Source organism: Hypomesus nipponensis, chromosome 4, assembly GCF_054491055.1.
Source record: "Hypomesus nipponensis isolate SF chromosome 4, ASM5449105v1, whole genome shotgun sequence".
Lineage (NCBI taxonomy): Eukaryota > Metazoa > Chordata > Actinopteri > Osmeriformes > Osmeridae > Hypomesus > Hypomesus nipponensis.
The window spans coordinates 5,456,261-5,528,349 of NC_140364.1; the positions used below are offsets into that span (position 1 = coordinate 5,456,261).

Below are 72,089 nucleotides of genomic sequence, written 5' to 3' on the forward strand. Positions count from 1 at the left end.
GTACCAGTAAAAGTGTTGCATTCACAAGACTGCCAGTGAACACATTCAAGTCTTTGTATAATATGTTGTTGAATACCAGACCAAACATTAAATCTTTTTGTAAACATACAGTGTCCCACAAGGTTTCCATAGTTGTCCAAGTTACTTGTGGCAGGGTCAGTTTGTATCCACAAGGATACCAGTCAGACAGAGGAGAGAAAGAGGAGGGAAACAAAGTAAGGGAAATGCATGTTTAGAATTATGGTGCAGAATTGGATTCCGACCCGCTGATGTGTGTGAGGCTCTCCCTGCGTCCTCCTGGAGATATCCCAGATGGCCAACATAACTCCTACCCCATCTCCGGGGTTGGCAGCGCTGCCAGGCCTTGCCCCCTCACAGGGCACACAGACTGGAGACTTGGCACGCCACCCTGGCCCAGGACAAAGACGGAAGTTTCTGGAGGTCGTTTCAATGTTCTTGGGCCTCAGCTAAACTTTTAGCACTCTGAGACCTTCCTTTGTTTGTGTAATTATGGAGAACCTGGCAACCGCAGCCGTCTTATATTCGATCGTGACGATTGGAGGGGGCGATGCTTTGTGAATGCTAATAAAGCTGTTAAAGATTGGGAAGTTATTAAAGTTCATCCAAGCTCAACTGATATCTCCACGTTTTAGCGCTCTGTGAGAAAGGTAATTTGGGTCTTGACGTATTCGGACACACATAACATCTCATATTTGAAAATGAATGTAATTTACGTGCAAAATTATAGGCATTAAACAACCAATTTGCAGCAAAGCGCCTCAGGATACCAAGGTGACATTCTGTCTGAGTCTGGGTCGTTTTCTTCTCTAGTCACTCTTAGATTCACATTACTTCCAAGCCCCTCGCCTCAAGTGACTCTGCCTCGAACAACTTTGTGAGGAGTTCAATTTTACAGAGGTCACCCAACTCCAAATGTAGTGTCAGGAGAAAAACCAGAGATATAGATATAGCCACAGAATTAAATGATACGGAAATTAGGAAACGCATAAATGACTGTGTGAGGGTGAAGGACAGAATAAATTGGATTTTTCGGATTCTCTGGTCTGCAGATTCCAAAGGAAGGAGGATAATATTGGCACACCCTCACACTCGCAAATTCATATCCTCGTTTTGCTCCACCTTCCTTTCACATCCACGGACATACACACACACACACACACACACACACAGACGCAGTCCACCCAAGCTAGGACTGCAGTAGAAGGTAAACAAAATACCTCAACATCCTGGCACTGTGCTGACCTTCAAACCTTTCCTGTTTTCTGTTGTCTTGTTTGGCCAGGGGTTGGGTCAGGGGAGTGGGATGTGTTGGTGATCAAAGAATTCCTGTTGGAGCTGCTCTCTAGGGACTGAGCACTGCCCACAGGAGATTGTTTGTATCTTTGTGTGTGTGTGTGTGTGTGTTCATTTTTGCATGTGTGTGCATTCCCATTTGTGCGAGTGCTTTATATATATATATATATATATATATATGATGTGTGTGTGTGTGTTTGCTGGTGTTTGTGTGTGTTCCAGCATATGGGTTGCTTACTGGGCACTTCTGTGTGCTCTCTGCTCTCTTCCAGCTGGCCTTGGCCCTGCCGTGCCTGGCCGTGCCGCTGGCCTGAGAGCACCTGTTGCACCAGCACCATCTGTCTGCCAGAGCTCTGCTTCTCCCTGGCCCTCTCCTCTCCAGGGCTGGAGTGTTTACCCCTCAAGGCAACACATAAAGAGAGAGGGGGAGGGGGAAAGACACAGGCAGAGAGTATGATAGAAAACGGGCGTTTGAAAGAGCAAACAAACAGAAGATAAGTAAAGAGAAGTCCGGATCTATTAGACGCTCATCAGACACCATCCAGGTAGTCACAGAAAGAAGACCCATGGTCACACAGTTCTACAGTAATTCCTAACCCCCCAAAACCAATGGACACGAGGAGAGGAGAGACACAGGAAACGAAAACCTGCTGCTACTAACCAGCGATAAGATGTACATCACCATACTGTCAAAACAGGAATCAATCGTCCCATTTCTAGCTGCGACCCTCACACTCGACACACACATAGAGGCTTGTGAACTGAGGTTTCCATCAGGGAAAACTTGCCAATCCGAACCCCTAACCCAACATGGACGATCTCTGTGCTTATAATCTAATGACCAGAAGGCCGACTTTTCCTAATTCCCCTCATGTTCTCAATCCTGCACAGCAGGGGAGGCTCCCAGCATGCTGCTTTAATTACATCTTTCCCTTCCGTTGGCTTTAATACCTTTATTTTATCACGCTTATCAGATTTATTTGCAGAGTTTTCCATTCTGTCTTATCGTATGTGGCTGGGAACACCTCTGCATGACTCATCTAAAATCAATTACCTCCAATGGTCCCCTAGAGAGAGTTGGCCGACCGCGACGTGGAGGTAATTCTCTTACTCGAAAGTGCATCATACGTTTCAGGTCCGTCTCGCGTGAAGGAAGACTTACTGCCATGGTCTTCATCAAGTCTTGAGAGTTCTTCTTGTTCTGTGTTTCGTCTGTGAGAAGAGAGTACACGGTGATTGATTGTGTGGTTTTGCTGATCCGGCATCTCCCGCAGCAGTGGTTTCTCTATGGTGTGTGCCATTGTGTTGTCCATCAGCGAGTGTTAAATCCTGTATTATAAGTTGCTCAACCTTATATATCAAATGCAAGCTGAATTTTGCCAATGCTAAATAATGCAAAAGGAGGTCAATAAGGAGCGTCTAAAACGTATTGTTGTTTTAAACGCGGCGTTGTTCATGATCGTCTCTAAATCCAGGCACCTGCCTCATTGCGTGGCATCTTGAGAACCTATTTACAGCAGAGTAACACCTGTGTTAAAACAAATACCCCGAAAGATGTTTTGCAAGTCATTTGTGGAAAGTTCTCGTTACAAATCTATTATGGATTGGACACAATACACAGAGGTGTAATGACACAAGCAGGGGAAGCAGTGGAAGCTGTAAAACAGTGGCATATGGCTAAACTACACAACATTAAACATTTTGGAGGCTGCACCTCCCCTGTGCGCAAGTAGCACCGCGCCTCGGTAAATACACGATTAGACTGAAAGAATGACTTATTGACTCTCAAGCTCGCACACGCACAGTGTCGCTCCTGCCACTCGAGGGGAGCGGTCGATACCCGCGTGCTGCGGTATCAACGCAAACACACCGACGTCGCTACGCGCACGCACGCCCACGCCTTCGGCCTTCCTCCTGATGGGGAGCTTTCATAATCTACCTGCATGCACTCATCCACGTAACCAGTGCCGGCCGCTCGTCCCAGCCGTTCTAGTCATTTCGCCGTGATTGATATGAGTGCTTGGTTGGGAACCAGAGGTCACGGCGCCTCTGAGATTGTTTTAGTCCTACCTGTTCTACCCCTCCACTTCCCTCTCCCTCCCCACCTGCAGTGGCTCCAAACCCTTCTCCACACTCCACCAGCTAATTATATCCTGGACGTGTAAATGCATTCATATTCATGAAGGCACAGATGCTAAATTAACTGTGGCAGGGCCGCATCTCACAGTGCCGACTGTGCAATCTGCTTCCTCCAGTTACCGAGGGGAGGAGGGAGGGGGGGGAAGAGGGGACGGGGAGGGGGAGAGGGGGGGTGTCGCTGGAGGAGACTCGTGAGGAAGACAGAGGGAGGAAAACAAAGAAGGAAGGAGAGTAAGAAAGGAGGAGGAGGAGGACGGGTGGAAGATGGCGTCGGAGGTGTCAGAGGCACGGAGACGGTGGGCTGTGTTGAAACCGAGCGGCGCCCCGCGCCTTTGCCCACCCGCCACTCACCGAACCCCCACCCCCCCACCCGCCACCCCCCCGCTGGGGGGCTTACAGGAGCGCGGTCACATGGCTGAGGCGGCCATGAGTGACAAATCAAAAGTCGGGGGCGAAAAAAAATCAAACCTTCCCCGGTGGCAGCAGAGCGGAGCGGGAACACAGGGCAGATGGAGGGAGGTGCATTCGTGTGCCACGAACAGATGGCCACACCGAACTCGATATATGAAATTAATAACGTTTCTCAAATAGAATTCAGAAACAGGAATACATTACCTGAATTTTAATAACAGATTTTTTTTGCAGCTTGGGTCTATATTTGCATGTCAATGAGACAAATGGGAGAAACAAATATGGTATGTGTCAGAATTTGAGGGCGTTTTTCCTTGTGTGTAAAGTAGACAATAATAAATAGGTGACAGCAAGTGATTTTTCTCTATTCAATAAGGTGGTCTTTTCACATTACGTAACATACAGCTGCCTTCATCCACAGAGATTATTAGCGGGAGTTATCATTATTAAACAAACATTGATTCATCATGAAATAAAGTAAAATCACAACAGAAGGCAATTGTATACTTTGATACTGGCTTGAACTCAGTTAACAGTGTGTCTGAACCATCCTGTGACAGGGGGCTAGGCTAGTGGGACACCAAAACACAGGTTGAAGCTCCAAGGGGGATTTCATGAGGAAAGAAGAGGCAGGGATGGGCAGGGCTGGGGGGCAGACAGGCAGGCACGAGGTGTACCTGAGCTAGCTGGAGGCGCATGAGACAAAACGGCAGGTCAAACCAACAAGAAAACTCAGGCAACTACATGTCAGAGTGGCTGTGACAAACAAACTAGAGTGGGTAGACTTGGAAACCGGGGTTGAAATAATGCGAGTTGATGAGCTGATTGACTGCAGGTGTGGAGGCAGATCAGGACTGGATGACCGGAGCTGGGTGCCAGGTCTGTACACACAACACTCAGAGGCTGACAGGGAGCACTAAGGAGCAGGGGGAACACACGCAGGGGGAACACTCGCAAACTCAAGGACAGGCATTGGAACCATGGGGACACTGGGGGAACAACCATGACCAAACATGGCTGATTCTCTGTGACCTCGACTCCACGGCACCACACTTTCTTGACGCTTCTCTTATTCAGGGAAGTTCATCTTTTGTTCATTTAAATATAGTACACTTCACAGCTTCTGAAGTGAGGGTTGCCTTTATGTAGAGAACAAAAACAAACATGTTAAGTATCGGAGGGATGTTTATTATAAAAACATAATAACTCAAGCCATCTTAAACTAACACAGTTTACAATATATTTCCCATCCAAAAAGAGCAATAGAGCAGTTTGGGTTTGTCCTTCTGTGTGTTAGGTTTTATCACAGAATCACCTCATCTTCTCATCAGCATTACAGACTATTTGCTTCTCGGTGATTGATTTCATATCCAGTACAGTCCTTTGAGGAAGAGAATGTTCTCCGCTGCTAAATGAACAGCATGTGCTTGGAGTTGTGTCATCATTCAGGTTTTCTCACTGTAGTGTTGGTGCAATCCAGTAATGAAGGGAAGTGTTGTCTTGAACACATGGTGCTGGGAACGACTCATGTAAACACATGGCAAAAGGTCCTCTAAACAAGAAAACGAGGAACACATTTCTTCAGGCATGTGCAGTGGTGAATGCTCCTCTTCAGGAAAAATCGGTATATTTTCCAGTCTGTGTCGACAGACAATTGTTTAATTGGAAGAAAAACACTTGATGCCGTTTATCTCTCAAACATATCTCAGACTTAAGATTGTGAAGCTAGATTCCAAGGCTATATTATCATTGCATTGTTCACAAATGAAAATCAACATGGTAAATATAATACAGCTAATGCTTGGCTATGGCAAGGACGAGCAACAAACTTCAATTTTGGGGTCCATGTGCATGAGCTCACTTGGCAGTAGACAGTTATCAACTCGCTAAGTAGGCATTAGGCCAGCTGCAGCGTGCTATATACACAGGCAAACATTCGCTTCCCTGCTGACCTACCAAGTTCCGACTAATGCCCACACCTCGATCGTCATACCTTCTCGCAATCATTACCCTCTGAATGGTGTGCTCATCAGTACCAGGCAATATAGGCTCATCAAGGTATGTCTCAATCCACAGGGGTACTGGTTCCCCCCAAAAACAGAAGGTAAAGTTGGCCAGGCGTCATGCACATGGAGAGTGTTACTTACTGGTTATTGTGGTGGTCATACTGTGTTCCGTATGGCGGCGTATTAACGAACAGCATGCAAACACCTTCTGTTAAAACATCTGCGACAGGCACATTTTAGGCTGCCTTCCAAATCTACAAAAAAGGGAAGAATTTGGAGAGTAAAATCACCCTACTTCCTTGGCTTTCTGTATGGCTCTGTCTTGTCGCGTCTAAAACATCCTTCCTAGCATGCTTCTCTCTATTCCTTGTCCTCTCCCACTTCCCTTGCGGTGTTCATCAGTAGGTAACAATGTAACCTTTCTGGAGGGCTATGTTTTCAAGGAAGAGACACCCCAGTGAAAGGAAGTGTCAGAGAAGCAGATCAGATTGCCTTGAGAAACTTGCTCAGCATTGTCGTTGACCAATCTCTTTCTAATGGAAAGACGTACCCTTTCTCTCCTTGCCTTGAACCCTTATGTCCTTAACGGTAAGAGACATTCAGTGCTGAAATGAATTGGTCAATGCCGACAAATCAATGTGTTTTTGTGCTGTGATGAACCTTTGAATCTGTATGCTGTTTGTAAACCTTCAGTGTCACCAAGATTGGAGAGGTAAGCTCAGGATTCACAAAGTGAGTTTCTTTAGACTGGACCATACAATCCAAGCTACAACATGTTATGCAGCGCAAATTTGCAATAAACATGTTGAAAAACATAGTAGATATAAAGAAAAAAAGAAAATATATTATTTTTTTTATATAATAAAAGTATATATATATATATATATATATATATATATATATATATATATATATATATATATATTTATATATATACAGTTCTTCCCACACAAAACCCAGACAGCATAATATCCCAGTTGATACTTTTCCCGTAATGCCAATGAGGATGAATGAATTTATATTTTTACCTGTTGTCTCTACCCACAATGCACCTCTTGTGTTGCCAGTGCTCCAGTGAGGTATCTCCCTCTATGGATTTGCTGGCACATCTTTTTGGCAGGGGAAAATGATGAATCACTTTTATTATATATGAGCTGAATTCTCTGGACAGTAAGTCAACAAAAATCTTGAGAAAAGCTCTATTTCTCTTCTATCCTTTTTTTTCTTTCATTGAAAGCTATGCCAGGAAAAATAATCCACATATATTCATGTACATCTTTTTCAACTGCTTACATCATTACAGTGTTTCCAAAGAGATGAGTAGAACACAAAACCTTACGGTACAGAAGAAGCATAGCTGTACCATAGCTGCATAGTTATTATTTTAAATGGAAGTTCATTTTGAGGACGAGGCCATATTTATGAGCAGCACTGTCAATGTTAGATGGAGACGGGGTCTGGCAACTGCGTGGGTCAGGAGAGAAAGTATTCTTTTCCAATGCTTTGTCAAGAAATAACCCCTATAACCTTCCTCCAATGGGTAAAAACATCTCAACTTTCCCTCTGGCTTCCCTTCTTCATTGTACTTTCCGTAATCACTGCCCTATTCCACGAAGATGTTTTTCATCGAGTAGTTACATGACCTAGCTGATGCTGTGTACACAAGTATTTGGCACCGCGGAGCAGAGCTGGCCAAGGAGGCGCCTGTTGTAAAAATACACAGAGAAGCTCTGGCTTGTAGTCTCTGCTCTTTCTCAAGGCATAACGTCATACATTCCTTCTGTTTCGAATCATTTTCCAGCTTTTTCCCAACTTGCCCCCGAACACGACTTATAAAAGACATCCAGTGTCGGCCAATTATTTTTTACTTTGATGGTCATAAATCAAGGCTGACCAATAAAACGAAGACAGGCCAAGTATAATTTTCGTGTGTGACTCCAACTGGATTCCAAACGAATCCAGATGGTCTGGGATATGGCTGCTAACCAAAGCTGGATCTACTCAGTACACGTCTGTGTTTACCCTCTCTTTTTTTCAACAAATTACAGCATCGCCTCGTCCTGTTCTCTAAATCAAAGTTCCAAACAGTACAGTACTGTGGAGGGCTTCTCTCCCTTCTCTTCCTTATGAAAGCCCACTGACACTCCCCGTTGGGAAAGTTCTGTTTGAGAGCACCGTATTAACACAATAACTCCCAAGTTCTCATTGAAGCCATCCACACCTCCCATGCCAAACATGTCCAGGCATGTCCTTGTTGGAGATGAAACACACACTCTGAGTGTTGCATCTGTGGACATTTACTGGAACCGGCTTGACATATTTGGGTGTGGGAGGGAAAGCAAGATAATGAGAGAGAGTGAAATAGACAGATAGACAGAAGGAGGAACCGTTATTCTGATAGAAGTTCACTGGGCAGTAGTCTTTTCATCTTTTTCCCCCCGGACATACCATCCTTCTCTCTGTGCTTGTTTTCATGCACAGGGCAAGAAGCACCCGAATCGCTAACAGGTAAAACCTAGGTTTCTCATTTCAGTACATGACAGGTCCCCGACAAAGACTAGCTTTCTCAGTGCTTTCCAGAATCTTGGACAGACGGCCACAATATTTTCATTCCATGTTGCTCTGTGCTCCAGCTAAAAAGTAAGGGGCCAACATAATAACTCTTAAGTAGATTTATTAAAGCCAGCAAAAGACAGACACTGTTGTTTTTTTACATAAGGTATTCATGAATTCTGAGGTCAAGAGAGTTTGGCCAAGCAAAACACGATTGCTCCGTTTTGCAGACTAGACTACTTCATCAGCTACTGATGAAACAACACAATGGGTGAAAGCTTGTCTCTCTGCTGGATATTATTCATTAGGGGGGAGACCAGCTTGACTTGATATACTTAGACTGCAGGATAAAGTGTTTGGAAGAAAAATGCCTCTAAAACGTTTACCGTGCGGTAAAATTTTATATAATTATTGATTTTCAATAGATTTTTAAAAATGTCTTCTCATTATAACTTTTTCAAGACAAGAATTATGAGGTAATATACAATAGCCATTTTAATTTGCAAGATATTGACAATATTTTAGCTTGGATTTTTTCAAATGGTGATTCAACTGACATCAAAGTAGATAAAGAGTTGGTTGTGTGCTCTTTCACAATATATATAAAAAAAACCACTTTGTAGTCATTATTAGTAATCAACATCATTTTTAATCAATGCATGGTTCAGAGCGGAGCTGCAGGCAACCTATTCTCAATCTCTTACACAGTTGGTTCACATCTATCTTTTACTTCAGGAGATTGATTAGAAGGCACATTTGATTGGTTGAAATGTACTTGCTTCCCTTGGTGAACAGTAGGCTCATATGTCTGCACACACAGTCATAACACACATACACACACACCACACGTAGTGTCAGCGGATCTATTAACTTAGTTCAATAAAATCACAAACGGCTCCAGGGAAGACCGTTTAGAAACTTAGAGACGAACACACTCCAACTTGAATCACTTTGTCTGACAACAACGCCAGATGGACCCGCGCTCCACCGCACTCGCGTAATCAAATTTAGTCTAATCAAATGAAATGTAAAGAATGCGAAGTATGCAGGTATTCCCTGGGGAGCCACGGCAGACCCGAGTCTTATCCGATGAGAGGCTCCACCCAGGAACCGCAGAGTCCTGAGTCTGGACTCTGAACGACCTCCACAGGGGAGCTTGTCTGGGGGGTGGGGGCGGGGGGGGGGGGGCGGGGGGGCGTGACGTAGTGGGCGCTCCCTGACGCGACGTACGCGCGGCACGTCATCCGTCACCCGGCGGTGGATCGTCGGTGTGGCCGCGGGCATCACCTGGCCGCCACGTCGTTCATCTCCTGGTCGCGCGGTGAGGGGTCTCAGCGTGTAGGCGTGCGTGAGTCTTTGTGCGCCTGCGGGTGTCGCTCTCAGGAGGGAGCGTCACTGGTTCAGGCCGCATGCACCGGACGAATGTGAAGGTGTCCATGTGCGAGACACAGAAGAGACACGTTGGGTAAAGGAAGAGGGAGGGGGGCGTTAAAGAGGGGAAGCCTGGATCTTATCATGGGTCTATTTAACACTAGCCAGACCGCCTCTCTGCAACAAATTAGGACTTAGGAGCAACCTGGGCCATGACAGCCCTCTGACAAAGACCAGATAGGCTAGGCAGCCGTGGACTATGATAGGACAGGAATGCTGGGAACATAGAGCTAGAACAAATAGAACACTTACCATTGTTCTGCTGGTGCAATGTTTTTCAGAGATTTGAGAGTAGTGTTTTTGTGGTGTTGCTTTGCCTTCCAATCACCTCATATCTATGGTTTTCATGATATCAACAGCAGTACTAATGACAGATGCCACTTGGTTACTGTGGTAAGAGTGGTTCGGAGTGTGTTGGATATTGGTCATACTCAGCCCGATACCGTGCACGTTTTCCTAGAGGATGTGTTTGATCTATGGGGTTTCTCTCACTAGGTAGGGCAGCAGGGTAGCAGAGAGGCGGTGGGGACACCCAGCCTCGTAGCTGCGGTGCTGGGAAGAGCGTGAAGATCCGCGGCCTCCGTCTTGAGGTCACCTGGAGAGTTGCCAGGATCACCGCTATCGAATCCCCCCCCCCTCCCCCAGTACACACACACAAACACACACATATACACGTCCATTCCACCCACACACATACATTTCCCACCTGTCATTCTGACTCGCCAATACACTCACACTTCCGTCCACTGGAAAACACACCCAAACCTGTCTCACGAGGCGAACACGCAAAGTCTTAATCGTTATACAAACACCCTCACATCGACCCTGGAGCATGACAGGATCCAGCTCATGCAGTGCACCATGGGCAGTAATGTGTGGCCTGTCATTGACCCCTGGTGTGTCCTTGCCAGGTCTAAGTGACATAAGGGTTGTTTTCACAGCCACAGTCACATGGGACTGAGCCCACTGGACTGTGTCTAGGCTCATGTGTCATTCTGCGGCTGTGAAGCATTACGCCGTCCCACACGGGTTGAGACCTGCGCTCACTGTAACGCTGCAGGTACAGAGTGCCTTTGAGAACGTCACTGTATGTCAAGCACAAACCCAGGGGACGTTTTTGGCCGTCGTTTTTGAGACGTTCTTTTCAAAAGCGACATTTCGGCCCGCCGTGATGTGTTCCGCTTGTTCGTGTGGTGAAAACTCCTCGAAAGGCTGCAGATTGGGGTATCTAGTCAAAACAATGCGATTTCACTTTCAAATGACGTCGGGACGTACCCGTCATTTCCATCTGTTTTGCTTGTTCCCTGGCTTCAGAATGACCTTGCTTGATGTCAGCATTCACATTTGCAAAGCTGGAGGCTTTTGACCGGCACAAAACAGGATTTGACTGATATTTGGGTTTTCTGTCCTGTGCATCCCCCAAGCCCCCCTTGACCCGAGGGTTCGTGCTGGACCTAAAGGTTTGTGCTGTGTACAGTTTATCAAATGCACCTCCCACTGTTTGAATTGATTGCGTGTTGGGAAACTTCGGTGACATTACCATAATGTACTCCCCCAGTGGATATTTTCACAGAAAGCTTTCCAAAGAAACAACAACTTCATTTTGGAAATCTGTTTTCAAACTGTCCTTCGTAGAAAGCGTTCGGTAACTGTTATAAGCATAGCACAGTTGCTTTGCACAGATTGTTCTTCTGTAAGGTTGCTACAGTATTATATCCCTGTTGGTATCACATATGGTCCATTCTGAAGTTGTGAATTGACGTCCATGCGGTTGGGTATGATTTCAGAATGACTAATTGTGCTAATAGGTAAACAGGCTTGAAACTGGTAAACAGCTTAAAAAAATAAATGTGTGGTATATGGGAATAATTATGAGGATTTTATTTAATAACCACTATTAACACCTCTACTGCTGGTGAAGCAATTTGTTTTTGGAATCAATCATTTTAGTTTGTGGATCTGATATGCAAAGCTATGCATAAAGACTACTGAGAGATATGTTTTAAATGGTTCCGTGTTTTCTGGGTAGTGTTGGTGATTATGAACTGACAGTATGTGCCCCAAAAAAGTTTGACTGAGACTATTTGATTGTAGTGTACCTGTGTTCTTTAGAACCTTGATAAAGCAGATGATGAACCTTTCTCCAGAACAAGATTCAGGGAAGAACTGTGAAGTGTGAGACTTTAAGAATGGTATACACTTGTGCATTTGAGTCTAAGAGCATTGCTAAGAGTTTGTTTCTCTGTTAATACTGTCAGTCATTGTCATGAGCTACAGTGCCTGTCACACACTTCTTGGGTACTATGTTTCCACAGATTCAAATGAAAACACGTCAACTGTCAACAACAGTTCAACATTCATGGGGGGGGGGGTGCATGTGCGTCGGTATGTGTGTATGTGTTTGCATTGTAAGTGCTGTATGCGCTCACTGCTAAGCGTTATAGGACCCAATCATCCCCCACAATGATCGCATGACTCCTGTTCTTTTGCGGGTACTGTGTCCAGCCTGCCTGTCTGTCCGTGTCTGCCTCACCTCTCCGACTCTCACTGGCAGCCCAAATCAACCCAGCTCTGTCCCCCTGCCGCTCCTCCCTCCGCCTCGCTACCCTCCGCCCCGCCCCTTCACCTAGCCCCTCCCTGTGCAACCACAAACCCCGCCTCCCAAATGCCACCGCGCCCCTCACTCGTTTCCCTCTGAATCGCTCCCTTTTTCCACGCCCTGCTACTGTACTGTCCCATCCCTCTTTACCTCTCTCCCCCCATCAGCCTGTGGCCGCTCATAGCCTGCCCCTCAGGCTGACCCCCGACAAGTTATTGACCCTTCGTACGGCCCTGTACTCCAACCACAAGCTCCAAAGCGAGATCCTGGCATAAGACACTGCACAGAGGCTCAACTCCCAACACCAGCCCCTTGGGCTTTAGATTCAGCCCCAGCCCGGGGCCCGAGTTCTAGGCCCACGCACCAGCCCAACACCCTCAAACAAACCCCCTCTCTCTCTCGAGCTCCATGCCTGGCTCTAACCCCTCACCCACAGCACTGCCCACACCTCCCACCCCCTGGCTCCACGGCAGTGACCCCCAGACTTAGCCCTTACATCCCAACCACAGCTCTGCCAACCTCCCTAGGAGAGCTTGACACCAGGGTGGCATGCGATGCCAGGGGCGGGCTCCCGCAGGGGCTTCAGGTCCACAGACCGACGAGGTGGTGTTTCCTGAATGCGAGTGCAAGGTTGGCGAAGGCTGGAGCCGACAGCGCAGTGCCACTGAGGTATTTTGTGGTGTTTGTACTCAGTCGTGAGATGGTGGGGATTGAGTGTTGAGTGCACGCGCGTTGGGGTGTGTGTACCTGCCGCAGTGTGCCAGGGAACGCGTGTGTCTGTTCACACAAGTGTGTGTGTGTGTTCAGAGGATGAGAGTGAGGGAGTGAGTGGACTGGAAGCTACAAGGAGGAGGGAAAGAGTGCAACCAGAGGCAGGGTGAGAGATTTTGAAATTAAATTAAAATGGCGTCCAAACCAATCACATTCCACATAGCCCCAGGCAGCTATATATAAACAATTAAATGACCATATAAAGGCACAATTGGTATTCAGCACTTGATTGTGTGCTTAATTGATTGTGTGTTTCATTAGTCTATATTATCAAACTAATTCAAACAACCATTCATATTAAACAACATTTAATTAAATTTATTGTCAAAAAATATGGATATGCAAGTCAGCTGTTAGGATTTGGGTTAGCAACCAACGCAAAATAGAAGCTCTTCTTTAGGATCGAACTGCCAACAATTAGCTGAGAAGCACAGTGCTTTTCCAGAATCTACCGTGCCATCACACATTTCATTCAACCAGCATCCATGATTTAATACGTCTCAGAACACAGCCTTCCATCTGAAGACCAGAACACCAGCGGCTGTCTATCTCTTCAAAATCAATTCTCACTCATAAATCTGATTCAGAATCGCATGTGGTTATACCATTAGGCTTTTCTCCCAGTTTGACATTCGCTCACGCGAGACATTGCCTCAGACAAGGCAATACGACGCAGGCCGGGATAACCATCACACAGAGAGGTCTTTAAGGAGAGAAACAGAACAGAAGGCAGAGTGGAGTGTGAGCCAACACTGCTCTGGTCCACAATTCCACTGGATGGGCTGGTGCTATGGAATAGGGTAAGTGGTTTAAGATGTGCTACAATGTATGAGTGTATGTGTGTGTGTGTGTGTGTGTAGTGTAAAGAAATGTGTGTAAGTAGTGTGAGGGAATGCCCGTGCGTGTGTGTACAGTGTACAGTGTAAAGGAATGAATTGGTGTGTGTGTGTGTGTGTAAGTGTGTGTCAAAAGGCCTGACTCTGAATGAGACGTCCAGGTTATGGATGAGCCACCTGTGTGCACCATGTGGAAGAGATTGTGTCGGTCAATGGCTGGCAGCTGGAAGCAAGTCTCTATCCAGACGTTGATGCATTAGGAACAGCAGAAGCATGTCTTGGAGCATGCGTTTGTGTGTGTGTGTGTGTGTGTGTGTGTGTGTGTGAGTGTGTGTGTCTGTGTGTCTGTGCACGCACAATAGCGCGGCACCAGCAACAAACCAGCCTACGTGTGTGAATCCTGTAAAACGAGTTCACACTGAAACGGGCCAGGAATCAAGCTAAACATACAAGCTTATAAAATCAGCACTGAGCGACCACAACACAATCGAACGCCACGGTAACCCGGGCGTTTATGTACTCCCACAGAGCCAGCTCACGGTTAACGCCTCGGAGAGACATCTGGTGTTCCTCTGGCACCACCGATGGGTTTGACCTCAGGAGTCAACGCCAGGAGGAGGCCGTCACGGCCGGCCTGCCTCGTGATGTAGAGGCAGCATTACAGCCCTCGCTGCACACGACACAGACATGGCCTCGCTCCGTGCCGCCAATAAACCCACTTCCAGTTCTTCCACACTCGATCAACTCTCGATGTGAGTACTGCTTGTGCTACATGCACGTATAACAGACTGAATTTGTCCCTGAGAGAAAGCATATCAAAATGTCCTTTTAACTTATGTGGCCAACAGGTCTAGGACGTCCATATAATAGTGTCTATTCATGTTTTTGTTTTTTTTCCATGTCAAAAAAGAAAAAAAAGAAAATGGAGATCTTGAACAATTGGACCCGTTAATACAGCTTCTGCAGCTAATCCTAAAAACACATTTATGTTACAAGAGTGCTTTCAGAATCTCGGAATACGCCGGAACATCTGCGAAGCTACTCTGCGAACTAACGTTCGGGACCTCGGAGCGAGAGCAAACATCAGGAGCATATTGGGAAGGAATTAGGGGCGGCTTCGAGGAGGCTGTATTGTTAAGCCTTCACCAAGAGCTGTCTGTTTCAGTCAATGTCTACAGACCCATCGACCTGGCAAGGCACCCGGGTTTCCCTTTATACATGAATTATAACTCTGTGGCAATCTGGGGATCCAATCGTTTGGTGCGTCTCTGAGGTATTTTGTGGCCCTGGCTGGATAAGCCACTCAATGACTGCCTTTGTGCTTTCCATTTTCTTCAGCCTTTAGAAAGTGAGGTAAGACAGTTGAAGAGGGAACGAGTTGTTTTGAAAGGAAATGGGATCCTTTTTCGAGATGGAGGAGCAGTGGATGGTGGAACGCACTGACAAACGCAAACTCACAGTCCTCTAAACGCCCCCCCCCCCCCCTGCAAACACCCATACGCTGCACACACATCTACCTAATCCCCCCACCCCCATCCTCTTGGCTCAAAACACACACACACACACACGTCAACACACGCGCACAACCATTCAGGCACACACACATACTCACACAGGCAGACAGGCAGCCGTCATAGGCAGGAGCTGCAGAACAGATGACAGATCTCCCTCCCAGCGTTGTGTTCGTTCAACAAAACCACGCCAGATGTCCCCGGGCCCTCAAGCAGGTGGGCCGGGGATACTGCACCAGCCTGGGCCTGGCAGCGCTGCAGACCTGGTGGGTATAACCTTTAATTCGCATGCTTTTCCTGGCAAGCGGGCAAGGGGTGCCATCTGCCCTGGCTGTATTGCAGGAGGCACGCGTGACTGTGCGCGTGTGTGTGTGCGCTGCAGCACACCAGACTGCTGCACACACTCTGCTCTGGTGGTCCAACGGCTTTGCCGAGCAGACCCGTTTTGCCTTTCCATATGCACCCCCCCCCCCCCACCACCCCTGTCCTCCCGTCCCGTCCCCTCACCAGACACACACACACACTTTCACACTGTCTCTCTCAATGCCAAACTTCACTTTGGAAAGATAAAGGGATATGACCTCTTTCAGAACCCTAACAGTGCTGCCATAAGGTGATCATTTGACTTCGAAATGCGCCCTTTACAATTGGATTGTGCGTGGCCTATGCGCGTGCATGCGGGTGTATGGTTGTGCACGTCTGAATTTCAACGACAAGTAACGTCTCCAAATATACACCTGGCCATTTGATCCCGAGAACAAGTTACAGCCCGTGCAAATTCATCCCAGCTGTGAGGATTCCCGGCGTGTTAATAAAGTTTCATTATTCAACAGTATCCTGCTTAAGCCCAATACTATGATAACATTCATTGAGTTCCTGCGTACTCCATCATACAGAGGCAGTGTTTTGTTTGCTATGTTTGTCTAAAGCAGATGCCATTAATCTGTAACAGACTGAGCAGACAGCGACATGCTAAAACAGACAACACTGCACTGTAGAGCAACACCAGAGGCAAAGGGAAAAGAATACCAGGGGATTTAACCAGACAGGGAAAATAACATTAGAATGGAAGAAATAATGCTGGAGAAAATGAACTGATACTATCTGAAAGAAACATTCGACAAATTGAAAAGGGCTTATCGCACGACACAGTGAATCTGCACGAGTTGTTTGTTTGTCTCTTTTTGCTTTGGCGGAAGTAATTGTCTTGATTTTTGCAGAGGTATGTCGGTGTCTCAAATTGTTTATCCCATTTGAATTTATTCTTTTACTTCACAAACATTCAGAGAATCTTGCTCTGTAGTGTATTATAAACACATCAGAGAAAAGCTTTAACCAATAAGTGGATGAGTAACATAGGCAGTGGGGATTTCTTAATGCATACCTGAAAAGAAATGTCTACCAGAGGGAAAACCGGTCGAAGACAACCTTGTCCTAAAGCAATGCACCAACGTAGTCTACCGTACACTCGATGCAGTCATATGTCCTCCCCCTCCCTCTCCATCCTCTATGTCTATCCTCGAGAGGAGAGTAAGACAATCAGTGACTAGGGAACAATGACAGTGACTTCAACGGCTAGGGAGAAGGGAGTATGAAACAGAGACATACTGAAACAGAAACAGACAAAAGCATGAGAAAATGCCAGAAGAAAAATAGTCAGAAACAGAGAAGGAAGAGACACTCTGAGAGACCGAGAGAAAAGAGAGAGAGAAAGAGAGAGAGAGAGGCTGAGACAGGGAAAACAGAGAGACAGAGAGGTGATAACAGTGAGCAGACACGAGCCTGCTGTGCACTGCATCACAGCGCCTCATCATTCAGCTAATTATGATCAGACGTCTCCCTGCAGGCGCGTGGCGGTGGAAATGGAAAGGCTTTGTTCTCCAACATCCTGACGAGGCTGATGGGGCATGGCGCGATGCAGATGAGAGAGCCCCCCCCAAACACACGCACACACAAGCACCAACACCCCCACGCGCGCACGCACGCACACCAACAACCCCCCCCTCCCGCCCCATGTCTCTCTGATCATGTGTAACCCAACTGCCTATGCGACGTCTTCACACGCACATGCATGCTCGTGCACACAAGCACACACACAAACAGCCAGCCCCGCCCACCTCAGCTAAGTGCCAACGACTGCCTGTACAACATCTCTCAGTTTACACACACACACACGCACACACATCTACACCCTCGCTAATAATTACACTCGTAGAGAGACATATATTTATACAGATTTACATTTAGTCATTTAGCAGACGCTCTTATCCAAAACCACTTACAGTAAGTACAGGGACATTCCCCCGAGGCAAGTAGGGTGAAGTGCCTTGCCCAAGGATACATCATTTAGCACGTCCGGGAATCGAACCTGCAACCGTCTGATAACTAGCCCGATTCCCTAACCGCTCAGCCACCTGACTCCCACACATATGAATATACATGCACACAGGGGAAGTTCGCATTCACGCATTAAAACTATGTACGCACACGCACACACACACATAAACCATCTCGCTAAATGTGTTCTATTACAATGTGGATAAAGACAGTCAACCAAGCCCAGTAGTGGCTAGAAGAATGACAAGCATCATTTGTTTCAATCCTGCACGTTCATTTAGTTTCTCTTCTCTCTGTTGACATTAGCGCACGACAGCCATCCCTCCGAAGTAGAGACCACCTGCTCCGCCCAGAGCTGAGCAAACGATCAGAACCACATGTGAATCCCACGGTTTAGCTTAGAGGTCGAGCGTTAACATTGAGCCGTTAGCATGGTTAGCCGCGACCGAAATGTGTTTTTTTTCTCCTTTTTTTTTTCACAGCGCAAAGACAGCTGCCTTTCACGCCTCAGTGGAGCATCAGAGTGGCGCAACGGTAAATGACGCCCCCCCCCTTCCACACCGTGTGCTATGATTGAGCTGCGCTGGTCTCAGCGGCCTTCGCTGAGGAACCGAGGGCTCTGAATAAATGGGGGTCTTATCTGCGGGGGGTGGGGGTGGGGGGGTTAGGGTTTGGAAGGTGCTGTATGTTGATGGCACATGCACAAGCAAGGTGGGGCCAGTGCGCATACCCCAGAACACACACGCTGTGTGCATAGAGACACACTGAAGCACGGTCATGCTCAAACATACAGCACGGTACTTGAGCACCTAAATACTCCTGTACGGATACAGACACAGACACAGACACACAGACACACAGACACAGACACACAGACACAGACACACACACACACACAAACACACACACACACAGATTTACATGCTCAAAACATTCAGAACAACCAAGGTAGTGTCATCCCAACAAACCAAGTCAGGTCATGCTTAAAGGTTTGCCGCCTCAACCCACACAAGGTCTAGCATACTAAACAGCATATTTTCCAGGTCCAGCATACTAAATAGTCCTCGAATCAAATACAGGTAACTTCATACATTATGAATGATGCATTACACCGCATGACATTGCCTCTCACCAATGGCAACCTGACATTGACATCTCGTCCATTACGGGGTAGAACAAGACAGCTATAGAACTAATGCACACCAGTGAATAGAGAAAATGTTGATGGGCAAATGATGTACCATTAACATGTGACAGAAGGGCCCTGCGTAATGGTCGACTGCCACACTTGATTACAAGCTATTACAAAAATGCCCTTTCATACTTGCAAACCACTGTGGAAGCCAGTCAGGACATGTTGATGAGCTGATTTGAATGAGCGAACCCTTTAGGGAATTTGTTATTGTTTGGTTTTTCTAGTTGGGGGTTCCCGTTCAGAGAGTAAGGAGCAGAGAGGTGGAGGTGGTCAGTCCCCCCAAAAATGGATGTTTTGATGATTTCTTCATGTGTTTTTATGTAATGTATTGTATGCTTGAAGCTGTCAGTGGTTTCAAAATAGCTACGTACTTTTACTAGTATTAGGTGTATTTGCTTAATGCATGTGTAAATGTGAACCAGGATGTGTTTCACAGAGATTTGCATACAGTAGCCTAAACATTTTGGTAGGGTTTGCTAAGGACACAATGGTGTATAAGAGTACGAAATTATTCTCGAAGCCCCAAAAAAACATTTTAAAATCCCTTAATCAATTATTATCGCCTTGCCCTTTTCAAAAACATAAGCAAACACAGACAATATGTATGAACATTGATGACGAGGGAAAACAATATTGCTCTCACATTACCAGCTTTTACCTCATGGCCTTTAGCCATTTTAACAACATGTTATCCTTGCTCAATTGCGAAGCAATAACACTCCCATGTGCTCAAAACCCAAAGCAGGTGTAAACTCGGCCCGAGCCAAAAGAGCTTAGTCACCTCACTAAACACTGACAATACACAGCCAACAGGCTCTTTGTGGGGCGGCCATATTCAATGTGAGTCAATACCTCAGGTCCATAATAGACAACCAAAGGCACATTCAAGAACATCAATGTGAAGTTAAGTGTCTCTCTTTCAGTTCACTTGGAAAGGAATCCAGACTGGGATCAAAAAACAGCGCTGTGGGAAAACCCATTGGGATATTTCTGCGAGGGATGTGTGAGAATGAGTGAGTGACTGCGTGTGTGAATGAGTGCGTGACTGCGTGTGTGAATGAGTGTGTGGGGAGGGAGGGACAAACGGATTACCTATCTGTTGAATGGGTCAGGCAGCTGGCAGTGAGAGTTTAGCTAAGAGACACAATCCACCCCAATGCCACACACACACACACACACACACACACACTCTCTCTCTCAGGATCTCTGGTCCAGCTGGTCCAGTAGTTGGCAGCCGGGCTGGGACCAGAGCACAGGGAGCCTGGGCAGAATGCAGGGTAGAGCCAGCCAGTGTGCTGGTGGTAGTGGTTGTTGGGCGGGCGCCCGCCTCTCTCCTCCCTGCCGGGATACTCTGCCAGCCAGCTCCTATGCTCTCTGGGCACACACACAACCGTGTGGGATTGTTTACAGCTCTTTTTATAGTCCAGTAAATGAGCCTCTATTTTCTCCCAATCTACCCCTGCTGTGGACTCGTCCCAGACACTGGGAATTGGCCCCGGGAAACCATAATTATATCTGGCAAAGTCGGGCAGGCGCGTGTCCGTATGTGTGTTGTGCGTGCGTACACGCGTTCAAACCCCCCCAGAAACACAGGAGCAACCTACACATTCGACACATGAATGTATGTGTGTAAACCGTTTTTTTTTGTTGTACTTTTTCTTTTTTACTTGCTCTTTCAGACATTCTTTCACACACACACACACACACACATAACCCCCCCCCCCCCCCCCCAAAGATGTGTTTGGCCACCATCTCCCCATCTGCAACCTATGTTTTGCCAGCACTCAAACCCGGTGGCCTGCCTCTCTGGTAGAGCCCAGACAGAAGAGGCCAGTGGAGGGTCAGGCGCTGAGTGCATGCTGCCCGTTGTGTTGCTCTCCCCTATGGAGCAGTGGATCCCAGAGTGGACTAGACACAGCTTCATCTCCCTCTGTCTCCTCTAACAGAGCATTAGCCTAGCCTCCTTGTCTGAAAAGCCCTGTCTAAAGCATCCAGTTCTGTTTGGCAAAACGTTGGGGCATGACTTCTATCACTCATTCAAAGCTCTCTCACTCCAATTAGACTCACTGTTTCCAGTTATGTAACGGCAAATCCCAAACTAATATATTTGAAGTCAATCTGCATGTATTTATTATATAAATTCAGTTCATTTTCGTATCACCCAAAGCCGTCATTATAGGGGGGGAACAGTAAGCACTAATGTTCAGGCACAGTTACATTGTATTTTATAATTATTTGATTGTTCCACAAAGGCTTAACACTCAGCATCTGGTGATCCTTCTAATTGGTGGGAGAGTGCAATACATGTGAGTCTAAAACGTTTTATTTTCTAACACACTGCTACGAAATCTTGTCCACACCAACATGTTTGGTACTTTGTACATATCATGGCACCAAAAGAGAGAAGGTATGTAAGGAGTTTTTTCGCCACCCGGAGTGTCATAGGGGGTGGACTGACTAGCAGCCACTTTAATTTAATATATAAAAAAACTAAACTGAGCAAATCTAACAAATCAGTCGAGGCTAAAGAAGGTTCCAGAAAAGTTTGTTCAAGTCCCAGCAATCAGACTCATTCGAGACAGGTTCAAGTAGTCAAGATAATTGCAAAGATGTTGGACAGCCATGCAGGGCCAGCTGATGTTTTGGATGTTTGTCAGTAGTTTGACCTCCTGTCCAAGAGGGGGCAGGAGTTTGAGGACAAGTCCAAGGATTTACATCCACTCAAGCCCTGTGTGGCGTTCACTGCCAACCACTTCATTGAGGTAGACATAGGGGAGATTTCACAACAGATGGCTGAACTGTTCTGTGTCAATCCTGTGGAGATGGAGGTTATACATCTCGGAAATGGTGTCCAGCTAAAACTTCCAACATTCCAGGGCCTGGAAGACCGAGGAAACAATCAGACAAACGACCCAAAACAATTCTACTTCTTTTACCGATTTGAGTGTCATGGAATCTCAATTCAGAACAAGACTGACAGATGAATATTTAAATGGTATCAGAGTGAACCGAAGTGGAAACACTCCACCATACACTCTGGTGGCCTCCAGGCAGTGCATGTCATCTTACTGAGCGTAGGAAAGAGTGAACACACTTATTACACACGTGGACCATACAATGATGATAAGTTTTTGATATGTGAAACAAGGTGATGTGTGGTATTTATATGTGGATACAGAAAATACGTTAAAGTTTTTTTTTTTTTTTTGTCATTTAGTCTAAGGAGGAAAAGTAAAATATATAAATGTTTTCTATGACTGATGTGAATTGAAGATGTTTTGATATACTACGTAAATATAATGATCTAGAGCATGCATTTCATGCGCTGTTGATGTGAATTATAATTTATATACTGTATTTTGCCACTTGTATAAAAAGTTGATTAATTTGAGTGTTTTGATAAGTTATGTGAATAAATCATATAAGACAGGAGTAGCTCTTGGCCACTTAATATTCATTTCAAAGTAGATTCTCAAAAAGGTGATGTCCTTGATCTCATTGTGATACACCATGGCTAAAAGCAGTGGTAAAAAGAGGCAATGTTCACGGTAAGTGTGCACTGTGACAAGTGAAACGTCTTTGTAAGTAAGTACCTCTAAAATGCCCTGCGTACTCTGACAGGTCCCGCATCCACCATCTCGTCAAGAAAAGACAAGATTGACAGAAAACCACATGGCTTGAGGTCCTTTTTATGGACCTTGATAAAAAAAAAAAACATACACTCACTACACTCACTAAACACATCTAAGTTGACTTGTTGACATTGTTTAAAATAGGATGTTATGTAACTAAGTGCGATCAAGTACGTGTCCTCGGCAAAGCAATGGAAATCCAATTCCTGTAGACTATATCGGGCAAAAACTGTGTTTGTAAAGCCTATGCAGTGATAGCTGTAATATTACCAGAATTAGGCCTACTTACTTTTGCTAATTTGATTCTGGGGGTGTGGAGTCTTGTGGACTGTTGTACTTTTCACTTGACGCAATCTTTCACAGAGTCCACTTGTCTTTAATGAGTTTGTCATGGAACGCTGTGCACTTAATAGACCCATTTCATTAGGTTGAATTGAATTGTGTGAATATTTGGATGGCTGGTTTGCGTTTTTGAGACATAACTACACCAGTAATGTTGAGCAGCCTTTCCTATCGTCAATGCAAACAGAACCAAGAAGGATACTGCTTGGGTAAGCAGTGCATCCCTCGGTGCAATTGTAAGGGGGGTGTAACAGATGTGGTCTTGCTCCGTCAGAAGGCCAACTTGTAACTTCATCCAGTGCCCGGTTGTCCAGATATTCTAGACACAGACACACACAAAGACAGACATGCTTGTCTAATAGATAGATGTCATACCAACGTTGACACCTAAACCTTTGGTACTACTCTGCCTCCTTGCTTATGAAACTCATAAGCACATAAACACATTACATTTCAACCTTAACCCAACCCACTAAACCAAAGGAGTATGTGACGATGTTTTATGCTCACAAACGTGTGGATTCACCTTGTCCTCGGTCTGTGATTACATTATCAAACACATACTTTCTGTAAAGTGTTACCGCCGCAGGTTTGCATCGTGAATGTAAAGGCAATTATCAGAGGGTTTGTCTGACATCTGGTGTCAATTGTCTGAGAGCTTCATAGTTTAGGTAAATGGGTGATCTGACAAGAGTGGCAGCCACAGTGATAGCACACCACGCCTGTTCTCTGATCATACCAGAGACCTCTTAAGTGCCCGTGTGTCTGTTTCTCGTGTGTGTTTTTCAATGCATCCCTCCGCCCCCCTCTTATTCAGTTCCATTCACCAGAGCGATTCAAGCTTTCACGGTAATAACGTTAAATGAATAGGCCATCAAACGCCGGGCAGAGAAATTTGAGGGCGCTCACTCGAAAATTGCTCCGTGGCTGCAATTGGGTAAACATCCTCTCTCTCTTTCTCGCCCCGCTCTTTTCTTCTTCTTCTTCTTCTTCTTCTTCTTCTTCTCCTTTCATTTCCCTCTGTGTCTTATACATCCTCTTTTAACACAGAAGCCGGAAAGCCTTCGGTTAACATTAAACGGTGATACAATCCGTTGGAAAACACATTTCAAGGATGATTTCATATTCTCCAACGCTTCCAGAGTGACGATGAGGAGTGAATGGGGTTGGAAGGCAGACTCATTGGAGAGGCTGTCGAGGCACTGCAGGAGTCTTGGTTGCTGTGACGATGTTATTTCAGCGTCTATGTCTTAATCCGCCCCACTATGCACGCTGTTTTATACAAACCACTGGATGCGCGGATGGGCACATTGAGCCCGTCTTTGGGTGTGATCGCAGGAAGTCAACGTTTCGTACGCCACGGTCGTCGTGAGGGATGGGGTAAAAGAAGGGCCCTAGGGCTTGCTGGACCGAGATGTGTGGATGGACGGCTTCACGCATCAGTCATGAAGGGGGTTCCACTGGAACTCAGTGTTTTCCGCTCACCTCGCACGCTGAGCCCATAATGATGCTGCTCATCCACTAATTCCCCTAGTAAACAAGTGACAAACTTGTGTGTGAATTGGAATCAGGGATGTGAAGCTACAATAGAAAAGAAAGATTATTAACTAGCTACAGGTAGGTATGACAGCTTGGAACTTCTGATCACATAACAGAGGAATGGATACACAAGGTCAGGTGAACTTTATCATGCCACACTGGGAAATTCATGTGGTCATACACGTCCCGTTTAGAAGACAGAGTTACATTGTACGCACACTAACAAACACACACACACACACACACACACACACACACACACAGATGTACATACATACGCATAAAGAGTATATACACATGAGTATAGCTGTCAATTGGTTGCTGCTCAATAACACAGAACAGAACTTTGTGTGAAATGTGCATAGAATATCATTTTTGGCCACTTTCTTCACATCATTGCTGTGGATTTTACAGTCAGCAAATAGCTTTGCATGTCGGAGGTTACGGGACAAATCCTCTCCTTTGGGTTTAGGAGAACAACTATCAAGCGAGAAATACGGGAGCGTGACGAGCCTAACTCATTTAATCCAATCCCTTCTCTCAATTCAAATCCTCTCAGTGGCTGTGCCAAGTTAGCCTGTTAGCGCCAATCAAGCTAACAAAGGGGTCAAGCTCATTTCAATCCTGTCTGTGTAAATCGGTTCATGTCAAAGCGGTGTTCGATGCGGATGGATCATGGCTGACAGGTTGGATTTGGCAGCTCAAGATGGGATGTATACAACAACATGGGGAAGACAGGAAGTAGTCATTACCATTCAAATTAGGGTTTGGAATTTATTTGAATGTACTATTTACTCTAAGGAAATGTGTTATCAGTAAAGGAAAGATAATAACGTCATCAGTCATGTATTAATTTGACGCAACCTCAATCTTCTTTCAATGATCTCCTTTTAAACAAGAACCGAACTGGACTGTACTTATGAGAATGCACTGTACGTTTGCTTTGATCGGAGAGCTTATTTGCTGCTAGGTACTGTGCATCAGTGGAAATACACGAACAGGCCCAAAACGCTGGGCGAGGACGATGAAGACCCTGCAAGGCAAATAGGAATTTTCCACCTCCAGGAAGCAGCTGAATTCACTCAAGAGGCAGGTCAGCTTCCACAGGAGATGAAGAGATAGAGGAGGAGAGAATGGAGGAGAGGGAGAGCGAGAGGGAGGGAGAGGGGGAGCAGATAGAGAGAAAGAATGGGTCGAGAGAAAAGATGAGAACGTGAAAGGGAGGGAGGGACGTGGGGGGACGGACGTGGGGGGGGGGGACATGGGGTAGATAGCGAGAGAGGCCAGGATCAAGAGCCACGACACGAGACAAGGAGCTATAGGGAGAGAGAGCAAAAGAAAGGGAGGGGGAGATGAGATGATTGCCCCCGTCCCCCCCCGTCCCCCCCTCCACACACTCACTCCTCCTCTACCCCAGTCAAAGGGTGAATCAGGGGGCAAGTATGTAGCTGGGGAGAGATGCTCCCTTCCTGGTACCAGCAAGGGACGAGGCCTGCGCTCTGTCTCTCTCACACACACCCTCGCTATCTCCTGGCCGGGGAGGGGGAGGGGGGTGTTGCTCTGGTGCAGGCTTGGTGTCAGTTGAAGATGTGTGTGTGTGTGTGTGTGTGGGGGGTGGGGGGGTCACAGTAGGGGGCGTGAGTGTCTGGATACGAAAGGGAGGGTGGGGGTTGAGTCTGTGTGTGGGGAGGGCGTTTATTATCCTGCAGTGTTCGGGGGAAGATGGGGTGGTGCTTGTTGGTTGGGAAGAATGCAATGCAAGGTTGGCGCTTGTGTGAAGGTGTGTGTGTTTGTGAACAGAAGGTGTGCGTGCATGCTGGCTCGCGTGAGTGGAGGGGAAGTGAGGCGTGGTGTGTGTGTGTAAAGCGAGAATGCAGGTTGGTGTGTGTGTGTGTGTGTATGCAAGGGTGTGGGTAAAAGGTAACTACTCGATAACAGCAGGGGGGTTAGTTCACCCAGACAGCAGGGCTAAAACCACAGGCTTCTGTTTTAATGGGTCACAGGTGGCAGGCCTGATAGCTAACCACTGGTTCAAAGATGGAACAGTGGAGCAGTGAGGAGCTCTTAGTTTGCGTGCGTGTGCATGCGGAAGGAACATCCACAGCCACAGTGTCCCACTGCATGTACGCAAGTGTGTCTGTGTCCATATACGTGTGTGTAAAGAGAGAGAGACCGAATGACAATGTGTGTTTTAGACATCCTGCGTGCACGGTCTGCTTGTGCATTCTCGGCTGTCGTTTCTCAGTGTGACTAGGAAAGCCCAATGCTGATCTTATTTGGAGGCGGGCCCAGTGCCCTGGTGATGACAGACAGTTTGGCATCAGCTTGTGGCCGTGCGCCTGTCGCTTGGGTGGGAAGAGAAAGGGGCCACAGGTGTGTGTTCCCCCACGTTCATCATTAACCAGGAGCCTGGCACAGAGTGAAACCACACGCACACACACACACATACACACACACACACACACACACAATGGACTGCACAGTTGTCACAACACATTACTTCTCTCTCTGGCACGCACACACACCTCATGGTTTCATAAAACACACTGTGATTAGGGATGACAGACAATGAATCAGACACTGTTCGAGAACACGCGCGCGCGCACACAGACCGCGGTGAATGGAGAGCTGGATCAATCAGCATAATGAATGCAGAGCATTTACAGGCGCTCATTTATTTGCGCCCAGAAGCACGCTGGTGTGATCTCAGTCCTGCCCTTCAAAAAGGATGCGGAGGGCCCGGTGTGTAAAAAGACTCAACAAAGGCAGTATAGCCCTCGGGGCCCCGCAGAGAGCACCAAGCTACCGTGTGTGTGTGTCTGTCTGTGCTTTGTGGGAGGGCAGTTAGAAGTCAAATGCAAATATAAGAGGAGGCTTTTTTCAGGCAGGGATCGGACACCTGTGCAAACTGCCATGTCACTTCTCCCGGGTATGTCTATGTGTGTGTGTCATTGAATGTTGACTTGGAGCAGACTATGAGCAGCTGACAACGTGTCAGGTGAGTGGGGCGGGGTTTGGATCTGTAGAAGCTGTTTGTATCCTTAGACAAAGGAAGGGTTTACAAAATATATACTTAAAAAAATCAAAACTAAGAACATACAAGTAGGGACAATGTTGGCTGACTAGATTAAAATGTTAATTAAGTGTATGCCGGATTTTTTGAGGCAGACATTGGATGGTTTGTGCAGCACACTTAGATTATTCCCCAAACACCTTAATATTATTTCCAATTGTCCCTAATGCATTAAAGGTGGGAATAACTGACATTAACTCCAGATATCTAATTATAATTTCAAGAATCTCTCTGTGTCTGTCTGTGTGTCTCAATCATCTTGAGAACCGAGCATTGTATGGAGTTGCAAGTTAGCAGGTGTCTTGCTAAGGACGAGCAGTGCCATGTGTGACTGTCTCCAACTCTGCTCCAACACTACTACTATGCAATAGATATACTATTCACTCATCACATTGCCTCAGACTCGATTTTTTGCCTCAATTTTCCTCCTCTTCTCTCCTGTTTCTTCCCTGGGTATCAGAGGGCTGTGGTATTGTTGACATGATATTGGAATGACATGATATTGGAATAAAAAACTGTACCACAAATATAGCACAAAATACCATGTCAGAACACTGCACTCTACTTCAATGGGAACCCTGAGTAATTTCATGACTTCTCCCATTCATCCCCTTTAGATCACTTACAAAGGGATAGAGAGTGCAATAAATGACCTCTTTCTTTCTCTAATATGCGTATGACACAATGATATCCTCTGCGACCTTTGTTGACCCTTGGAGAGAGAGAGAGAGAGAGACAAAGAGAGAGAGAACAGAAATAAATACAGAGAGAAAAAGAAAAAAGAGGGAGACGGGCGTGGATGACGGGCTTTTGTGAAAACAGAGATCTGTGTCGAGTGGGGTCACTCTCTCTTTCCTTCCTGCCACCCCCCCCCCCCCTTAAAAATCTAAACAAGGGGTTAAGACCAGTGCCCCTCTGGACGTCATTAATGGCATACTTGATACCTAGCTTCCATTCCTGCCCTGCTTTTCCTCCAGTAGCTCGTGTTCAGGCCCCAGGCCATATCAATTCTCTCTAAAGAGTTGCCAGTCAAAGACACATAGACACCGGATCACTTAACAACCATATTTCCCCCACCACCCAACTATCTATAATTGTTGGGAATGTTACAAACACATAGAGACAGAAGAAAGTGAGAGATGTTATACAAAAGTATGACCTTTCTCTTTAGACCATACATCGACCTTTGTCGCCTCTGTTGCTAAAATACAACACTACAATCTTGTAAATCAATGCTAATCGTTCAAGCCCTAATGTGTTCTGAGGGCTTCACTGGTCACCTGACCTCAACTGACCAGCTTCACAATATTCTCCTCAACAGAGAATCTATGGGTCAAACACAATATCCCAAGGAAAAAGTAACTTTCAGTTTCATTGCCCTCTTAAGTGGATAACAGCCCCCAAATACATTCTTACTGTACATGAATCCAGCATGCTAGACTGGGCCAGGTAATCATATGGGTCAATGAACAGGAAAACATTAGGTCTATGGCTCTTGTCCTGTATGTGCAGCATGTTCTTTTTCCACAACTATGTACCTGACAAGATTCCTGCATGATTCCTCCAAATCCTCAGTACAAAACTTAATTTAGTTCCAAACTTTAATTGTTCCAAATGCTTCTATTTGTACAACCTTGCCTTTGTGCACTGCCACAGTTTGAAAACATCCGCTTTGCTACAAGATTGGAACCCCCAACTCCACACCCATTGGTGCCAAACCACTGGAACACTGGGTTTCAGTGAGCCTCTTTGTTAGCCTTGGCAACCACTACCTGACGATATTCCCCCAGGTAATCCCACGCTCGCCAGCGCATGGCTGAGCACTGCATCGTGGGAAATCCAGTCAGCGAATCGACGACACATTCCTCAGCGTGTCTCATCTCCCCTCGGGGTTCTGGAGAAGGTTTCGTATTGAGGGTGCTTTGTGAGCTACGTGAAGTGATGAATGACCTTGTCTTTGTCATGCACGGTAGAGAATATTGTTGTAGGTAAGCAACCTAGCGCAGCAAGCTAACAATCTTGGTTCACACAGGAGGGGAAACAGTTTTTTCAGAACTTTGAGTTAACCGCCATTAGCATAGCAGGTTCTCAGGTCCCCAGGAGGCTAGGTTGTAGCGGTAAGTCACAGATGGTAGGTTCACTTGTGTGTTGACATTCTTTCTGTGAGCAGGATAAGGTGACAGTTGGATCTCTTACTTCCTGGTCTAAGCAGGAACAGGAACTGGCTGTGTTCCTGTTTTTGTGCATGTGTGACAACTGGGCAGTCAGCCCAGGTGCATTGAGTCCAGGTGTTCCTTTATTATGAACACAATGAGCATGTGCAAACAGAGGGATCGGTAGGCAAATGGATAGGGCTTGGTGTCTGTGCACCTGTGGAGCACCTGCTCCCTCAGGAAACATACACACACATACATATATCTATAAAATCAGGCACTTGTATGAATATATGGACACACACAAAAATAGGTCTATTCTGAGATAAGCAACCACAGTGAATTCAATCTCCAAAACCACCTTAATCAGAATCATAAATCATAAAAAGACAGATACAGAATGCCTGGAAGATTTCCATAAAACGTCCTACCAAACCTTCCTCCTTCCCCTCGAACAACCAGTTTTGTTTCATGACATTACGTTCCATCGCCAGTCTCGCCCTGGGTCATTAAAAGGCGTATCTGGGATTAAGAAGCCAATCAGAAAACGTGATTCCCGCGAATCCTTTAAGTCCGGAATTACCACACAAAGCGCGGATGAGTGCTTATCTGCACGGCTTGCAATCCCACTAATGCATTCATATCTTTCTCGGATGCAACAACTGGGTCGGGTTCGGAATTAAACAAGAAAGTACGTCTCCAGTCACCTCTCACTTACAGGGGTAAATATGAACACGGAATCGAGAGCATATCCAATATTGGTTTCATCTGATATGTTGCATGGTTTGAACACAAAGTGTTAGGTTTATTTAAGACAGATTCACTTGGTCTTTATAATCCCTACAATGTAATCCATACAATGTGGCCTGCAGCAAATATAGTTTGTTGTAAATGCTAACTTTTAGTGCAACATCAATGCTGTTAAATATAGCTTTCAATTACAGTTTTACTGTATTGCTACTGCCGCGTCACAGCAAGAAGGGTCTGGGTTGGATTCCCGCATGGGGTACTGCTCAGCGCTCAGGTGGGCTGTCTCCTGGGACTTTGCGTGGAGTTTGCATGTTCTCCCCCTGCTCACATGGGACTCCCCAATACAAGAACCCCAATACACAAAAAGGCAGAGCAGATGGCTCTCCTGCCCGTGTCCCCGGCCTGGACATGGGTGAGCACTTGGACTCGTCCCCCAGGTGCCACCGGTGTAGCTGCCCACTGCTACTGGGAGGAGCGACACCGGGATGGGAAAACGGCCAATATCTGCGGTGGACATCCTGGGATGCATGTGTGTGTGTCTACCACGATTGTGACATTCTTAAAAGGTTTCTTGTCGTCTTTCATTTGACTTTAGTATTATACTTCTTTTTTTACGTAACATTGGGGAGTGTGGACTTGCCGAATGGCACAGTGCTGTTTTAATGATGTTAGTTATATTGAGGGGACAGACGTAGGAGTTCTAAAGGGAGCAGGAGAATGTGGAAAACAGGAAGAGGTGGCGAAGGGTGTGTCACAAGGTCAACAACTACGACGCCACCCCCCACCCTGTGTCTCCCTCCTGGGCAGACCTCGAAGTTTGGAAGAAGGTGCATGGGGACTGGGTGATAGAGGCTCACACCAGGCTTACAGGTCAATATGGTTTACAGAGACAGAGACAGAGAGAGACAGAGAGAGAAATAGGCCCCAAATAAGCTCCTCATGGGACTGACCTTCTTCACGTCCCTCTGTCCTGTCAGAGAGACACAACGCTTCACTGGAGCACAGCCACCATGTCACAGTCCTGAATACTGAACACACACACACACACATTATCAGACTGGGGTGACTCATCTCATGCATTAAACCATCATTTTTTCCACAATTCCTTCTTTTATATGACCAAACAGAAGGAAAACTTGAAACAGAGTACATGTTAGTTTAAGTCAAAAGACCAGTGGCCCTGGACAATGGACTAAACCAAGGCGTGCCTTGGTATACTGTCCCAGCATCATATTCATGTACTGGAACATAGTTAAGTTATAATTATGATTCATGGGTAGACAAACAAATGGCAATTTAAGCGAATGTTTCTGTGGCCGTGTAACTGTGTAGCAGTGTGGGAAACTGGCTAGGGCGGTCTCTCGTTGGCGTAATTAGTCTTTGGTGACATACTTCACATGAGTAATGACACAATTTCACTGGTCCGCGTCCAGTTCATTTGTCACGCAGGGTAGAATAGGTATGGGCTGTGGTGAGTTCAGCTTCGAAACGGCAGTGAGGTCGCGTTTAACGCCGGCGCGTGATTAATTTCCATGTAGATGTGGAGAAATACGATTCGATAGATCATCTCCAATTAGAGGAGATCTCCAGGAACTGCAGAGCCCTCCCGAGGTCGCCTGAACCTTTTGTCTGTGCCGCTAATTGTTTCGTGACTTCAGGGTTGAGTATGCCTATGAATGTTGCTTTTACAACAACCAAGGTTGGCTGAAATCAATGGCAGCAGAAGACAAAAAGTCCCGTAAAAATCATTGTTCCAGTTAAGACAGCTACAGCTACATTCAATATTAAAGCTGCAGGTAGTGTTGAGTCATGGGCCAAAGGCCTCAAATACACTAATTAAAGCATTCGAGCTCAAGGTATCTGTACATATCCATAGCCTTCTGTCTCTCTGTTCCATGGAGCTCGATTTGAATCTGAAAGCCTCTTACTGCTAGTCCAGTGGTGCTAACACTGACCACTAATTAGAATTTCTTAACAGAGCAGGATCCAAAATAATTTGAAGGCTTGGATGCTTGATCGCCTGGAACGATCTCCACTGCTTTGACCCAAGAATATACCCAACTCAATCGTCATTTAATGGACTACAAAAACAAGCAAGGCATACAGAGAATCAGAGTTTCAATACGTGTGCAGCGCCAGTTTGAGTGAGCCATGGCTCCATCTATCCACCAATTGTCAGCTAATTGTCAGCTTAATTAAAAACGATACATTGCAGACTGTGAATAGTTTCCAGTTTGTCTAGTTAAACAGACAATAGGCTTCTTCTCCCTATTCTACTGGGAAAGTTACATTAGTCAAGACCATGAAAGCAGCCATTCATGAAATGCATTTTTTTTTGGGAACATTCTTTTGCTAGGCCTTATCATATTTAGACTGGAGACTGTTATTGGGATGTAAAAAAAAGTAAACTTTGAGGGTTCACCAACAATTTGCAGACCATTGACAACCTTTTGTTTCTTATGGGTGAGGCGTGACTGCCTCCAAACTGTTTTACACTATTCAGTCTGATCGCATTTCTCATATTTAAGTCCTGCATTGCCCTTGTTTAAACTGCTTTATTGACCTGAACTGAGTCAGACTGTGTTTACTTTCGGGTACAGTCAAACAACTAGGATGTATATTTCAAAGCAGGTAAGTACATCACCTGGTCTCAACATGACACAAACCAGTGAAGCATTGTGGGCTTCTTGCACTGGTCACCATTTCAGAAGAGCAACATTAAGGAACATTTAGATTGAAGTGCCTTTAAAAATGTATGTCATATAGAGGTGTCCTGACATTTGAACTGGCATTTCTGTGAACTTTACCCCTGACGATGTTGAGCTGTCTTGGACTGAAGGTAAAGGGACCCTGTTGACAACAGGTGTCATGTATAGGGTCCATCAAGCCAGGATCTTCATTGTTTGAGGAGCCATTCACTGTGGAGAAGTGGGGGATGTAGGTGGCAAGGTCAGTCTAAAATATGAGGAGCAGGATAAAGGGAATGGCTGTCAAACAAAAGGCTTCATTCATGCGAATTGCTTTTACATGGGGTCATGGGTCATGGGAGAAAAAGTATATAAATGAAAACATTTTAAATCACCTTGACCTTTTTTTAAACATTTATTTGAAAAAAATCAAATGTCAGTTATACAAACACAGCAGATACTTTCCACTTAAGAAATGGCTTTTATTTCAAATCTTTTGTCATGTCCTCTTGGCAAAGTTACTAAAATCTCAACAGGAATGACGCACAGTAAGAGAGACATAATTATGTTGAATGTCTGTTGGGAAAATCCCACCAACATACCCCAAAAATCGAGCACAAAGTCTTAATTTTCACCGCTTAGCACTCTTCATGTGTAAATTGACCAAAACAAAAAAGGCGTTGTAACGGGAAAATCAAACAATCATGCATATATATTGACACTGTTATTGATTGTACAAACCAGTAACGCCCTACCCCCAAACAAACACACTCAAAAGAACAGCCAATAAGACACAAAAGCAGCCTTGGCCCTTACAGAGCAATGGATGATAATGGAAGGTCATTATTTTTTATCTTCTCAAAACAACAAGCATACATTGCACGAGGCAAGGCAACAAGGCTTCGAAGGCATATATTTTGATATGCCTTTGTGTTCAATAATGTACAACATGCCTTGTGGGCAACTATGGAGTAGGCGAGAGAGAGCTTTGAGGTCTTAGATGTGTGGAGAGCTTCCCCATTCCACCTTTTTTTTTTTACCTTCTGGAAGAATCATAGTTCACAATATCTGGTCCTATTTTCGAATGCTTATCAGTGCTGCAGTCGAATCTAGCCACAGCAAGATGTGTTGGTCGGTATTCGGAACACACGTTTAATCAGAAACCATCTTTGACACTCTAATCTCACAATTTGTTCATCGCTAGATCTGAAAGTGGAAGATTGTGCTGGGCAGTACCAGATGAGTGATTGTCTTTGTTTCCAGGCTGAATCTAAGATGAACATTTTCTATTCGTCCGGGAAAAACAAAAGGGACGTGAGTCAGTAGACAATGACTTGCAGACTCCTTACCATACAGTAACGTACAGGCCGAAGAGCTCGAGGATCCTCTGGGATGTTTCAAGCATTGGGTTCTGTTGATTGTAAGACTAAGAATGAGAGCACAAATATGTCCATCTCCTCCTTAGACAAAATCAATGCAGCACAAACAGCAATTTTTTTTTTTTTTTTTTTTAAGAGTGAAGCTACATTTTGATAATCTCCCACATAGGCAACGGATCATTGGTGTCGTGTCATGTCAAATAGACAGAGAGTCATTTCCTGGTGGAGGACATTTGTCTGCCCATACTTCAGTCACGCTCCAAACTTGAGCCTGACTAGTTTCCTTAATGACTTGGGACATCACAGATGGCCCTTCCGACTAGGTCAAGTGTGGATATCAATGTGTGTGTGTGTGTGTGTGTATCTGTGAGGGTGCAACCGTGTACCGCGCTGTCTGTGTAACTGTTTGGAAGTGTTGGCTTGGAAATGTGTGTGCAGGGCTCAACCCAGTAACAAGGCATAACATTCAAAGGAATGTCACGACCCCCTGGCCGTGTGTCTCATCGGCTCCCTCCGCCTCCATGGCAACCCGTCCTCATGGCCCCCCTGCTTCAGTCCACGTCTACGTCCAGGTCCAGCTCAGTGCTCAGATTCAGGTAGAAGAAGGCGTACACGCAGAGCAGGAAGAACAGGATGGCCACGATGACCAGCAGGACGTCCTGTCAGGACCGAGAGAGAGACAGGGGGGAAAAGCAGCACTGGGTTTCACTACAACATCAATAGCTGTGGAATAGCATGCTAGCTAACTGTACCCATATTGAGACGTTAAAGGCATGACCTCAGCTCCAAAACGTAGCATAGCAATGCCTGTTTTAACAACCTTGTAGAAAGCGGATTATAATAATCACACTTAAGGTTATGAAAGTTAATTCCAGGTATGGAGGAGGTGGAACTACAGAGAGGTAAATCTTTTTTTTTTTGTTTGGGGGGGGGGGGGGATACCAACGAGATAGCCCCAACAACAATGTGAGTAATAACCCAAGTCGCTAAACTGTAATGCCATGTATTTGCAGACCACCTTACCTACGTAACTACGATGTTTTTACAGGTATTGTCATGTTAGTCATTCACATTCAGATGGGGTCAAATGTTATCCTATGGCTGTACAAGGTGTTTAAGATGTGGGTAATGTCCACTATCAAAAACCATGTGCATTACTATCTTGACTCAGCTTATCTTCCAAAATTAGACTATTAAAGTGAAACTTTTTGTAAATTTGATCAACTAAATGGATTCCAGCTTCAATTTGCAGCTAATTAGACCATTTTCATCGGCGTGATGTTCAACTTTAAATTAGATTTTAAAGATTTGTTCATTACCATTCTACACCAGACTGCAACGCTAGTCATCTTCAACTCCATTAGTCTCCATTCTCCTAGTTAACAATGCTCACTTGTTCTCAGTCTTAAGAACTCATTAGCAAACTTTCTAATCAAAACTGGAGAGCTTGAAGTGGTTTAAGAGAGCACAAATGTTCAATGCAGTATGCTGGGTATTCTAATGAGCCTGTTTTCATTGTTTGATTTGAGTAGCAAAATTAACTCGAGTACATGAATGATGCATATTTTGCATTTGTTTATTGTCTGTCGCCCTCAGAATAAAATGTTATGACCTAACTTTTTAAGTTGCATGGCCTCACAAACAGGTATGCGGAATCTTCCGCATGCTAGAGTCTGAGTCATCCAGCTCTTGTTCTTGTCATCCTTTCAGGAGTCGTCCCTTTAGGTGTCTGCAGAAGCAACCTCAGCTCATAACACTGTTTCTTCATCACAAGAAAGGATATAGGTGTCAAGGAACGGTAAAACAGGAAACATTCGAGACGAAAAGGGGGGAAAAAAAGATAAAAGTGTATGTTATGTCAGTCAGAACTCACAGCAATTGAAATCGACCCCATTACAAGTGGCAGAACAAATTCCGCCCTAAAGCGCAGTGAGAGATAAATAAGAGAGAGATAGAAAGAGAGAAAGAGAGATAAGGCGCACAACAAAACAAGGGAGGAGGGTGTGGGGGGGGTTTATAATAATTCTGTCCGAATAATTGGGAGGAGGAAGGGTAAGGGGACTATTTAAAGCTGTCACAAAGTCCTGTACTATCTGTGTACAAGGCAGTCGTCAGCGCGTCCCATACTCATTAGAGTGCTAGCATTAGCTGTAGCATTTATCTCCTTCCCGGCAGACTCGAAAACAGCTTAAGTCCCTGCTTAATTGGAAAACTTTTAAATTTCACGCACTTTAGTTTTGTACATTACCGCAGGCCACCGTCTGCACAGAGTTGATTCACTTTTCTATTTAGCCTGGCCTCTGAGGAGGAAGAGAAAAATGTAATTGTTATCAAAACACAAGGGCGATTGATTTCTGCATTCAAGCAACTTGTTTCCCGTCTACGTGTGTGAAAATGACAAAGAAGTCGCTGTCGTTTTGTTGACAAAATGAAATATTTCTCATTAGCTCATTTGACAAGTGAGGCTGTCAGTTGTTTAAGTAAGGGATAATGCCCGACAAGGTGTACAATATCACCTGATAATGGACATACCAACATGAGACCCTGTCCTGGTATATCATTGTTGAGACAGGGGCAGCAACAAAATGAAAAAATATAAATCGCTGATCAAAGTCCCTTTTCAACTTTTAACTGAGCAATAAAATGGCTTTGGTGAAAAAGACTGTGGCAAAAGGGAAACCTGACTAAGATTTTGACTTCATCCATCTTTACGCAGAGTACCTTCCTTTTCTTGAGCTAAGATACATTCACATCCCTCTCCCTTTTTTCCCCACAAACATTCTGATGGAGGACTCTGGACGGAACCCAAGCGCACCATCATGTGGCTTCCCGGCGGCGGCAGCAGCTGCGGCATGCTGGGAGTGTGGACCCTGTCGCCTGGCGACAGGCCATCGCTTGGCAGACTTCTCGCCTCATCTGTCCCGCCTTTTGCTTCCTTCTGTCACACTCCTTTTCACAACACGACCCAAATTCTCTCTCATTCACTTTCTGCCTACAATGCAATAGTTTATCGTATTGTTCGAGTCCTGTCATACAATTTTGTGTTTCAGTTTACACCCAATACTGTAGTCACAAGGACAGTCTACACAAAGGGACTGGTTGATAAAGTGTGGCTGTGCGGCAAGGACATTCACCGAATACTTTGCCCATTCTCAAACACATTTTTCATCTTTTCAGTTTTCCATTGATGTGTGGAGGTGCAAGTGTGTTTTCCCCTGACAGCTTGTCACACACCAACCCCAATCGTTCACATACAGTAGGCTAAGTGAATCTCCCGGTGACACCAGTAGAAAGATCACCAACTGTCTGTCAACACTCAGAAATGATCTAGGTGCGAACAAGTCCTGTTGCTCCCAGCAAAGACCTCACAGACAACGGCACATTGCAATAGGCTCACTGTTCCACCATGCACACCGGGCCTGAATTAGTTGGAGAAATATTTTTGTTAAACTGAGAAAAAGGTTTAGCGCAACACCGGAAAGACACAAATCACTTTAGGAGGTAGGAATTTGCAATTGTGATTTAACAGGAATCGTGTGGATATTTGACTACTTTGTGGATGCACAATTCTCTATTCAAATCTCTATGCTCTCTTTTATTTTCTATTTTCATGTTTCTTTTGGCTCGTCATTGAAATACAGTTTATGTAAAACAATAAAAAAAAGAATCCTTATGTTTTGTCAGTTACAGTATTGTTACGACCTGATAAATGAAGCGCCAGCAGAAGACCACTGTTAAAACCCAGCATTTCAGTGTTTCATTCCAAATGTTGTAGCTGTACGGATGCAGGATGGGAACACGCGTCATTACAGCATCTCTAACTTCATGTGCCAAAGCAGTAAGTTCTGATAACTCCCCATGTTTAGGCCGGAAAGAGTAGAAGAAAAATAACATATGGCTACCCTGACAATTACAACAAGCAGTGCTTGTTTCCAGAGCTGCAGTTCTGAAATCATTTGATAGAACTGGTTTTCTGGGCAAGCTAGTAGGGCGAACGGTAACCTCAGCCAGATACCCGCTGCTCTGCCAGCCAGTGCCATCCGCTGTTGGGTGATGGATGGCACAAGGGACCAGACAGATATAACCCCAAACTTGTACTAAGGCATGCCCATGCGTACGTACACCCCCCCGCCCCCCCTCCCCCACCCCCCACACACACACACACACACACAGCAGGTGGCCGAGTTCCCACTTCCTCTGCCAACATCCCGATACACCAACTGGTCATTGCTCTGTGAGCAGCAGTGCCCTCTTTCTTTCTTTCTTTCTCTCCCTCGCTCCCTCTCCCCGTTCTTCCAGCTCCACCAGCTTGCCCGGGCCTGCCCTGCAACCACACTGGCCCGGGCACAGCCGGCCTGCCTGCCTGCCAGTTTGGCCACCTCTGAGACACCAGCTGCAGCTGAGACCAGCCCTGTCCCCACACACAGGAGAGGGGAGAGGAGGACATGTACCTGTCCCACATACAGAAGAAGAACACCACGGAGGAGCACAGAGCTAGTGCAGACCAGACCATCTGTCCAAGCTCTCCAATCAAGCCCATTTCACTTCACAATCCGTCATCAACTGTCCTTCCCTTTCACTAGGAGTCTTATTTTTGGATGGAAAATCCAAATGAAGTATCCGTGAAGCCAAATATAGCGCTGGAAGGTTTGAGTGGCTTAATATCCATGTCCCAAAGGTATATCTTATCCAACCTTTGCAAACCATCGCAATTCAGTGTGAAAACATGCATTATTCATAAGGAATATAAATATTTAAATATATGAACTAATCTAATTGGATTAAAGACTTTCTTAATGAGGCTTGGTTGGTGGAAAATCAGCATGTATTATTTTTGACCGTGAGGTTTTGCTAGTTGAACCCTTCTCTTAAGTGAAGCCCCATCCTTAAACACATCATGCCAATAAAAATGTGTATAATACTTATATGTAAATACACCATATTATACCTTTTATTGGTTTGGGGTTAATTTGCATATATAAATAGTCTGCAGGATACTAATATTGTGCACGGCTTCAGGCTTTTGATATGCAGAAATGGAACCATGAGATTTGAGGGGAAAAAGATAAATACTATACCTAGTGAAAATATGTCGACTGAACATATTAAATAGAACATGAAGTATATTGCTTGCTTTAGTGGAGTGATGAGCCTGTCTTTGTTACCCAGAACATTGATGAACTTTTCCCAGGTTTCAAACTCAAAAGACTAAAGGAGGTTGGACATTCAAAACACACACACACACACACACACACACACACACACACACACACACACACACACACACACACCTTTTTCATTCTCTATCTCTGTGTCTACCTTTACCTTCCACTAGCTCTATCTCTCTCTCTCTCTACCTATGAATTCCTTTTTCTCTCAACTGTATGTATCGCTTCCCCCTTTCTCTCATCTCTCTCATCGCCTACCTCTACCGTATTCCTCCTCTCTCCTCTTCTCCCTCTCATGAATATCGAGAGCCGTGTGAAGTCCTCCAAGGGGAGCACTGTGAATAATGTCCCCCTCCTCCATATTTCCCGGGGTGGGAGAGTTGGGTCTAGCGGCACCACAGAGCCAGAACCCTGCCTCTCTACCTGGGCCACGAGTCGAACACTGGGCTTGGCCTGGATGAAGAGCATACCCAGAGTGAGCGCTTGCCCCGTCTTGTTCGATGATGTGCACTCTGACTTTTTTTTAAGTGATTCTGGGGTTTTGCATTATGCGAGACACGGCCGGATGGAAAAGAGGAGACTCAGAGGCAGGCGGAAAGAGACTAACTGACTCTCACTGAGACTCTCTCACACACACGCACACGTTAGGAGGCTCACCTTGATACCAGGAGCATTCTTCTTGGCTTCAGCCTGCAGTCTGGTGTTCTTCAGGGCTGATTTGCTCTTCTTATAGTCCTGTTGACCTGAAAAGGAGATCTTCCATCAGAGGACACAACTCACACAAGCGCCCACAGCACTTTGGAACACAACAAAGTTTCAAACGTAACATTTCAAATGAACATTGAATAAAATGTGACGAAAGACAAATGCAAAGGTGATGATGTCACGGTATTTCCACGCACAACAACAAATGAACAACCATGACACAATACAAAGGATTTATTTCGCCAAAATAGAGTATGGAAATAAATGGAAATAATAAATACACAGTAAACTTGAATTGAGTATTATCAATAAACAAGTCACAGGTGAACGTGACAGCTCTTGCTGTTAAGGGTTGATTAGGAAAGAAATGGGACTAAACACACACACACACACACACACACAGCTGTACTGTGGTTCTGTCTTGCTGTGTGTGGTTCACCTGAGCTTGGCTTCTCATGAGTTTGTCTCTCCAGGGTGATCCGAGCGGGCAAACTGGCCACCTGGTGCAGCATGTGGGACTCTGTATTTGTGAGCGAGTGTGTGCGTGTGCCTGTGTGAGCATGTGTGTGTGTGCAACAGAGCTGGCAGTCTCCCTCCCTGATTACAAACAAACACCCCCCCCCCTTCCCCCTCCAAAGAGTAAAAAAGAGAAAGGACAGCTTGGCTGCTAACAGCACGAGGGGGGGGGGTTCGGTGTATGTGTGTGTGTCTTCTTGTGCGTGTGTCTCCTTGTGTGTGTGTCTCCTTGTGTGTGTGTCTCCTTGTGCGTGTGTCTTCTTGTGCGTGTGTCTCCTTGGTGGCATCACCCAGCACAGGGTCAGCCTCAAGGTCCTCTCCCTCTCAACACACAGTGGGGCCACTTGAAGTGCAACTCCCAGCCAATTAAGCCTCATTAACATGGAGGGGAGCCGGAGGAACAGGCCTGGGACTGAGCGTCCTTATCCGTCTGTGATGGCGGCGATGGGGGGACGGGGGGGCGACACAGAAGGAGGCAGGAGAGGGAGGATGACTTCCCCAGACAGGGCTCCGAGACAGCGACCCATCCCCCCGGGGGCTGCAGGTTTAGCTCCACCATACGGTGCCCCGTCTGGAGGCGGAGAGGGGCGGGTGAAAGACGGGAAGGAGGAGAGGGAGAGGCGAGGGAGCCGGAGGAGGAAGGGGCGGGTCCTCGAGGGGCCGAAGCTGTTCCTTTGGCCGCGTCTGACCGCCGTGCTCCCTCTCTCGGCTCGCTGGTCCGTCCCCCGCACGCGCGCGCCGGTGCAACACACTGCGCGACGTGGCAAGCGGGGCGTTCTGTCGCAGACAAAACCAGTAAGGAATCGTTTGCGAGGGCAGCGCGTGCAAGGGGTTCTCTTCAGGATGTTCAGGAGAAGTGGTCATTCAACCACACACACCTTCTTAATAAAATGTATCCTTGTTCATTATTAGATTTTTATACCACATCGATCCAAAAAATCTCTCATCACTCACAGAGAACACTATTACTGTCACGGACAGCAATGAGAACTTGCCTTCAGAATTGTTAACACAGGTCTATTATAGTCATTTACAGTAGGCCTAATCTTTGCTTTTGTGACACATCTGCAACTCGGTAGCTTCCGACAAATTCCATTAGCTTCCGACATTTCCCAGATAACTCTTTATGGAGCGCACCTGTTGTGCCACACAGAGACCATGAACAATATTGCAGCAAGTAGACAGGGAGAGATTAGATCAGCTTTCTACGTCTTACTTTGCACTGAAAACATCCTGTCATAAAGTGCTACAGTAGCGTAAAGAAAACCAACACAGCACACCAGACCATCTGTTCAGAATAAATAGTTAATCGTAACCAAATCAAAATGATTACTAACGGGGCGCCCTGATGGCTCATCGGGGTACAGAGCGTACCACTTGAGCTAAGGCCTTCCCGCAGCGGCCTGCGTTCGATTCCAGCCTGGGCCATATGCTCCATGTCATCCCCTCTCTCTCTGCCCTGCCTTTCCTGTCTCAAACAGTCACTGTCCAAAATGAAGCAAAAAATGCCCTCCAGAAAATACATGTACAAATAAATATCACAGGTAGGAGAATTAATAGTTTATGCAAGAATACGATTCTTTGTTTCTGTGATTGTAGGCCACTAAAAAACAAATGTTTTTACCTGTTCCATGTGTCTCTGTATGTGTGTGTGTGTGTGTGTGTGTCTTCAGGTGTTCCGACTGTGGACTTTAGAGTGCCAATCGGATATCCGCAACAAAGAAGGGCCGTGAAGGAGCGTCAGCAACATCGCTATCCATCTGTGGTAAAGCCACAGTGCTGAAGTAGATAGACATCACCACGCTCGCCCCTGACAGCATGGGGCCCTCCACACCATTCTGAAGAAGGAACCACACGGGGCCGGTATTTTCTTTCGTCTTTAAAGCGACGCATTGTTGCTCAGGCTATTTTTGAAGAGCAATTTGCTTATGCGCGTTTGTGTATGCGTTTCTGTTAACCAGCGGTTCTGATCAAATTGGCTGATAACGCTACATTTCAGACTGTAAAAAGGGGGAGGAAGACCAGAGGGGGGAACATGCAGGGAGGGGCTTTCAGTGTCTTTGACCCTAGTGTTCCATATTTGAATTAGTGAGATGTAGAGCGTGCGTGTGAATAGAGACACTCTGCAAGGTGTAGCAGTGGGAGATTAGCTTGTTATGTTGTCTCGATGTGAGTGTGTGTGTTTGGAAGGAGACGCCAGACTTGCACAATAGAGAGCCACTTAAGGTTTCGACAGGCAAAATTGTCCTATTCTCCAAGAGCTGCTACAATAAAACAACGGTTAAAAATCCTTGTAAAAGTCCTTGTAGTTTGTCAATGTCAATTTCATCCAGGAATTCACCCAGTATTTAGTTTTGGTGCTTTTTTCATTTGATTTATTCTTTAGAGAATATCTGCTTTTTTTGGAACGAGATAATGACTCTCAACAGGAAAAAGACAGGGAGAGAATGAGGGGATGACATGGAGGTATACACCCTGGGCTGGATTCGAACCCATGCTAAGGACTTAACCGCTGAGACACCGGCCCCCAATATTCTATCATGACGCAACAACACAAAAGCTTAAAGTTATCAATGTCAGGATGACAATGCAACGATCCGCAAAAACAACCACAATAGAGTAAATTGACCAACATCCAGTTATGACAAACACGTTATGGTTGTATAGTAGAGAACTGTACTGTTGCATCCAAGTAACTACACTAATGGAATCAATTTGGGGACCGGCTTTACTTCACAAGCTCTCTCTACAGACAAATGTTATACGAGGAGTCTTTAAGTGTTTTTTAATCTTTTTTTTTTTTACAACAAAAAAACAACACAAACACAAAACAACCATGGGTTTGTTTGGTTGTGTTTATAGAGCCATTTTTCCAGCACCGCCAATGGCGACCGCTTTGTTTTGTACCCACATGAGGAAAAACAACAGAGGAACCACTCACTGCTCTTTCTTCCATCCATTACATCTGGCATGCTTAAGGGCCTGGTCCCATGATTGATACACAACATATTGTCTTGGTTAGTGGCGTGGTAAGGTCGGGGGGAAACTAAACGAAATAACGTGCCGTATTAAAGTTTGACTAAATGACTTCTGACAAGATATCCAAGTGTTTTTTTTTTGGGGGGGGGGGTGGAATTTAGTGCCCGTCAGTAATGCGACCTCAAAGCCTTCCTAGAAAATACCCTCCTTAGTATCTAATCAGTCCTAGACAGGGCGCTGGGGAAAAAGCTCTCGTCTTATTTCCTTCTGTGATGTTCTTGTCTTGGGTTGTGACTCATGATTGCAAAACAACGTTTCTCTAAGATGACGTACAAACATTGCTACATGATTATATTGTGTGTGTGTGTGCATTATGAATCAAACTTCTTTTTTTTTTTTTGCTGGCTGGCTGGCTGAAGGAGATGTGTAGGTGGGTTTCTACTACAGAAAGTATCTGTTTTCAATGCATACAATGTAATGCAGTGTGTATGTGTTTATGATTAGGGGCTGTGTTTGTGTGCACATTCATTCTGGATCTATGAGTTTGAGTGTTTCACTGCCATTTGTTTGTGTCGTGTTTGTGTGTGCATTTGTGTGTGTGTCCATGTGTGTGTGCGTACATGCGTGTGTGCATGTGTGTATGTGCATGCGTTTGACTGCAGGCATCCTTCTCTCCTCTTTCTGCTTCCTCTCTCTCCACCATCCATCGCATTTGACTTCAACCTGTTTACAAAGGCAGTCGACAAGAAGAGAACTCCAAAGTGTGACAACGTCAGGATGCTTATGGCCCAAAGTTAAGGACGTCTCGACACTCGTGTCAAAGACACGGTCTACAAACCCTCTACTGGCTGGGAGGCTCAGCAGGAGGGACGCCCATCCTGCACTAGCGATCCGCCTGCATACCGAGTGTTTATTATTGTTACCTGGGAGGCTGGAGAGCCGAGCATTAGGCAGAGCCAGTAACTTTGGGCAACAGCAGATGGAATGCTGATATACCGCTCCTCCAAGCCTCCTTATGGAGGGGCACAAACCAGGCCCGGAGGAGAGACTCACCGATCTGTTTGCGGTACTGATCGACGGGGGCCCGGCCCAGGGAGGAGTCTTTCTTACCCATCCTTCCTGCCTCGTTTCCTTCCTTCCTTGTTTCCTATGAGGAATGGAAGCACAACAGAAGTGATGACTCGGATATACCGAATGGACAGCCGAGAATGACGTTGGTGCTGTGTGTATCTGGGTAGGATCCTTAAATGAGAGCCAAATTCATATTCAAGATTGAAATCCATTTATAATCTCATACGACGCAGTCAGTATCCATTTGAAGGATGGGTTATCCTGTGTATTGCGTCACAATTTATCCTAATCCTGGCTCATGTCTCCTTACTCTGTATGGTCATCATGTTAAGCGTATGAGATAGTGGAGGTGAGCTTCCCATCCAACTCGTTTACCTTCTAGCTCTGTCACAGAGATTGAGATCTCTGCCTCAATTACCATAGCAACGCAGATGGGAGGAAATAGTTCATTAGAAAAAAATATTGATAGAAAACTAAAACAGGCATGTGTGTGTGTGCGGGTGTACATCCGTCCGTCTGTCTGTCTGTCTGTCTGTCTGTGTGTGTGCATGCACTGCATGCGTATGATGACCACAGTGCGTTTGTGTGTTTCCATGCATTTTTCTCTCCTGTGAAGAGGGCTCTGATCTAAATTCAAGCCGCCTTCCTCTCAGTCCCGGACTCTGTATCAATCAATACCATCCCTTTGTTTAAAATAGTGGAAAAAGCGATTGTGAGGCAAAGGGCAGGTCTGTGTTTCGGATGATATTTAAACCCCTCTGACCTATTCTCTCTAAGAGAATTCAGCCGTCCAACCCTGGCCCTCGACCGCTTTGACAAATAACCCTCAGCATTCAGCTGCAATAATTGCCAGACCCTCAGGGCGAAACAATTGATTATCATAAAAGAATAAGAGAAATGGATAGGAAAAGAAAAAACGAAAAAGGGAGGCACAGAACAATTGTGTGTGTGTGTAAACATGCGTGTGTGTGTGTGTGTGTGTGTGGGGGGGGAAGCAAGCGACAGAGATACATTTGAGAACGTTCCAGTCAGAAAAACAAGAGCAAAGAGAAGAGATGTGTGCATCCATTGAGGAGCTTTAGAAGCTACAGTAGATGTCAGTGGGGAATAGGAGAGGCTTCCAAATTAGCATGTTCAAGGAGCGTGGCAGCGCCCGCCGATTCCTTTCCCCAGGGAGATGCCTCTAGAGCCTCAATCTACCTCCTCTAAAACACTATTTTCAGCTCAACTTCAAACAGAATTACAGCCCAAACCCAATTGCTGAAGTAGTACACCATTGTTCTCGGGGGTGAAAATTAAGAGTCAGCATGTCGAAACAAGAAAAGGGAAAAGGGGAAACGGGGTTTGGAGGTGGGGGGGAGATGAGAATATTATGCGGATAGGCTAATGTTTACACAACAGGACCAAGCTGTTGACAAGCCCTTAGGGTGGAGGCACGGTTGGGATTGGGGTGTTCTGATGAGAACAGAGAACATAGGGAACTCTGAGGAAATGGATAGGGGACCTAGCCATCTCTCTACCAATCCAGTCCGTAACTTCAGTGTCATGAAGCATATCTTTTTCTATATACACTGAAACCAAGTATTAGGTAGGCCCTACAGTTTTCTTCACGAAAACATTTTGGACTGGGTCAAAATGTTCCATTCATTGATTAACTAATACTGTGGTGGAATTCAATTACTGGTTGCATGGAAACAGTGATTTGGAGCACGAGGTGGGACATCACGGAAGAGTGAGACATACTGGATCACAGAAGACTAAATATAGATCTTAAGCACAATGGGAGCTTGATAAATATATTGCATTCGTACTTCTTCCACAGAAGAAGACAGTAAGAGTCTGAAAGTGAAAAATACTTTACGAGTAGGTTATGATGTCAGCCAATAATATTGAGTTCAGTAAAAAAGTCTCGTGCAGATTGTGGTGCAGCCTACATCCATTACATTTTAAATGCAATGCAATCGTAGCAAACATATCAACACTATTTTAAAAACAATTCAACTGTTACAATAGCAATTCAATTATCCTAAAATTGCGTTGTCTGGAGATTCGTTTAATTTCCTAAATAGCGCACTTACTGATGTTTTGGAATGTGGTTTCTTATTCGTTGTTGTTTTGCATTTTCCAGTCGACCGACTGCCGTTTGAACACGAATTAATGTGAGGTTTTTATTGCACTTTGCACCTCTTTCTTTCAGAACGCCAACACATCACGTCCATTATTTTCATTTCCTGGTTCCTACGTCACTGATTTGGATTGACAGTCGATTGTCCATTCAGAAACAACATTTTTTTTTTATTGGCCAATAGTATACTGAAAGGCGGGATCAACTAAAAACATCCATAACATTCACTTTTTTATTGTCTGATCATTAGTACAGCCTATATGTGTGTGAAGAGCAAACTGCACTTAGTATGGCCTACTCAGTCTATTGAAGTTATGCGGTTTGTTGTATGCCAGTTATGCACTTGCAGAATATTACAGATAGGATTCTCATTGACAGAAAATGTACTCTGGCATGGAAATGATCAACATCAAACAATACACTGTCATTTATCACTTGAATACTGGCACTGTTAACCATGGAATCAAAACATATAGGTCCCTTATTTGTTGAGAACTATTTGAATCTAATATATTTTTGAAGAACAACAAATTCATCTGAAAACAGACAGACATCAGACAAATTTTCCTCTGATTGCATGCATCTTTCTTTGTTTCAAAGTTTAACAGTCATTTACATTTCCTTTGTTTACTATGTTGAATTCTATTTCCCCTCTAATTGCATCTTGCCTTATTACAACCCTTGGGGTTTTGGTGCAGATTATGGAGTGGCTTGCCACCGCTTGTAACTTATTGAAGTTTAAAATGATTTTCTGCTCTCCCATGGGCAGGCCATTTGCATGTGGCACACAGCAGTAACTAATAGATGTAATCTGCTTATAATGGGTCTGCGTAATGCATTACTTACTATGGGGCTGACATCGATAGTGAGCACTTTAACACCGCCCTTTGATGGGAGTACAGGCACCAAGTGACATTTGTCAATGCTGTAACGACGATTTTTGTCTTGACAAATAAAGGCCTGAAAGGCAAGAAAAGGTGCAGGGCTTTTTAACTAAAAGGCTTTTTCTGCTGATGTGTGACACTGAAATTACACACCTTCTGCATCCTGAACGGAACATAAAAGTGCCAATGTAAAGTAAGTGTTTCATCGGTTGGTACCTGTGTCAATAGTTTATATGTGGCGTCCCATGTAATACCAAGATGTGTATTCTGATAAACAGATATTGTTTGTGAGCTGACTTGATCATTGTATTTATCCTTAGTATCTACAGTGTATCTGATGTAAATCTGTCTATCTAACCCTAGAATACTGCATATGTCATGGTGTGCCAGTGTGGCTCTTGATGCAGAACCAAAATTCATTCTAGTCGTTTAATGTGCGTGATTAATTCATAATGAAGAAATGAAACAAACAAACGTGGCAGGCTGTCAGGCTGATAGATCTCTCTGGTGTTGCCATTGAATACTAATAGGGATGAGAGTGGGTAAAATGCATCAGTCTAATGAGGGTTTCTTATCGTAGACCATTCTGTAGCACTACAACTGACACACATATACTATACCATTTGTCAAGTAGCTTCATTTACTTCCCAGAGGACCTGTAGTTGGACTATGAAGAACGACACCTATGAAGGACTTTCCTGTGACATTAAACTCCCATTTAGGACAGGCGTTATGACAGTAAAAAGCTTATTTACAGCAGAGTAAAGAAATGTTTGTTACAGATGTAAACACAGTTGCACTGTCAAGCGCATCTTTTTAACAGATTTGTAGCCATTATATGTGTTTCCTTAGTTTAAGGAAGGATATCAGAGTATGTATGTGTAGGCAAATCCAAGATGGTATTAGCTCTGTTTGTATGGTGTAAAGGTGTTTTCAATTAAGGAGTACTTCCATCTGGTTTTGCAAGCAAAATGCAATACAAATCACTATTATTAATGCCTGAGCATATACATTTCACAAATGATGTTATTTCCTCAGGTAAATCTATTGCATTTTCACTCTAAAATAATAATACTCTATACATCTCAGTTTGAAACTCATCAGAACTCCACTGCTCCTTCTTCAATCTTTTGTTTTTCTCTCTGCCACTTGTTCCCTGTCCTTTCCACTGTAATCACAAACACAAACATTCACTGTCTCCCTTCATTCTCATGTGCTGTCTTCCTTTCCGACATCCATCTCTATTATACTCTTTCCTATTTCTCCCACCCCTCTCTTTCTCTCTCTCCCTCTCTCTTCCCTTCTTCAAATCTCCCTTTTTCTCTCAGGCAGTTTGGTGGCCCTTAATTGTGACATTAAAAAGGAGGCAATAAGTGGAAAAAATCCCCTCGGGTATTCACTGGCTAAATGTCCCTGTCGACTCACTGCTAGATTCAGCAATGAAGACGTGTCAACATAATCTCTGGCAATTTGGAGGCATCGCGTGGGACTAATTCATTTAGCGACCAGAAAGTAACTGAGGGTCTTCAGTAGGCAAGACAGCACGTATATTTTCTGTCCAGGGGAATCACAGCGTGTTGATAAACAGGCGGTGATAGAAAGTTGCTATATGCTAAATGATTTGTTCATGACACATTTGATGAGAAGAAAGACCAAAGTTATACAAGCAGGTAACCCCAGGACACCTGTGATTACAGTAAATGACTGGACCGTTACAGGACACAGTACCTGTGGCATGGATTGACTTCCATATTTTTGGGAGTTCAGAAATCCATGCCTATTTCAGACGCACAAACACACACACACACACACATATACATACAAACAGACATAAATACAGACAGAAACACACAAACCAGCCGTTGGGCAGACATAAGTTTAGTGCACAATTTCTTTCAATTCTCAGTTATTGGACGAACGCACCGATACTATACACCAACATATTCAACTGTTTAATATTCTTATCTGGCACAGCATTGCCTACACCAGAACATTCTCTCCTCGCTATCACTCTACTCCACAGTTCCCTCATTGACGACAACTGTATCGGCGCTGATAGTGGGGGCGAAATTGAATTTTGGGTTTATGAAACGCAGCGGTTCATAAAAACGTATAAATAAACCCCCTCTGCCCAGAGATAAGTGGTTATCTCACAATAGAATTTGTCTGTTTCCCTCCAGTCATTATACTGAAGCGGTGCGCTGGGACCGAGGCGTGGGCTGGAGTTCACTTCTGGAAAAGGGCAAAGTGAACGGATCACTGACCTCATTGTGACATCTAAGGCCATGGTGTATGAAGAGCCTCCTGACAGGTGCTGAGAGTTGGAACCAAATTGGAGCTGAGGTCAAGAATGAAACTGACAGAGACGGAACTACTTTTGTATTGACGGATTTGTGAGACAATGTACAATAATGAGACTCATGATATACTTGTCACGGCCTGTTTTAAGCATTGACACTGTATATCTGATCATGGACACTCCATTTGATGGTACATGTAATAAAGTTCATCGTATCGTATGTCAATAGGCTGCACCTTCTGTGGACAATCAGTCTCATCAGATGGCACGTTTTGCTTTTGTTGTCTAAAAGAATTGAACAGTCATGGATTTACAACACTGAGGGCAAATGTAAAGATGAATAGTGTACTGTTGTTGTTTCAGTAGTCCAGTCAAGTCATATATAGTCGAAAAAAGCAGGGTAGAGAAAAGTTCCATAGAGTAAAGTGTGTATCCTATAGTATAGTACAGAATTGCATTGTAGAGCAAACTGTGTCTTTTTTACTAATTAATAACCAATATTGATTAATAACCAAATCACAATAACAGGCTTAATTATATATCTACAGTCATTCTTATTATGATGTTAGCTTGTACTATCGATGCTATACTTCCTGATCTGGGATCATCTTCCTGCCAGAGAGCAGGGCCTGGGAGCGATCTCACCCCAGTCTGCATGCTCCCAAGCTGCCCTGGGCCCCCTGTTGACACATTGTCTACAGCTGGCTGTCCTGATGGACAGGCAAGACCTTAGCAGGCCAGAATCATTTACAATGTTTATGCTGGCAAGTTCCAAGGGGCACTTTGGAAAAGTACTTTTGCTTGTGAGACTTGAACTTTTTCAGCATGACCACACACTGGCACGTGCTCAATGAAACACAAATTGACCCAAAGACACAAAAATACATTAGTATAGGCCTCATTGCAGAATACGTGCAAACTCACTGTAATTCAATAGTGCAGCCACACAAGTTTGATACATTCTACTGTAATCTTAACAGAATTATCAAGGGACACAGCACTCCAGTGACATGTTAATTTAAGCTCTGGGTTGACCTCCTGCTAATAGTCCTTCAACTTTGAAAACAGTGCTAGCACCATTTAACACCAATTAATGCACACTAACCATTGCCAGCTGCTCTGTAAATTCATAAACTGAGCTTTTTACCTCCTGCACCATCAGGTCCAAACACTAACCACACACACGCGTGCGCACACACACACACACACACACACAGAGAGGACAGCAGTGAGGGCAGCAAGTAAACCCCAAATTCAGTTGGAATATTTGTCAAGTGAACACTCTTTTAGCCTTTGATCCTTATCATGGAGCAACCAGCTCCATCAAAGTTTCATTTGCTGCCATATTGTCTCTATCGATCAGCAGTACGTGTATGTGTGTGTGTTTGTGTGTGTATTTATTGTGCACCGTTTTTTCCCGTCAACTGTAAATTTGCCAAGGGAAAGCGTGATCAAACTCCACCGGCACGGTTCTGCCGCACCGACAGCTGCGTGGCACATGCCACATGATCGATCCAAACAAACATGGACGCCCCCGTGTGTGAGACACGATTGACAAGTATGATTCATGGGGCCCACCAGAGGGGAGAAGATAAATAATAAGCGCAGATAGTTCATTTCCCATTGTGGAGAGCCCTCTGGGGTTAGCAGAGGATGAAGGAGAGATCATTGGCCCCCTAGGGAAACTGGCATGGCTCCCCACACAAGCAGACTCAGCGAGGGCACATGTGAGCGATGTGTGTGAGCCGGATTAAAGCTGTGCAAATCTCGTCTGCTCATTTACAGTTTGGTGGAGGAGGATGGGACAGGGAACATTGTATGTTGGCACTTTGTTGTCTTGCCAGTTCTGTTGCAAAAGAGAATATTTAACAAAGACGTGTTATCCAAACCCATATCACACAGCTAGCATATGACAGACGTGCTCTCTACTGGAAATTCCTTTAGTTGAGCTGTAAATATTTCTTATAAGGAAGTAAAACATTTTGTATGCTATTGTGGACATTTCTCCACCTGTTGACATGGATTTGTCAAGTGACCTCTACTATCTACAATAAAACATCAGATATGTATCTGCAGTGCAAAGACTAAGTAGGTAAACAGTTTTGGCCTCAACACTATTTAAAAATGTTTCCCATAATTTTTTCCACATCAGTGTTAGGCTGAAAGGTCAGGTTGTTTTAGTGCTGTCACCACAGATAGGCCAAGTCTGGGGAATGGCAACAGAGAGAAAGAGTGAATCATTTTGAAGTGATGGTGAATGGCTTGAAACAATATTCCCCAAGAGCCAGAATTAAAAAACTGAAAATGTTGCTCGGGGTTCATGGCCGTACCATTGGAAATGTCAGAACCGTTTTATTGGAGTCAAGATGCCATGAAAACTCCCCAGACACGGCAAACAACACAGCATTTTCCTACATATTTTTACATCTCCTGTCAAATGATGTCTCATTCAAGCGGGTGCAATATATGTCAATATATATGTGTGTGTGAATTTAACATTTACAAATTAAGGCCTGTAAATGTTTTATCAAACAATTAATCTGTATGAGTGCAAATTTCCTTTTTCATCTGAATCACAACATTTTGAGAATATAATAAAATATTTCATTATGATGATAATAATATCAGAAGAAAAAGGGCTTCTGACAAGTGTGAATAGGCTATGTACATTTGAGTGTTAGGTAGCCTACAAAGGGAAAATAAACTGACTGTACATAAATACCATGAACACCGCAAATACCTTATACCATACACAATTTCTTGTGTCTCTACTGCTAGGTTTTATTTAAATGTGTTACTAAAATTGGTATCCCCTTGAATGACCCGTCCTTGGGTTTGTTTTCATTCCTTAATCACAGAAGCATATTGCCAGTCACACCTTTCACCAAACTAATCAACCATTCCCCGATTACATGTTTGATTTCTTATAAACCCCCCAATCAGATATTTGAAACATGTTTCTATGCCGTGCAACACCTCCCCACATGCACCCAAACCCAAAAGCAAAGATTATTGGAATAATTAATAACAGTGTCCCTAATCAGTAGATGGAGATACTTAATCAAGCTTATATTTATCGCTGATTGGTTCATTTAAATCAGGCCCATTGTATGGGGCGATTATTAGCTGGTGACTCTGCTGGAGACCCTTCTTACCATCAATGCCGGGGCATTGAGGGGAGACGCCTTCGGCAAACAATGCGCCTAACTTGCCACTAGATCACTGCACTAGCTATGTTACCGTGATTGAAAAGCCACAAAACTCATCAGAGTGGCTGAGGTAACCATTGAGACCATGTTTGCTTTTGTGTGTAGTTACTTTTAACTGAATTTTAAGTGAAGTTTTTCATGAAGTGTTTCATGCAGGCTCTGTAGAGGTTGGCTACGATGTTTAATGAAATATAATTAATAAATGTTATTGAATAGTCACACTGTGCAACACTTTTAAAGGTTTTAGGTTGTCCCCGATAAACATATTGTGTTATTACCTAGAGCACAGCTCTAGTTCAAAACTACTTTTAAAGAAGTAGATACAAAGTCAAACAAGATAACCAATCGTCTGAAACCAGTGATTAACACGTATGGCCAAATCTCCGAAAATCTCTGAAAGAAAATCAACTTCTACCCAGATCCCATTACCCCTTGTTAAAGTTCTTTAAACAGAGGTGGATGCAGAAACACTATAATGTGTTTACTTCATTCAGCTGTCTGATCACGGCAATTACATTTTAATGTTGCCTTCGCTAATGCCCACATTCCGTCTTTGTATCAGTCCCTGTAATGACTGTGATATATGTACATATTAGGCGGTTTAATTACATGAGACCCTAATTGTCTACATGCAGACGTCCATTACAAGAAGCTCCAATCTATACCATCAGTGAATGCGAGAGAGGCTAATTGTGCTTCTTCAGATTGGGTGATTAGTTTAACCCCGCAGCAGCATAGGGTAAACGTTGCCTATGGGGAGGTGAACGATAGTGGGTGACGGGTTTGAATTCAAAATTGATGCTCAGTATTGATTTTTGTCTAGCTATGGCTATGCTTCAGAATAAGTGGAAGAATCCATCAACTTTGTAGCTTGCTTTCCCCTCGCCGAAGTCCCGCACAGCTTTGTAACTGTGCCTTCATCATTGATGGTCCTCAAATGATTTAGGGGATAGAATTTAAGAAGGGTCCACCTGACGTGTTCTTTGGTGAATGGATTTTATAGTTCAAAAGACCGTGTGATTGGATCAGCTGTGGGAATTGAGGAGATCTCAGATGCACAGGGGGAGGGAGAGGAACTGATAAAAGAGTATTCAGGTGGGTAGACGAGTCCCAGTTAGAACTGCATAACATATCGTTTTCTATCATTGTTTTCTTTTTTGCCATGTAGTGATGAATATCATCTCACAAAAGTTCACACAAAAATAACATCATGTCATGTCTTGCCTGTGTGAATGTCTGTTCCTGTAATGTTGTAAATATATGAATGTACATATAATTAGCCTACATGGTTTTCAGATTAGTGGTACAGGTTCTTCCAAAAGTGACAATGCACACTATGGGGGAGGGGTGTGCAGGAAAGAGCTGCAGAAGTTTGAGTTAAAAAAATATCCTTATTCAAATCCACTTAAATCTGGAGAGCCCTTTTCCATTCCAAGTTACTCTTGTGGAATAACTTATTAAATAATATGTGACTCTAAAAGTCTCAACTACAAGTTGCATGGTAATTAGTGTACACTTAACTGTCAAGTGTTACCATTTATTGTAACTATTTAATTTGTAATGTTTTCAAGTGGAACGCTTGTATTGCTTGCCTTATTCCGGCAACTAATAGCATAGTACAACATTTTCAGCAGTGCATACAAACACACATACAGCACTCACACAGAGCAAGTGAGTGGCTAACCCACACTCAGCTCTCTTCTCTTAATGTTATTGCTTAAATACTCACACAGGCACTATTCACACCCTCCTCAAACTCTCCCCTACATCTCATAGCAGAGTTTGTTCCCAATAAGGACGCCCAGGAGAAGGTTTGTTCTGGTCACTTGATGTTGGTGGTCTGGCTGTCTACTCGGCTGGTAAGAGGCCGTTCATTACAGCTCCATCGGAGCAGTCACGACTCGGGCTCGGCAAATAATTAAGATGACATTTCCAAATACACACAGACCACCAGAAGGGGTGGGCAGAGTCAGACGCACACAGAAGTGTGGCTATGTGTGCACATGGACGGACACACACACACACCCTCTTCCTCTCCACACTCCTCTATGCTACTTACCTTAGACTGAGACACTGATTAATATACACTCAAAAGCAGGAAGGGACCTCCCCATTGAATGACTTTCTCAAAGCTGAGAATGATCTTTAACTTCCAATTTCTACATTGACATGCCCTAATTAAGAACCCTAATGAGATTTTTTTTGTAGAACATACAGTGTGTGGGTTACTCTTGTATTTGTACGGCCAACCGTGTAGGGTGATTGTAAAATATTCCCAGATGTTGTTTGATTCAACTTCACTGGAGGGAACTTGTTAAGTTGCTAGCATAACAGAGAGATAACTTTACAAGCAGTGTTTTTGAATGTTTGGTGGATAAAGGCATAAATGAATACAAAACATGTTAAAAGACTAAAGTAGGATCTTCCCTGAAGAGCTCTACTATAATATATTGCTTAACAACTTAATGAAACAGCTGTTAGTGAGGATTTGACCATTGCTTTGTGTGACAGGTACAGTTAAGAAACAAGTGCAGTGGCTTGGAACACATTACATTCGCTTAATTTAAGAATAGAAGAAGAGGAATAGAAGAATTATTTGTTTGGCGCGCGATTTGTCGTGCACGTATGAACACACACAAACACACGTGCAAGGAGCAGTGACAGCCACACACACACGCATGCTGGAGTGTCCGCACGGGGAAAGCCTTTCTCTGCATTCTCCCATTCTATTGTCCTTCCTCCGAGCCAGAAGCAGTGATCTGTCCTATCGACTGGGGGCCAAATCAATTGGATGAATTGCTTTGATATTCGGTTTGTTTCTGTACTGTAAAAATACAATCCTAAATGATATCTCGAAGCTGGGAACACGTGTTTCATTTGTTATTGGCGGACTGAGAGTCCAGTGTTGCTCAATGAGGCTTTGAGTAAGTCACATTTAACTCACTCTGACATATACACACAAGATAGAGTACAAACACACACACACACACACATACAGACAGACAGACAGACACTGACCTCAAAACCTGGGAGACATCACACATAAAAGGTGCTCAACATCAGAGAGCAAAATTGGTCTTCGCTGGAAGGATTGGTTCAATCAACCTCCAACCGTATAATTAGTAATTAGATTGGGATTAAAGTCAGCGCGGAGTGGAGGAGCGTGGCCAATTCAAATCAGCATATGAAATGTGATTAAATTAATGGGGGGAAAAATTGAAATATGAATGTGCCGATTTCAGACAGGCTCCCAGGTTACAAGCATCGGTTCTGATTTGTTTGAACTATTCCTAATGACAGAGTGGGAATCGAGAGCAATTCCTTTGTTTTTTGTCAATTGTTTCCATTGATGTCGTTTATTTCCCCTGTGGCATTAGACTGGCACATAGCTGCCCTATTTAGCAAGGTCTAGAATCTAGACTCTACAATCAGCCGAAATGTGATCAGTTCTGTGTGTTTTTTTGTGACTCCTAAACAAATCATTCATCTGCCCTGGTTAGATAAGACGTTTGGACTGAGTGAGTTTATATCTTGCTTCCTCTGAATATGTTGCACTCTCTCCCAACTGTGGCCGTATTCTACTTTCAACAGTTTGTGAGAGAAAAACTTGTCTGCCAAGACCCTTTGAAACCGATCTTTCCCAAAATAAGCCCCGACTGATTATTTAGAAGAGACAGCTCTCGGTAGCTGGCTGCTGCGGCTGGATCAGGTCTCGAAGGGACTGTCCTCTCCTGCAGCACAAATAACTTCTCCACAACTTCTCAGAGACAGGCACTTTTTAAATACCCCTTTCTTGTCACCATTTCTTAAGGTCTGTTTTGAAAGTTGTGTCCATCAAGGTCACAATAGATTACTAATGGTCTAAACGGTTTGAGCTGGAGTTGGGAGTCTACTGTTCACAATGTGCTCAGGAACAACGTTGAAAACTGGGGCTCCTTTGATTCAAGCAGTAGGAGATCCAGCCAGTGTTCAATTAGGCACTTTTCAGCCCTCCAATTGAATGATTCCTTTCTTTCAAACATATAAAAAAATTCTATATTCAATTCATGTCGAATATTGATAAAGTGACCGCATACGTCAAATAGTGTTATTCATTGTGATGTGAGCCGTGGGTGATTAAAGATTAAAAGGATACATTTTTAACTGCATGGCTGTCATGACTATATATATATATATATATAAATATATATATAAATTAAATAGAATGAATAAGAACCAATGGTAAAAAATACTTTTAACATGAAACTGACAGCCACTCATTATACAGTAAAATGTATCAGTATGGTTACATATCCGTAATGTAACTTAATCTTTTGATTTCACATGATTAAAGCCCAGGGAACTCAATTTGGGCCGGAAGGAAAAACAGCTTGAATATCAGATTTTACTCCAAACTGACCAGACTTCAAACTAAAAGATGGATCTCATTGAGCTTTCTCCTGCAAAACAGTTGAATAAGTGATTGCATGACTACACAATTCTGTTTTGTTTGCACTTATACCTCTGTGAAAAGACAGCTACAACGTTTGTGTATACATGAATAATTGAACCATAACAAGGCCGAGTATGAAAAAATATGTGAAATATTTACCATATTGGATGATCTCCCTGGTTGAAATGTCAAACTAACCATATGTGCAGCTGTGTGTACACGTGTACGCGTGTGTGTGTTCTGGAAACTAAAGGTAAAGGAGCCATATACAGAATGTTGAATTACAAGTCACCCATTAGTAACCCAGTAGATTCTACTATTCTTGGGCAGAGAGGATGTTATCAAGGCATAGAATAGGACAGAGACATTAAAGCAGAAAACAAACGATAAGGGGAGGGACTGAGGAAACAAAAGAAGGGAGAAACAGAGAGGTGCCATGTATCGTCGGCACGGACGTAGTTTGTCTGATTGATTTCACAAGGGTGTCCAGGAATGTGTATGTGTGTGTGTGTGTGTGTGTGTGTGTGTGTTGGTGCGTGTGTGTGTGTGTGTGCCCTGGATTTGGTCTGGCTACTCTACAACACCTTGCCATGACCTCGGCCCCTCTCACTGACCCACTTTCCCTGGACTCCAACATGATAAAGTGCTGGACACTATAACACCAAACTGGAAGCCACACTACTCAAGTTAACATGGTCCCTAAGGGTCCACATGGTCATTCAGATGGCGTTCATTCAACTTTTAAAATGAAAAGTATCTGTCGTCACTTTTCCTTTCACAAGCACCTGTCTCTCATTTACCAATCAAAGAAGACAGGAGCCAAAACCGTTTTAGAAAGATCAATGATAAATGACAAAACAGATATTTTGAATGATTAAAACTGTGGAGGATGTGTGCGTGTGTCGTCTCATCATAAGAGATGAGAAAGCTCTCGAGCCATCCTATTGTCTGGTGTATTTGCTGGCACTGACATACGGAAGTGTTTTATTCATGAGCTCTGGGACCACACTAGAGAAGGAGGGGGAGGGGAACGTCAACACTAGAGGGACTCGATCACTCATTGCATTAAAATGCATGATACAAGGGAGCTAGTGTCCAAAGGGGGGGGTTAATAAATATAGAAATGGCTCTATGAAATATTGAAGTAAACACAAACAATATGAGTAACGGTGGGATTTAGCGGTGGCCAAAAGCACCCAAGGGGGTGGATACATTTTCAAAGGAAGAGCGAGGAGTTGAAGAAAGGCGGCAGTCTCCATTTTTCTTTTTTTTCTTTCTTTTTTACTAAGGACACAGAACGAGAGCAATTTAGCAGAAGTGTCTGAAGCAGCCGCACTCTCTCTCAGCCCTGGAAAATAAACACCGCTTTCAGATCGCAGGTTCTCCTCCCGTCTAGAAATCCATGGGTGTAGTGTGTGTGTGTGTGTTGTGTGTGTGCGTGTGTGTGTGTCGGGGGGGCATACCGTGGCAGGGGGGAAAAGAGGAACGTGTGTTTGATATGTCTGCCTCGTGTGTTTCATGACAGAGTTTAGCACATCTTCATTGGAGGATGGTGTTCCAACTATTCTGAAGTAATCCCTCAAACCCGTGTTCTGATGTTCCTGGGAATTCAGTTGTGGTAACTTAAACGTGAGCATCTCATGCTGTTTTATTTTTGATATACGCTGAATTGGATTTACTCAGTTCAGAAGGCATGGTATTGTAGCAAAACATTCAATGGAATGATATGGTACAAGCCTAGAGGAAGCAGTGTATTTGATTAGTGCACCTCAGTAGTACCATGAAGAAAGACCGTAGTAATGATGCATGACAACAGCACTTCCTTATTCCTCCCAAAACCAGTTTTCTGTCTCACCTTTATGTATCAGATAACGTGTGTCGCGCATCTGTCTGTGCACTCATGTTAGCTTGGGTGAGGGATGGATTGAAAGAGTGAGAGAGAACGAGAGTGTAGGTGTGTGCGAGGGGGAGTTTTAATCCCGGAGAGAATTTGAAAGTGGTGTATGCAGGGTTGGGGGGGTGCGGGTTGCACGCAGTACGCATCAACAGACAGAGCCTCGAGCAAGTGGGGGAAGGGGGTTTGGAGGAGACAATGCTTGAATTCTGATTGATATCTTTTTGATCTTTTTTTCTTCTTCTGTGTATTATAAAGCAGGTTGGAGGGACCCGGGGGGTAATGTGGCGGTGCACTCGAGCAAGGAGAGGGAAAGTTCAGTGGTCGGGCCAAGAGGTAGACAGTCCAATACAATCCTAGGCAGAGTGGCCCTGCACATTCTGAACAACAACCTTGTATACAACATCCTCAGCTGAGGCTGCTGGGTAACAAAAGCGGACGTACTTTCACCTGCCTGCGCAAAGGACAGACATTGTTGGTGGCGAGGTACAATTTGCTGCGAGGGCTATTGCGTTTGTTTACAAGGTTTTTTCATGCACTTCCAAACGAAAGAAAGAATAGAGTGATGGCTTTGGAGTCCGTACATCATCTATTTAAATGAAAACAAATAATATCAAAGTATTTTGGGGTTTACTGTCTGTTCAAACGTACTTTTGTTCATCAATGTTTGTTACTCACAACAACAACAACATTTACCGTAAACTAGCACCCACAACTAAACTCATGATACGAAATGAAAAAGAAACCTTCACAGTAACTACCATAGAGTGTTCTGCGCAGGTGAAGATATTTCAAAGATGAAATAGACGAGCTACATTTCCAAGAGTGAAAAGAGGATACAAAGCTTGCGTGTCCTTGCTTGGATCTCAGTACCCAAGCGCCAGTGAACAACTCCTTCTGACACTTGCCCAGAGGTCCTTTCAGCGTGGACAACAAAAGTGCCGCCTCAAAGACGGCCTCCCTCTGCTACTCGTCTGCTACTGCCCCAGCTCTGCCCTTGTCGCCACGGTGTCAACCCATAGAGGACAAAATGCAAAGGGTCGGCTGCAGCTTGTTCGCTGCTAAGGCCGCCAGTCTCTCTCAGACTTTGTTTTTTTTTGTTCAATCGCTTTTTCTCTTGTCTCTCTCACATCCCGAGGTTTTTCTTCTTCCTGGTTCCATCTCTGTCCAACGCAGCCTTTCTTTCTCTCTTTTTGCCTTTTGCCTTCTGCCTGTCCACCCGCTGTCTTTTTATCTGTAGCTCTTCACCTCTTTTCTCCTTCAAAGCAGGGGCTTACCGCTTAGCAGCAGGCCTATCGTTTCATCAGTGGAGAGGCAGAACACTCGCGGCTCCCGGTGTACCCTTGTCCTTTTGACACTGCTAACACAACACTGACACAAGTTCCTGTCGTTTTCAAGGGATGCCAAACAACGTGGCTCCGCTGAATGTCTCGCGGATCTCATCAGCAGCGACTTGCGTTGACAGGTCCTCAGAAGGAAGGATGAGCATTACGGCAAAGAAATACATATAAATAAGTTCTATAAACGAGGACGAAACAACAGTGCTGGTAAGTGAGTGACATGATGACCAATTTAGGAACATAAGCTGTTCGTGGCTTTGACTGTTCAATGAAGTTTGTATTTTCCCGTGGAATATAATGGAGGTTCATTCAAAGTTTTTCTTTGATTCATAGTTGACTTAAATATCTGCCCCCCCTCAAGTGTTTTGCTGCTGTGTGTGTGTGCATGTGTGTGTGTGTGAGTGTGGCTGTGTTTGGGGGAGTCTGGTCTGCTGGACTGAGATCCAACCACACACAGCAAAGAGTGAGTCAGGGAAGGTCTTCAACTATCTTGTCCTCTTACCATTCCTAATTGAAATGTTTAATTCCAGAACATTAATTCAAGTTGGAATAAATAGATTTTGAGATCCTGCAATCATCATTCCTGAGACTGGTAACATTCTGGTATAATTTGTCTCTAATACAGTAATATGATCTCCATTTGTGATATCCGTTTTTTTTTCAATGACAAGAACCAATGGTAACGATGGCAATTGTTGGGATGAAATACCTAGTTCTGAATCCTAGAATCCTTAATTCCCAGTCCACATTACTGTAAATCCTAAAACATTGATTTATTTCTATTGTTGGCCAGAATTATGAACCATAAAAAGTAGAATAATTGTATAAAGAATAAATGAGAGAAAGTGAGACAGACAGGGAGAGACAAAGATAGAGTTAGAAAGAAAAACAGAAGGAAGAGGAGAGGATTCTCCCTCAGTATTGTCTGCCCTACTGCACTCCCCCTCCTTCCTGTGTCAATCTACACCTGTGTGTGTGTGTGTGTGTGTGTGTGTGTGGTGAAGAAGGGGGGGTGGGCATCTGCTCATCTGCCATTCACTATGTGCTCATGGAGACACTCTGCCACTATTTGCCTCATTAGGAGTGGAAGGGAACAAGGGAGCAGAAGGAGGAGAGGTGGGGAAGATGGGAGGAAAGGAGAAGAGGAACGGAGGAGGGGGGGTCACCAAGGTTAGCTGATCAGATGCTGAGACAGGTGACTATCATGTGCAAAGGTGATGCACTGACAAAAAAACATTTTAGGAGAGAGAGAGACAGTGAGGGAGAGAGAGAGAGAGAAAGAGAGAGAGAGAAGGAGAGAGAAAGAGAGAGAGAGAAAGAGAGAGAGAGAAGGAGAGAGAAAGAGAGCGAGAGCGAGAGCAAGAGCAAGTGCAAGAGCGAGAGCGACAGCGGGAGAGAGAGAGAGAGAGAGAGAGAGAGAGAGAGAGAGAGAGAGAGAGAGAGAGAGGGGGGAGAGAAAGGAAAATGACAGAAAGAAGAGGGAGAGAGGGAGGTTGAATGATGATGGAAGACGTGTGGCACGTTAAAAGAGTGAAAAGACCAGGACAAAGACAGAGAGAGATAAAGAAAAATGAGAGGCCTCCAACCGAGGTCGCACATTTTGGGATTGCAACCTTGTGTCGGAAAACACTCCTTTGTTACAGGATGTACAACTTTTGGACCTAATTCCACAGGCGATTTCTATACGTAACATCCACTCATTAGTCAAAGGAATAAAGGACAATGGATTTTTGCACAGTGGCGTTGTGTGTTTCAGTGCTATTTAAAGTTTGCCCTCGTGAATTAAAGCTGTAATGCAATATTCATGACAGTACTGCTATAGACTCCCAGGGGCCTTTATGCAAAGTGATACCCTCCCTTCCTCTTTCGCTCCCTCTCCTACTCTTCTCTCTTTCTGTCAAGGCTGCTGACTTCTTTGCCTATTGAAAGGTGTGACTTAATGACTCACTCATATACTTTGTTAATGATGGTCAACTTTTCCACGACACACAGAGTCCACTTGTCCGACTAGGTGGCGTGCTCTGCTAAGGGTTAACATAGCTAAGTAGCCTTAGCAGGTCTGTACGTCTCCCCATCGGAACACCTGAGATGTGGTCTCAATTCGATTTATTTGTGACTAGTTGTGAGTGACAACGACATTTCCGAGTGTGCATATTGAAGGTTTACTCGTTCGGTTTTGCTCAAACGCAAAGAGTAAAAGGGAATTGGCTATAAGGGCTAGCATGGCTTTCTCTCCCGCTCGGTGTGAGAGAGATGCAGTGTGGGGGGAAAGAGAGAGACAGGGCTAAAGAAAGAAAACAACATGTTTTTTTCTTCTTCTTCTTCTGCTCTGCAGTGCAGCAGGGGGAATTAAATGTAGAGGTGTGAATGGTCCAAGGCGTCCGTCTCTGTGGGGGTCCAGTGGACAAGGGGGAGGTCGCTCTGCGCATGGAGCGAGAACAACACTGAGAGGAAAAAAGGGGTGGTGGAACGATTGGCAACAATTTCATGGCGGGTGTAACATAGACCTCTCCAGGTGCCCAGCACACAGTGTCTGATTGCCGTAAATTGTTGGGCTCCCTTTAGTACACAAACAACACCTGTGGGTTGACTCTCTGAGCCAGGACGGTCTCATCCAGTGAGAAATAAACAGAGAGAGAGCGAAGGGCTGTCGAACACTGAGTCGACTACATCATTTTTTCATCCTGGAAAATGAAAATAGAAGTTTTTGTCTATATTAGACAGGCTAGTACCTAATTTTACACAATACATGGATATAAAAATGTAACAAGAGTTCCTGCTGCTATACTAATAGCTATAAATGAGCTTATTACATCCGTCCCCCATCCGTCCATCTTTAGCTACTGTAGTAGTACTGTAGTTAATTTGCATTATTGTCAGTCACTCAGCAGCTAACTTGCTCGGACATTCAGCATGTAGCTACTGTAGTCTTGGGGAACTAACCTCCTAGCTTGATACATGAATATATACTTGTTTTCTTGTGAGCAGGGTGTTTTTAGCATTTTTTTAGATTTTAGTTTTGTCTGTCTGTATGTCCCATCACTTACAGCAATACGACTTTCTGGAGTTAGAATGCATGTTGAACTGTTTGAATTGTGCATAATATGAAGATTTACAGCAATACCTTTGTCTTAGTTCTTTTTCCATTGTAAACATTTTTTTGTGGCTCAGAAACCAAATGAAGTCAATTGCCTCCCCAATGTATATCTAACAATCATCATTTCTGAACAGTCGTCTTCTAATTGGTGGTGAAAAAATGAGCTATTACCGCAATATGTTTTATGAAAAAATGATGAGGTATTGCCATTCTAATGGGGTACGACATCTCATCTAAGATTTCCACTACTGCTACAGTACACTTAGCTTCATGGCACAAACCATTTTCCTCCTATCTCATCAATCTCGTTTATGCAAATGGTTTCCTAATTTAGTTAGGGAAAAGTCACACAGGAGAACAGAAAGTACAATCTTGTTTACCTACTCAGGGAATGTTTTAGCACAGTTAACCAATGACAGAGCCTCACTTAGTTATGCTAGCCCTAGAAATTGGTTCTAGTATGTTCAAGAATTTAATGTATGGTGGAGCATGTCTACACGTGCTGTGTATTTTAAAACATAGCTCCAGATGAATATGTTACAATACCTTCCTCAGTTAAGCACTGCAAGCCTAATCAACATTTATACAAACATGCTGAAGGATGCAAAAGGGGAAGGTTTTACTTTTAAAATATATATATATATATATATATATAGCATTAGAATCTGTGCCACATTACAAGAAATTATTAAGATCTTTAGAGACAGACATGAATACCTGACCACAAAGAAAATACTCCGGTATGTGTGGTAATCGTAAGTTACACATCTATCACATATTTGAGCAATCTTAACAAACCATGGTGCCGGTACATCACTTTGATTGATTAAAAAATGTATTTTAATAACACTATTAAACTTCATTGGTCTATGAAAACACTAGTTTTACTTATTTTAAGCAAAAATCAAGATTTATTTATGTAACGGAGGAAATGCTGGCATCACAGGCTTACCTAAGACACTGTAACAGGTTATCTCTATTTCTACAATACACTCAAGAATAAGGTATGATTTGACGGACATTCTGATGCACTACAATTACCACTGGCTATCTTTGCCGTTGTATGAGTGGTTCTCTTTGTGGCAATTAGACCCAGGGTATATATGTAACATCAACCCACAGAAGAGTTGCAGCAAAGCAAAAGATTTGTGTACCCTAGCAATTAGCCATGGCTAACCCTTCCTCCCACCCCTCCTCCATACTCTCGGCATGTGGCTCAGGAAAAAAAATGATTACAGACATTTCGTCTACGATTTCCTGCATGTGTATGTGATACGCCGCTCTTTCTTTAGCTCCCCTTTCTTTTAGTCTCGTCTCTCTGGCCGTGGCCCCGTCTTGACTCACACCAGACGCTCGTTGCTCACAGACGTTTTAGCGGCTCTTACACTCTCGCTCGGAGGTGACGAAGGAGCACTCGCGCGCAGGCACACACATCCAAAGACACACACGCACATGCACGGCGTTGTGAGAGTGAGTGAGTGGCCTTAGGTGGCTTATGCGCCGTGCCACGTTCACACCTCACTGCCCGTGCCCTGCCTGGCAGGTCCATCATAGACAGGGCTTGACAGGGCCTGAGGTGGAGTGTGTGTGTGTGTCTGCAGGCTTCCTTGTGTGTTAGGAGCGTGTCTGCTCACTTGTGTACAAGTGAACGCACAAAGGTGTGTGTGGGAATGGACGAGGGGGGCATTTGCATGTTTGTGAGTCGGCTGTACCCGGGTTTTCTATTCCTGCAGAAGTGTCTGGATGCTCATGCCTGTGCGTGTGTTTCACCGTTATCCCATGCCTCACTCCTCTTCTCCTCCATCCCCCTGGACGACAGGTACCCTCCTCTCCTGGTGATCCATCATCCATAGAACGCTCTTTATCCCTCATTGAAGCTTCAGCCGGGCTGAGGGGCGGCTCCACGGTTGACTGGGCTGTGTGAAAGGATGTCAGGATGGTGTGAAAGCCCACCTTAGGGTGTGTGTGAGTAGCTTCTGTGTTATGTGTGTGTGTGAGTGGGTGGGTGGATGGAGATGTGTTTGTCTGTGTGTGTGTGTGTGTGTGTGTGTGTGTGTGTGTGTGTGTGTGTGTGTGTGTGGGGAAGGGTAGATATGTGTGATGGCAGGTAAGTGGACAACCAGGTCGCCTCTCCGAGTGATTCTGGCTGCAGTGCATCATTACTGCTGCATGTTGACGGCCGTGACAGCATCTCTCACTCCCTGCCATGGTCACACCGAGGCAGGGACAAGCATGTTCATTCAAGTGTACACAGAGAACCATACACCCCCCTTGTCACTGTCGGCCCCCCACTCTCTGGGCTTTCTTCCTTCTCTACATGTGAGACTTTGTCATTAGATTCCTCACTGACATGATAGATTTTCAGTGGTCCTCTCAGTATTGGTTCTTGGCGATACAGTATTGTTTTTTTTGACCTGCGCCAATACAGGCTTTTTGGACTAATTATCTTTCGCCGCGCTTGCACACATGCACACACACACACATGGTTGAAATGTATCAAGTCAAAACATATTTGCTACAGCAGATATTCATGTTCAATTGTAAATAACCAGGCAGTGAGAAATGACTCTGCTTCGTGACTCTGTAGTACAACAGGCAATATAGAAGACAGTTAAATATTTGTTCGGAGAAACACATATCACTCAATGGTAGGTCACACCACCCTCCACCCCCCACCCTCCACCACCGCTAATATAAATATATGACTGACACAAAGTCTTTGAGAAGATGGATGAAGATCCTCTGAAGGGTCACACTCAGACAATATTACATACCACACACCATTGTGCATGTGAATGCACAAAGGCACACACACACACGTGATATACATCGACGCATCGGTGCAGTTTACACACACAGACAGACAGACATCGGTGCAGTTTACACACACAGACAGACACGGGCAAACACACACAGTGAACACACAGCTTACAGGCAGATATACACACACAACACACACTTCTCAAGCCCCACTGAGCTCCTAGGGAAGTCATGTTGCTAAGTTCCTGCTGTGTACCATTTTAGCTCCCCCGGGGTAAAACTGAACTTTTTCTTTTGCAGTATGCAAAAGAAGCAAAGCGTTGATGGCAGACAGTTACAAAGTGCTGGAGTTGTCAAGCTCCGACTGTTGTGTTTTTAGGACGGCGGATAACGCACGTCGCAATTACGGCTCCGGTGGACGCACTTTCATCGAAGGGAAGTTCTAAAGAGACTGCCTATTATCAATGTCAGGAGCGAAAATAGAGATGTCATCACCGACGAAGATGAATAACAGACACATAAAGACAAAGTGGGAGCAGATTGGCACCATCTGATTTCTTATTTGTTTTTAATCTCCAACGCAGCGTACCGCAGGCTATGATCAGCAGACACGTCTTTAATGTCTGACAGTGTGTGTGTGTGTGTGTTTGTCGGGCTGTCCACAGAGAGAACTGCAGCATCAGACAAGGGAAAGTAAATCGACGTCGACACGTCCACCCCTGGGGCTTTTCCCCTCGTTCTAAGAATCCTGCTGTGGACAGCGAACATTAGCCTCCCACGGCACTCTGGGTAATCACACGGCATCTAGCTCCCCTCTGCAAACAAAATGGAGTCATTATCATGGATTATTTCCATGCACTGTCAATGTGTGCCACTACTGTCATCGGTCAATGATTTATCATGCTGCCGATTATTATATTTTGCAAAGAAGAAAGTGTTTACTATTTCTGTCATGGAAAGAAAGGAAAAGTTTAGTGACTGTGATATTGGTAACACTTTGAGAATCTAATGTAATAACAAATAATTGATCTTAATATCAGGACACAAATGTAGATGTGAACAAACATCTTTGTATGCTTCAAAGTAAAACCTACCCTTGCCCATCTGGATTTTGGATAGCCCCTTTGTATTATTTGGAATTGCTGCTTTTAAACTCTGCATTTGGATCCTACCTCACTCATCTGAGTCATGACAATAGCATCACCCAACATTACTCTCACACCAACACACATCAACAACTCTCTCATTCTCATCCACCTCCACACACACATAATTACATACAGAAATACGCACACACACTCACCATTCTCTGTCTCTCTTTGAAACACATTTGCACGAACAAACGCATCACTCTCACACACAGTGAGCAATATCCTTTGCTTGAGGCTAACTGACCACTGGATGAGACAAATAGAGTCATCTGTAGACCAGTGAATTGGCTTTAATTTGTTTGCCAGGGTGTAATATTCGGTTTCTCTCTCCAGGTTAAAACACAATTACTTCCTTGCAAACACGGGCAGATTAAATCAGCCATGTTGTCCCATCCTGCCATCTGTTGCTTGCTCGCTTTATGTGGGGACAAGTGACAAATACTCCTGATTAGATGTTCCATGGAGACCATCGTCTGTCCTATCAGGGGAGCAAGAGAAAAAAAGATTCACAAAGCATATGTTTATGGACATACAGGCCTGGACATCAATGATATATGCACAAAACACATTCAATCAAACATACGCAGAAAATGACCAGAGCATGACATTAAATGTCATTTTGACCACAAAATGACATTTTTATGTCACTATAGAATGCAGTTTATTTCACATTGATGAAATAGATCAAGGAAATTGCAGCATGCAGCTAAAAACGAATAACGTGATGCACTCAGTGTTTGCATTGAAAGCTTGCCAAGATGGTTCTGTTTGTGTAGGCAATCCACAATAAGAGTGTTATGCTCGCTGAAGCACCAGTTGTGGCCTTTTTGAGTCCTTTGTGTGCATACCCCGGTTGGCAAGTGCGTCCCTTTCATTTTTTCTAATTATCCCTTATTTTGGCAAGGCACATGACAAAATTAAATAAATACAATATGCAAAAAAGCATGGCTAAGCTAATTAGCGACAGGCCGAATCGTGGCCAATGAAAAACACAATTAATCCGCAATTGTACTAGAGATGTGTGTGTCTGTGTGTCTGTGTGTGTGTGTGTGTGTTTGTGTGTGTGTGTGCGTGTGCGTATGTAGGGGGGAGAGGGGGTTAGGGCTGTTGGGATACAAACACACGCACCAACACACACACACACACACACACAGACAATTATTCTGCTAACAACAATATGACTTTATATCAGCATTGTACACATCCACACTCATTCATTGATTGATTATACTTAAAGTGAAGCTTTTCCTTTTTCTATTCAGCATTTTACTTGTAATTTCAAACATCTACTTAAGTACTAGTACTAATTTCTAGTTTTGCCATGGTCTATTGTACAGTCTTGGACTGAATCCTCCTGAATGAGAGATGGTGCATGTTTATTAATGAAATTGATACAGACGCAAGTCTGTCTGTTCTGATTGATTAAGCATGATGAGAATTCTTGGCAGCAGTTCAAGTTTTGTTAGCAGGTGCAGGGTTGCCAGATTTGGCCATCTCTGAGCAGCCTTATGCATTTGTATTGATTTGTACAAAGCAGTGTTACAACTCTATCAACTATTTATAAAAACTGCTCTGATCTTCTACTGGCAATGGCTTTATAACATTTAGCAAAGAAACACTGAAAACTCGCATATGAAAATAATATAAGTATATATACAGTAAGTACATTAATAAGGACAATAGTTGAGAAATGTATAAACATATTATTGATTCTAAAAGATGTCATCATTCTGTCTCAAGTCTATCTATCGCACAAATTAAGGACATGTGATAGATAACCATGCATGCACAGTTAATCCTAAATGAAGTTGCCATGACAATATGGTGATTGTAACAGCAAACAGTTACAATAGTTTGATTTTTTTCCGAGTGAACATGTGTGGGCATCCACATCAAAGCAGAAATGGGTCCACAGTGTAACCCTGATGCACTCCGCGAGGACCGCCACATAACAAAGAGAGCATTATGGGGTGGAAACAGTATTCCCACATGTTTGGTGACCTTTAACCTCCCTCTCTAACAGCCATCAGCACATCAGAGGGAAAATGACAAGGCAGGAGGCGCCCATCTTACCTCTGAAAGAGCTCTGTGACCCCTCTGATTCCAGGCGAATCACACAGTCTGACACAAGTTCAAAGTCATCTTCGCTTTTCCCCCCGCCCGCTCTGTTTTCGTCTACTGGCAAAACTCCCCGTTCAGCTGTGGAGAGCATCTGTCACAACAACCTGGTCTCTCGGGATTGTGTCGGGTGTTTAGAGATGTTACTTATCGCTTTATTTGACACAATGGTCTTGGCTCACACAAATTTCTGTCGATTTTAAACCTAATGTCCTTTCGAAAAAAGATTGTCAGCAGAGTGCACTACTGACGCATGCTGTTGCAATAGGGAATCTCTATCTGCCTCTTTCAAATGTTATTGCAACACAGAGGGGATCTCAATCCTATGTCTACAGCATTCGCTTTTTTCTCGAGTCATCTACAGCCCCTAGTGAATGGCGGCTAAGTTCACTGACATAAAACACAGCTTAATTGTATCCAGGTAAACTCAATCATTTGTATGGGAAGTCCAGGCTAATACGATTCGATTCAAGCCACACTTACCTACCCTGGTTGGTACCAATGGCGAGTCATTTTGTGCATTCAAGGTCTGTGAATATCAAACAGTTATGCAGCGTAATTGATCATATGCTCTCAGGAGCAAGCATCCATGTTATCAGCAATAGCAGTTGGGCATATGTTTTTTGAGTGGATTCATTTCACAAAGGCAAACGCTGCAAAACCAAAGAAAGGTTGATGGAAGCTGGTAACTACTATAAGATTTCTCTCAAGTGTTTCCAATGATACCTTGGCCAAAGTATCAGTTGTCAAGCAGGTGCTGAGTAGCATTTTAATACATGTTATAATAAAGTCAATTGACAAAGTAGAAGACAGGTTAAATTACATACTGACTTTGATTCTTTCTGTTACGTAGTAAGAAGCCTTGCCTGATACTCAGACTATGGAAAATGTGCACTATTTCCTTGAATATATACCATATATATATAGGATACTTGAGGTTTTAACATATAGGACTTTGATCTAAATTAATATTGGTATTCTGTCAGTATGGCTATATGTATATATATATATATATATATATATATATATATATATATATATATATATATATATATATATATATATATATATATATATATATATATATATATATATATATATATATTGGCCATTGTTTCATCACCACTTGCCTTTTTGGACAGGAACTTTTTCAGTTAATCTCTAGAAAGAGATAATGCAGCGATGGTAAAAAAAAAAAGAATGTTATAGTGACACAATGACACAATGTTATTCATTGTGGGAAAATAATCACATCGTGCAGAGCAAACTGTTCTGGTGAAACTATAACCCTAACCCGAGCTTTGTGCCAACTGGTTCTAATCTCCAGGGGACTTGGAAGTGGAAGGTTTAAGCACTTAGAAAAGGTAATATGATTTGATTGACTGCAGGTAACATATGCCAACACAAACAGTCTATTGGATCCATTTACAGGCTGCCTGCTTGTCTAACTGAGTAGATTCACACAAGTCCAAGTCTGGTTTCACCAGCTCAAAGACCACACCAACAACAAAAAACATTTCTTAGTTTTACTTGAGGGAAGTTGAAGCCTGAACAAATTTAGTGAGCTTGTGAGAGGGTCCGGGGTGGAGGGCTTCAGCAGCAGGCGCTGAGTCATGGGCCAAACAGACTGTGGTCAGGGGGAGGGTCTACGTCAGCCAGGCTAATGATTCCTGTGGTTCAACG

At 44.3% G+C, this 72,089-nt stretch overlaps 1 protein-coding gene across 4 annotated transcripts; it reads right to left on the reverse strand.

Annotated features, from left to right (window-relative positions):
- Positions 1 to 5,025: 5,025 nt before the first annotated feature.
- triqk (triple QxxK/R motif containing) lies at positions 5,026 to 47,327 on the reverse strand. Of its 4 annotated transcripts, XM_084696525.1 has the most exons (9): positions 47,176 to 47,327; positions 45,080 to 45,173; positions 40,484 to 40,569; positions 34,629 to 35,317; positions 33,400 to 33,510; positions 31,543 to 31,620; positions 6,899 to 6,979; positions 6,012 to 6,124; positions 5,026 to 5,416 (listed from the first exon to the last, which is right to left on the reverse strand). In XM_084696525.1, the coding sequence occupies exons 2-4, from the start codon at positions 45,138 to 45,140 to the stop codon at positions 35,210 to 35,212; spliced, it is 255 nt and encodes an 84-aa protein (XP_084552651.1). In that variant the 5' UTR covers positions 45,141 to 45,173; positions 47,176 to 47,327; the 3' UTR covers positions 5,026 to 5,416; positions 6,012 to 6,124; positions 6,899 to 6,979; positions 31,543 to 31,620; positions 33,400 to 33,510; positions 34,629 to 35,209. The 4 variants fall into 4 exon arrangements, with proteins under 4 accessions (XP_084552651.1, XP_084552650.1, XP_084552653.1 ...); XM_084696524.1 differs by lacking the exons at positions 5,026 to 5,416; positions 6,012 to 6,124; positions 6,899 to 6,979; positions 31,543 to 31,620; positions 33,400 to 33,510 and adding an exon at positions 40,085 to 40,279 and having other exon boundaries at positions 33,741 to 35,317; XM_084696527.1 differs by lacking the exons at positions 5,026 to 5,416; positions 6,012 to 6,124; positions 6,899 to 6,979; ... (1 more) ...; positions 33,400 to 33,510; positions 34,629 to 35,317 and adding an exon at positions 36,219 to 36,414.
- Between the last annotated feature and the right edge of the window lie 24,762 nt (positions 47,328 to 72,089).

What these genes read in the sequence shown, in the direction of transcription:
- triqk (XM_084696524.1), bottom strand. Translation starts at nt 45,140, where the DNA reads ATGGGTAAGAAAGACTCCTCCCTGGGCCGGGCCCCCGTCGATCAGTAC. An exon ending in TCAGTACCGCAAACAGATCG is followed by an intron (nt 40,570 to 45,079) that starts GTGAGTCTCTCC and finishes TCTCCTTTTCAG; the next exon opens with GTCAACAGGACTATAAGAAG. An exon ending in AGAATGCTCCTGGTATCAAG is followed by an intron (nt 40,280 to 40,483) that starts GTGAGCCTCCTA and finishes CTCTTCATCCAG; the next exon opens with GCCAAGCCCAGTGTTCGACT.